General features: G+C 40.1%; 3 protein-coding genes and 1 long non-coding RNA gene across 6 annotated transcripts in view; 2 read left to right on the forward strand and 2 right to left on the reverse strand.

The window, feature by feature from the left end:
• Positions 1–6,022: 6,022 nt before the first annotated feature.
• PRDM4 (PR/SET domain 4) lies at positions 6,023–27,959 on the forward strand. The gene is given in 13 exon segments (XM_039877861.1): positions 6,023–6,152; positions 6,290–6,549; positions 9,608–9,741; positions 11,313–11,498; positions 12,821–13,084; positions 13,087–13,614; positions 17,393–17,542; positions 18,545–18,663; positions 19,612–19,697; positions 20,288–20,415; positions 21,059–21,373; positions 22,518–22,686; positions 26,311–27,959. Coding segments are annotated over 12 exon segments (2,406 nt in total). The 5' UTR covers positions 6,023–6,152; positions 6,290–6,538; the 3' UTR covers positions 26,627–27,959.
• Positions 27,960–31,119: 3,160 nt separating this feature from the next.
• LOC120614904 (uncharacterized) lies at positions 31,120–38,492 on the forward strand. Its single transcript, XR_005656119.1, has 2 exons — positions 31,120–31,539; positions 32,018–38,492. It is a non-coding gene; the product is annotated as an uncharacterized LOC120614904 (long non-coding RNA).
• Positions 35,565–53,469, reverse strand: PWP1 (PWP1 homolog, endonuclein). The gene is made up of 15 exons (XM_039877863.1): positions 53,256–53,469; positions 51,071–51,129; positions 50,760–50,944; positions 49,191–49,276; positions 48,993–49,089; positions 45,861–45,971; positions 44,890–45,020; positions 44,231–44,292; positions 41,809–41,905; positions 41,088–41,149; positions 40,061–40,172; positions 38,401–38,491; positions 38,183–38,304; positions 37,057–37,162; positions 35,565–36,184 (listed from the first exon to the last, which is right to left on the reverse strand). Exons 1-15 carry the CDS (start codon positions 53,325–53,327, stop codon positions 36,075–36,077), a joined length of 1,503 nt encoding a protein of 500 aa, XP_039733797.1. The 5' UTR covers positions 53,328–53,469; the 3' UTR covers positions 35,565–36,074.
• An 18,411-nt stretch (positions 53,470–71,880) lies between these two features.
• The window catches only part of ABTB3 (ankyrin repeat and BTB domain containing 3), a 320,752-nt gene continuing 320,543 nt past the window's right edge, over positions 71,881–72,089 (reverse strand). For all 3 annotated transcript variants that reach the window (XM_039877866.1, XM_039877865.1, XM_039877864.1), the window contains one exon: positions 71,881–72,089. This exon is cut by the window's right edge and continues 1,949 nt beyond it. The gene's annotated coding sequence lies outside the window, so the exon portion shown is untranslated.

Below are 72,089 nucleotides of genomic sequence, written 5' to 3' on the forward strand. Positions count from 1 at the left end.
AAAGGTAAGATGAACTTTTAATATCCAGGAGGAAAAAACAAAAGACTTGGGATTCTAACTGGAATTGTGTTAAATGACAGGTTAATTTGGAGAGAATTGACTTATTTTAAAAACAGCAAGTCTCTCTTTTATGAACATAGAAATCATTTACTCAGATCTTCTTTTTTGCCCTTTAATAAAGTTTCGCTGTTTTTTTATGTAGATCTTACATGTTTCTTGTTCTGTTTATCTCAAAATGCTGCTGTGAATAGAATTTGTTCTTATTCTTCAAAGCTATTGATTTATTTCATGTTAATCTTTAATCCAGTCATTTCAGTGATCTCTCTTATTAGTTCTAATGGTTTTTAATTGAGATAAAAATCTACATACAGTTAAAGGCACATATATTAAATATACAATTCAATGAGTTTTGCTAAACGTATACACTTGTGAAACATGCAACTCAAAATAGTTCGAATCATTATTATTAAAGATTTTCTAGGATTTCTGAAACTATACTCATATTATTTACTAATAACGGTAGTTTTGTTTCCTCTTTTCTAATATAACTCATTTATTTTTCTTACTGAATTTCGCTACCTAAGATCTCCAGTTCAATGCTAATTGTAGTAGTAATAGCTAGCATCCTTGTATTTTTTATGAGAAAGCTAATGTTTCACCATGTAGAAGATATTCTTTATCATATTAAGTAAATTTTCTTCTACTCCTAGTTTGCCAAGAGTATTGTCAGGGAAGGCTATTAAATTTTATCAAATCCATCTATGAAGATATTCATGCGTATTTTCTTCTTTAAATAGAATTTACTTCTATTGCAGTAAATTACCATAATAAATTTGCTAATATTGAGCCATTTTGCATTCCTGGGATTAAACCCTATGGAGTCATAATTCTTTTAATACCCTGTCGGGTTCAATTTGTTAATGTTTTATTTAGAGATTTTGTTCCCACGGTCCCAGGTTATATTGGCTCATAGTTTTCTATTCTTGTGCTCTCCTTTTTTGATTTCAGCATTATTTTAAACTCTTAAAAAATAAGTTGAAAAAAATTTTTTTAAATAAGTTGAGTAGCTTTCCATCTATTTCTAGGATCTGGAACCATTTGTAAAAGGTGGACATGATCTGTTCTTTGAAGGTTTAGTAAAACATATCCTAAAAACCACACAGAAGTTTTTTAGTGCTAAATTTTTAGTTACTTTTTAATTTCTTTTATTATTACTGTTGGAATATTAGGAACTCATTAATAACACTCTATCTTCCCCTCCTGAGTTTTTATCCTCCTTCACTGGCAACTACTACTTGTTTATCATTCTAGAATCACAGATGTACAGCTTAGTTTTTCTCCTTTAAGATCTCTAAAATAGATCAGGACAATTCGTTAGTTAAATTAACCCCAAAGCTTGGTGGTCCCTAGGCCAAAAACTCATTCTCAATTCTTGTTCTATCTCTAATGAAGAACATTCCAATATAGCCGACCAGAAGTTAATCGATCAAATAAACTATCAATAGAGTAATACTCAAAATTTCAAAGCACATTATCAAATTGCCAACTTTTAAGATATTTTTACATATAATAAAACTCACCAAAGTTTAAATAACCCTACCCACGTAGGTTAAAATTTAAAGATATTAACAACAAAATGTCTTTAGTTGAACTCCACAGATTGTTCCCCCAATTTCTAATTCTGCTCAGTCTCAACTAGAGGGGTCTTCCTCCAAAGCCTCAGCAGTCAGTGTTCCTTCAGCAGTTACAGCCTGGGCGAACCTCCGCTGAAATCAGATCTGAAATCAAATTAGTTCAACACCATGTGTGTTCCATTTTTTAAGCCTGAAGAGTTAACAGAATAGGCAAGATTATCCCAGCTCTCCTCCCACATCCATTCCATTTAAAAAACAAACCATTCTGAGGCCCCGAGAGGAGTTAAATCAAGGACTTGGAACATTGACACCAAAGAAATAATGTCTGAAATACTAGTGCTGAATCTTTTACACCCATGTCACAGTTCCCAAAGGTCAGAGCAGAGAATTGTGGTATCCAAGAAGAGGAAGGCAGCCTCATCAGAATGGCCATCAAATAGAGCACCCCAAGACTCAATAGCTTAAGACAAAAAGTTTATTTAGTTCATGAGCCTGAGAGGCAGTGATTTAGGCTGAGTTTGGCTAAGTTCTAGCATGTCTGGTGTGGCAAACTCAGAATCGCATGGCAGAAAAAAGGCTCCACCTCTTCCTAGAATGACCTGTAAAGCCACCATGCAAAGTGCATGGTTACCAGGAGGGTAGAAAACTGGGGCCATTAACACAATCACAGTATTTTACTCTCTCACCCTAAGATGATCACACAATTGGAACTAGGAACATTTCAGGGCGCAGTAAGCACGTGTGGCTGGTGGCCGGTGGCCACCATATTGGACAGTACAGTTCTAGAGTCATCGGCCTCCTTGCAATTCCTCGGACCTGCCAGCCATTCTCCTGCCTTGGAGCCTTTGCACTTGTCCTTCCTGTGACTGGAACACTCTTCTAGTTGTCCACAGGGATCACTCTTTCACTCCCTTGGTTTAAATGTCACCTTTTCAACAATGACCTCTCTGTCTACTCTATTTAAAATTGCAGCCCCCATCCCTGAGCACTTTCTATCTATCTTCCCTGCTATATTTTTTCAAAATCATATTTATTGCTATCTAGTCTATTTTATATTTTAATTATTTACTTGTTTTTATCTGTTTTTTTTTCTTCTTCTTCTTCTCACTATCATGTAAGCTCCAGATGGACCGGTATTTTTTGCCTATGTAGTTCACAGCTGTATCCCCAGTGCCTAGAGCAATGTTTAGCACTTAGTAGGCACTCAACAAATATTTGTCGAATAAACACTATCCTTTCTGTGTCTTTTTGCAAATGCTAAAGAAAGTAATGAGTCAGACTCTGGTACAATAAATTATGATGGTATCAGGCTTATGGAGGGGAATCCCAAGAATGCCAAAGAACAGGTTTACCCACATGAAAAGTCATATTTCCAAACCCTTCTTAACATGAGAGATTAGAAGCAGGACTTGAAACCCTAATTAAGAGTCGATCGAAAGAAAGATATTATCCGGAGAAGCCCAATCTAGGACCAAATTTACTCATTATTGTCTTTGTCTTAGGGCTAAAAGATAATATTTAAAGGTGATTTGTCCTCTACATCTGTCTTTTCCACTCAGCAAAAATATTAATGGTTGTTATCTGGTTTATCTTACATACATTTTTCTCTAAGTTCTACCTTACATTTTCATTTCATTGTCTTTCAAATACTTGGGTTTCTAATATTAAAAGCGACAACACTCTTCATTTCTACTTGTCTCATTGGTCAATAATTCTCCCATTGTTTTTATTGCCTTACTGGCAACTTGGTGTCCATTTAGAGTAGCAAGTCACCCTAAATCATCTCCTCAGGCAACCTTTGGGCATCCATTTTCTGTATGTCTCCAAGTAAACAGATATGTGAGTCAATAAGCATAGCTTAGAATTATGCCAGTTTAACTTCCAGTTATTCATCAATTATTTATTGAGCACCTAATATGTGCTAGATATTCTGTTATATCATATAGCATTAAATAAGATAGACATAGGTCTTTTTCCCCAAACTTAAAATCTATTTGGTAAGACAGAAAATTAAACAATTAATTCCAATAAAGATAAGAACAATGAGAGTATACAGTGGATGAGAGCATAATCTAGTGTGGGGAATGGGTTAGGATGCTTTTTGGTGATCCTGGCATCAACTTTTAAGATATTTTTACATATAATAAAACTCACCAATTTTAAGTGTACCATGTGATGAATTTTGACAAATGTATAGTCATTTAACCACTATCACAATCGATATAATTTCTATCACCCCTAAAAGTTCCCTCATGCCCCTTCACAGGCAATCTCATCCCTCTCAATCAGCCCCAACTCCTGACACTCACTAATCTGCTTTCTATTACTATAGTTTTGCCTTTTCTAGAATTTCATACAAAAGTTCCTATAATATGTAGTCTTTTGTGTATGGTTTCTTTCACTTAGCTTAATGTATCAACAGCTTGTTCCTTTTTATTGCTGAGTAGTATTCCAATATGTAGACATACTGTAATTTGTTTATTCATTCATCAGTTAATGGACATTGGGTTGTTTCCATTTGTGGTTATTACAAAGAAAGCTTTTAATTCACATTTGTTTATAAGTCTTTGTCTAGACATATGTTTTTATTTTCTCTTGGATAAATACCTAGGAGTAGAATTACTGAATCATATGGTATAGAAATTGCTAAGTTGTTTTCTAACACAGCTGCAGCATTTTGCATTTCCACTGGCAAAGGGTGAGGGTTCCAGTTGCTTCATATCTGCACCACTTGTGATAGTTGGTCTTTTTGATTTTGGCCACTCTAATAGGTATGCAACGTTACTTCCTTGTGTTTTGATTTGCATTTCCCTAATAACTAATGATTTTGCTCATCTTTTTGTGTACTTAATTGCCATCCATATTATTTTACTTGGTGAAGTAGCTGTTCAAAAGTTCCGCCTATTTTAAAAAATTGAGTTGTTTGCATTATTACAGAGTTTAAAGGGTTTTTTATATATTCCAGACAAAAGTCTTATGTTAGATATTTGTTTTGCAGGTATTTTCTCCCTGTCTCTGGCTTGACTTTTTATTTCATTGACAGTGTCTTTCCAAGACCAAAAGTTTTAATTTTAATGAAGTTCAATTCATTAATTTTTTAAGTGGTTCTTCATTTTCAGTTACAAAGGTTTTCTTCTATTTTTCTTAAGTATTAAAGTTTTAGCTCTTACATGTATCTCATCGGATTTCTACATACATCTCTGATATTTATAAAATTGTTCAAAAAGAATAGGCATGGAAAACCAGAGGGAAATCACCCAGCCTTTTATAAGTCACACCATCATTCCTTTGGCCCCAGGCTTGCAGTGGCATTTTAGGAAGATTGTCTATCACTTACTTGTGACATGATGACTTTCTTGATTTAGATTTCTATTTGTTGTCAACGAGAAAGCAAAACCAATGTGACCTGCCAATGTTCAGTGATTAAGTCCCTCATGTGGAATGTGCTTTCTCCTTATGATAAGTAAAGGAAAGGAAACATTATGTGAGTTGACATCACTCTCGGCTCTAGTACAAAACGGTGTGTGTCTCTGCCCTTTCGCATGAGAGAATTTTCAAAACTCACTATCCCCACTAGACTGCGAGCTGTTGAAGATCAAGACGTGCGTCTTATCTTGTATTCCTACGTTTTAGATGTAATTCGGTAAATGTTTTCTGAATAAAAGGAGTTGTTCCTGGGTCTCTGCTGTTTTGCTGGTATGTGGAAGCTATCCGACAGTGTGTTGTAGTTTCTATGTCCAGTCCTCATAAACTTGGGACCCTTTTCCTGTCAAGCCATTTCAGTATTCCTAGGGCTTAGCACAGCGCCTGGTATGCATTAGGCAAAAACAAGGGGGAAAAAAATTTGTACAAAAATCCCACCACCACAATTTATGACTTGAAGCAGGGAAAGCAGGCAACCTTCAGATGTAACATATGGTGAGAAATATTGGGGATACAATCTCAATTCCTCCCGGGAAACACTGCCATATCTGGTCTAAGTCTCTTCTTTGGAAACTTGTGGGCTTGCGTGGACCCGACTTCCCTAGTAGGCGAACGCCGGGAAGACTGAAACCCTGAGCCCGGGGTTATTTAAGGGACGCAGAACCTATGCCCAGCGTGCACGACAGTCCTGGTTGCTTAGCAACTAGATCGATTGCTCGGCGCTCCACTCGATCCGGTCAGGCTGAGACGCGGTGCGCCCCGCTCAGACCCGGGTCCCCGTGGTGCGCACGCGCAGAAGGGGGTCGGCTGGGGGAGGGGCGAGCCGGAGCGCGGACGCAGTTTGCGGGCCGCGGCGGGGAGGGGCGCACGCACGAGAGTAGGAGTGGCGGGCGCCGAGAGTGGCTGAAGAGCCGGAAACGCGCCTCGGAGGGTGCGGCCCTGAGGAGACTGCGGGTTGGGCCGGGCGGGAAACGTGAGGCGGGCGGGCCCCGGGGCGCGGGGGTCGAGCCGGCGGGGAGGGCTCCGAGGCGAGCTCTGCCCGGATGAGGAACAAAGCTGTGGGGCAGGCGCGTGCGCCCCCCGCGCGGCCGACAGGTGGGCTGCGCGCGGGCTCGGCCGCAGCGGCGCAGGGGCGGCCTGCGGGCCCCATGCCGGTGGGGGGCCGAGTCGGCGAGGGGACGGGGACTTCATCCTCCCCGTGTTTTGGTGACCGCCCTTGTCCTTCCCCCCAGGTTGGGCAGCACCACCCCCCCGAAGCCTCTGGAGGAAAAGCCCGGGGTGTCCCTCGGCATGTCCCACCTCGCGGCGGGGTGCGCGGCCGTCGGCCTTCGGAAGAAGTTGGGCGGCCCCGGGCGGCCCCGGAGACGAGTGGTGCAGCGGTTGTAAGCAAGATGCGGTAGCACGTGACCCCGGAACGGAAACCCTGATGCTGGTTCCCCGCCACCTCTGTGCTCTTTTTTCTGACACTTGGCTCCAAGCAGATGCATCACAGGTAAGTAGTGAGGCTGGTTTAGCGCTGGTGACGACGTCTTTGGAAGACGTCTGGCACACGAGAGTTCAGAGTGCTTTTGATTACTGCTACTGGGAAGGTTACAGGTGCGACTTGCAAATGGATTTGTGTCTTACAGTGAACAAGAATTCCAGAAACTAGTGTTATGTTGAATATACTCTCATTCTATCTAATTTACTACAGATGTGAATAGTTACAAATAGCCATACATCGATTGTTGGCTCGTTGACACTTTTATCATGTGCCTTTGAGTTATTTGAGCGTTTAATAGTATCTTTATCTGAGTTCCAAAGTGTATCTTTTAGCTCATCACCATGGATCACCTTGCATTTTGCTGATTTGTCTGGCTCTATGTTAATGTGGAGAAATTAAGTTCTTAATTCTACAAGCTTCATGCTAATGTTTAAAGTTTGATATTTTATGCTACCATGCCAGGGTAGTACAGAAATAGTTATATTTGGCTGGTCTTTTAGGGTGCTTTCATAGGCTCTGTGTTTAGGATACAGAAGATAAAACGATTCGTTAAAATTATTGAAACTGCCTAATGCATTTTGCAAAGTGACTGCATTTCATTTAGCTTCTTATATGTCATTCTAAGTAAAGTTATAAGAGCAACTGGTACATGGTTCATACATATATCAGTTAGAGACACACACATTAGCTGTAGAAGTATGAAGAAAATGATTTTATGAGGAATGAGTAGGGATGGTATCTTGCTTCTGGCCTTTCTCCCAAGATTACGTCCTATAATCCCATATGAGAAAGGTAGATAGGATAGAATTGCACTTTAGAAGAGAGTCTTATAAGGGTCATACCATAAATTCCCTTCCTCTGCTTTCTCTCTGTGGGATACTAGTTACCTTTGGTTTATGGCTGCTGAAGTCATCACATTTTGGTGACAACAGCAGAAATCTGCTGAGCCTCTCACATCAAACTCTGGTTTGAACTGGTTTGAGAAGGCCTAGAAGTCAACCTAGAAACACCATTTTGATTTTTATCTCAAGATTAGTACATAGATTATTAATATTCGGGAATTTTCAGAATGGGATTTGAAGGTACAGATTTTTAATTGTACTTTAAAAAATTATTGTAACCAATTTGTTGTAGGTCCTTACTGCTCCAGTGAGTTTTGACTAAAAATTCTGTTTATAGTATAAAAAGTTACAGGAAAAATGTTTTAAAAACAAGCTCAAGCCCAGAAACTTTCAAAATTAAGGTAGCTATGGTTTCTTTAGGCTATAGGATTTTTTTTTCGCATTCTTTTATAGCGTAATTATTGTTATAAAGGTGCTGTCCTACATCTGATGTACCTCATTTGTCATGTGCTTCTAGTTATCTTTATAGTAAGGATAAGCTTGCACTGCTCCATCTAGTCTTCATTTCAGAATACCTGCTCTATACAAGATACTGTACTCAGTTGGCCTTGTATACTTTAATGTCTGGGAGCTTAGTTTCTTGAAATACCTGTCCAGGGACAAGGTTGAAGCCTGTGGGTATAGAATAATCCAGGAACAGGTCTATGTGGGACTTTAAGCATACCCCACTATATAAATACACAGATCCTACTGTATTGGAACTGTGTGAAAGGCAAAATGGTTTTTTGCTTGTAATTGTTTTTTTCTATTTGTAGTTAAGAGCTTGTGTTAAAATCAAGTAGACCTGAATTTAAATCCCACATCTGCCACTCAACTAGTTATGTAATCTTGGATTAAGTTTCTTAGGGTCTCTGAGTCTGTTTCCTCATTTCCAAAATAGAATCACAAATAGTACCTACCTCGCAGTAGTTATAAAGATTAAGTGAGATAATTACATGTAAATCACTTGGTTCTGTGCCTAACACATATATTAAGGGAGTAATAAGTGTTAGGTATTATATTAGGTTGATTGGTAGCTGATATTGCCATTGGCCAGAATTAAAAGCCTATTTAGATTTGCTTTTATGGCTCAAGCATTTGATTCCCCTTTCGAACCCCTCCCATGTATAGGCACACACAGAAGAACATGCATTACTGTGATCCTATAAGCATTGGAGGTCATTTGTGGCCTTAGATAGCCTATTGGCTAGCTTCTTGAAATTATAATGTTTATAATATGGGCAGTCTGTAAATTCTGTTATAGAAGCTAATACTTATTGATAATCTCCAATAATGTCTTGTTTAAATCAGTATTACTCTTATTCTGATGACATTCCTAATGCCGATGCAAGATGGATTGCACAGGGAAGGCGATTCTCAAATCCTTCGGCCTGCCAAAAATGGTCTGTAGATGAAAAAAAAGTTGGTATATTGAAAAACTTTTTGGCAATATTTTGCAGCATGCTCTGTGCTCTTCCACTTAATTACTCTGTGATCTGGGCAATATGACATGACCTTTATGAGCCTGTTTCTTTATCTACCTCATTTTGAAGAATTGGTGGGAAATATGAAGTAATTTTTTTAAATATCTGCAAAACTTACATAATCTCAGTATGTGGAGGATATTATTAAGATAATTAATTATTAAGATTTTGATACAGAATTTCAGTAAAATGAGAAAATGTCCTTCACACCACTGATAATCTAATTCAGACCCAGTATCACTTTAACTCCTAGTAAAAAGAATTAGCAAATATTCTTTGAGCAGATTAAAACAAACTGCCTATAAAAGTCCTGGTTTTATAAATAATAAGCCAGTTGGAGAAAGCAAATATTTTGAAAGAAAAAACTTGGGTGATGTAAAAAAACAAACTCATTGCCAGTGTCCTCTAAGGATTGCGAACTTTGCTTTAGGTGGTGTGCATAGAGTTTGGAACAAGGCATGCCTGAGTTAAATCCTATTTCTGCTATATGATATTGACTGAGTTAGTTACCATCTCTGAATCCCAGTTTCCTTATCAGTAGAAAGAATATGACACTAGCTGTCTCAGAGCTGTGAGCATAAAAATGAAATAATAGTCGGTTGAGTCCTATTTGCCCACCCCCATTGTTTTAGTTTCTTTACTACTTTAAATGGAGTCACTGCGTAATTCTTTGCATAACTAGTCATGTGTGCTCTTTCTTAGGATGAATGAAATGAACTTGAGTCCAGTGGGGATGGAGCAGCTGACTTCATCCTCTGTGAGCAATGCCTTGCCAGTCTCAGGGAGTCACCTGGGGTTGGCTGCCTCGCCCACTCACAATGCTATTCCCACCCCAGGTGAGTGGTAAGGGAAAGCAACTGAATTTCTACACTTACTCCATTATCAGTTCTAACAGGAGATGAGACAGAGTCAGCATCCCTTTAAGAGTGGAAGAGAGAAGCCAGGCAGATCTGTGTGGTGGTTCCACTTGTGGTAGCACAATGGAAGAAAACATTTTTGCAGAGTACTGGAGTTCTAGTGGATAGGAATAACGGTTCTTTCTGATAGTCCTCTGCTTCAGTTGATATCCTTTTGTCTAGAGCTGTAATTGCCTTGGCATTTTATCTAAGATTATCCATTCATCTGGTTCCCACTCTGGGCACTCTGTCCCTGGGTTAATAGAGAAGAATCAAAGTTACTCTAGTAATTATCCCTAGAAAGCATGAGAAGTTGAGCTTTATTTTCTACTACATCTGAAACTGGCAACAACTGCAAATGTGTCGGGCCTAGGCACCAGAGACGGAGCTCCAAGTGGAACTCCCCATGAGCTTCAATACTTGGAGAGAATGACCATATAGGAGAAGCTCATTTTCTCCCATCACTATACTTTTAAAACTTTTTTTTTATCTGCCTAGTTTAATTTTCTTTTTCTATTGAAATGGAAAAGGAACAAGTAAGCTCTTGATTCTTAGAATGGCAAGCAAGCTAGTGATCTCTAAGAGTCTATGGCATTGTAATTTATTGGACCTTCTTTATAAAAATAGGAGTTAATGTTTAAAATTATTTAAATCTACAAGTTGTTTAAATATTTCTCCTGCTTTGTTAGTAAAATGCAGCAATTAAATAAGTTTCATCTAAACTAGGGTCTTTTTATATTCCTTTAAGTATCCATAAAATTTTTTTTTTAATTTATTAGTTGTTAATCCATTTAATTATCTTAGGCATTCCTGTTAGTGAACACTGTTGTTAAAGAGGAAAAGCCTATTAAAAAATACTGCCACTGGAAAAAATAATGCAAATCAGCACTGCCTAAGTTGGTGAGAATTCATTATGATACTTAGGCACAATAAGAATTGCTTCAACACCTTGCAGATAGATATTATCCAGGGTAGATGTAATCATGCAGAACAGCATATATGCAAAAGACTGTGTGAAAGAATATATACAGTTTTACATCTACCTTGAGATTATTTTTCAAGTAGAATCATATCTATGAATTTTTAAATGGGAAACATTCTCACTGTGTAAGATGGAAAATAAAAAATGAAAAAAATGTAAAAAAAAAAATCTATGATATCACTACTCAGAAACCACTCCTGCGAACTCTGGTACGTTTCTTCCTGTTCTTTTTATCTCTGTAATTTGTTTTCTTACATCGTATTTAAACTAGGTTTTTAATTATAATTAAATATTTGGTACTTAAGAGAAGTAAAGACAACTAGAGGATCAGTTTGGCATTTTAAAACCAACTCGAAAACTAACTTTAGGACTTGTTTGTGGGTTTCTGCATAACACTGCCTATCTGGGATGTAAAAGGCTACTAGGTGAGAGTTTTGCCCATGTGCAAAAAGCTTTCTAAGAGTCTAGCCAGTGATTATAGAGAGATTTTTAAGTACATATTTTAATTGAGAAAAACATTTTTTTGTAGGCCTGCCAGTGGCAATTCCAAACCTGGGTCCTTCCCTGAGCTCTCTGCCTTCTGCTTTGTCTCTGATGCTCCCAATGGGTATTGGGGATCGAGGGGTGATGTGTGGGTTACCCGAAAGAAACTATACCTTACCTCCACCACCTTACCCCCACCTGGAGAGCAGTTACTTCAGAACCATTCTACCTGGTAAGTATTATAGTTTTGTGGGAAGTGAGAAGAAAGAATAGGGCCAACACTTAACCTTAGTGCTTGAAGACTTGAACGCTTTTTTTGTTGTTTTTCACTATTAGATATTAATATCTAGATGGGAAAAAAATCTATACTTACATACTTTTCCTCTTAGAATGTACAAATAACACATTTTTGATGTAGCAGTTTGACTAAGCTTAATTTCCTAATGGCACAGAAGCAGTTTTTCTCCTTCTCCATATCCTTGGTTCAGTTTTTATAATTCTCTATTTGAAATTCCTGCCAACCACATATCTTGCTACAGTGTCATTGTTTATTATAAATTAAAGTTTTTGTATTTTTTCTGTTACAAAAGTATTATATACTCATTTGAGAAAATTTAGCGAATAGAGAAACCACTCATAGTCTCATCATTCATATTTTTGGTGCAATTCCTTCCTGTCTTTTATTTTGGTATGTAGATTTTACCGTTTTTCATAATTAAGACTATACTTTTTATACAGTTGTCTCCTTTTTTCGCTTAACAATTTTCTCTACTTTTACATAGTTATTTTGCCCAACTACTACATGGTTTTCATAATTATCCCTTTTAATGATGCATTATATTCTACCGAATGGATATTCCATGGTTTATTATATCAGTTTTTATTGTTGGACAGTTTAGTTTTCTCATTTTTTATATTACCATTACATGCGTGTCTTTGTGTAGCATATTTACAAAGTACATTTAGGGAAGATTACCATAAGTAGACTTTCTTGTGCAAGAGGGTATGAATGTTTTTGAGGTACCTAATATGTATACTTTTCAAAAATGTTTTAGTGATTTACACTCCTACTGGCAGCACAGTACCATTTCACTGTATCCTTCTTTCCAAGCAGAAGTGTTCAGATGTTTTTTGCTGTTTTAATAAAGCAGGCACAATTGTGACTTGTTTTGAACAGAACCTAGTATGTTATGACAGTTAAATTATATTTAATTAAATTTAATTTTTCACATGGAAGATATCTTTAAATTGTTTTGCCTTTAACTTTTGCAGAGAAATTTCAGCATATTAGGACTCAGGAATTCCAGCTGTGTATATGTTAAAGGCGGCATTTAAATGATTAATTTCCAGTGACTTGAACATAGTTTTTTACAGTTTCTAGGTTTCACAGGAAAAACCGAATTATGGCATATGTATGTTGTTACTTATAAAGTATATATATTGATTAAACCACAAGATTAGGAGATTATTTTAAGGAAAATAGCTTCTAGCATTTGGAATTGTTTATATTTAACAATGTACTGAAAAGTCTCTATTATCTTTTCCTTTTCTCAGGCATTTTATCTTACTTAGCTGACAGACCACCTCCTCAGTACATCCACCCCAACTCTATAAATGTTGACAATAATACGGCATTATCTATTACCAATAACCCTTCAGCACTAGATCCCTACCAGTCCAATGGAAATGTTGGATTAGAACCAGGCATTGTGTCAATAGACTCTCGCTCTGTGAACACACATGGCGCCCAAAGTCTTCATCCCAGTGATGGCCATGAGGTGGCCTTGGACACAACAATTACTATGGAGAACGTCTCTAGGTTACCAGCCCGATCTCTACAGATGGAATGGCAGAAGAGCTTACGATGGACGGTGTTACAGGCGAGCATTCTCAAATCCCGAACGGCTCCAGAAGTCATGAACCTCTGTCTGTGGATTCTGTGAGCAATAATCTTGCAGCAGACACTGTAGGACATGGTGGTGTGATACCCATTCATGGGAATGGCCTGGAGCTCCCTGTGGTCATGGAGACAGACCACATTTCAAGTCGGGTCAGCGGGATGTCTGACAGTGCCCTCAGTGACTCCATCCACACCGTGGCCATGAGCACCAACTCTGTAAGCGTGGCACTCTCTACCTCACACAACCTCGCCTCCCTAGAATCTGTTTCCCTCCATGAAGTTGGCCTAAGCCTAGAACCTGTGGCTGTCTCCTCCATCACCCAGGAGGTTGCTATGGGGACAGGTCATGTAGATGTATCTTCAGACAGTCTTTCTTTTGTACCACCTTCACTGCAAATGGAAGACTCCAATTCAAACAAGGAAAATATGGCAACCTTGTTTACAATTTGTGAGTGTGCTTAGCCTTTTTCTTTTGGAAATACTGCTGGAAAGGGCCATTATCCCTATAGGCTTAGTTACCGAGGCAGGTGTTAAGGGAGTATAGGAAGTAACTCTGCTTTGGAGTTTTTTCCCTTTGTAGTGTCCCTTTTATTAATATTGTGACTTTGCCTCCAGTGAGCCAGATGATCTACAGACATTTCATTGGTTCTTACAGCATCCTCCTGAAATAAGGAAACATAGTCATTTCTGTATTTAACAGATAAGCTTAGCCCAAAATACATAAGATAGTTCCCAAAGTTTCACAAATAGAGAATTAATTATAGTAATAAACTTCAATAAGGTGTTATGCAAGACATGATTTGTGTTTTTTCAACGTAAGACAAATTTATTAGATCATGTGCTTTTTTCATCCTCATGGAGAAATGTAGGTGGATACAAATATAATTTTGGTTTTGCTCAGAATGCATATAAATTACTATTAGTTAAGCATGTAAGTTTTTTTTTAATGGGGCAACAGTACAAAAAGTATAAACAATTTGTTGGTGTCACTGCATGTTTCATTCGTGCAGGAAACACGAATGAGAGTGCTTTTATGTCGGCCTTTGTACTAGATGCTGGGGAGAAAACAGTTTACAAGAGACAGCATGTGCCTTTAAGAACCTTATAGTCTGATGGGAAACATAGGCAAGTAAACTATTGCAATACGGTATGATAAATACGAAGATGAGATGAAGTGCAAAGAGCTAAAGGAGTGAGAAGAGCATCTGAACAGGGCTTGGAAGGTGCAGGGAAGACTTACCAGGGGAGATAACGTACATGTTAGCACTGACCTGACGGACAAAGATGTTGGCAGTTGAGAGAATCACGAAGAACCGTCCTAGTCAGGAGTTGGCCCCCGCCTTAGGTGCTTAGAACCAAAAGAATCGAGTGGTTCAGAATTACTGAAACAAAAGATGCGGATGAGGAGAGGGATACGCGATGAAAGAGAAATAGGGGCCAGAACACAAGGGTTTTAAGGAGTAGGGGATAGAGTGGGGGTTCTGCCTTAATGTGAGGATAACTAGTTTGTTAGAGGCAAGTAGACAGGTAAGGACGATGATACCATAATTTAAGTGAAAGGTGAAGATTTTCCAACCTAATGTAGAGATAACAAGGAGGAGGAAAAGTGGAGGATACTTACGAGAACTCAGTAGAGCTTGCTGAGTGGTTGAAGTTGGGCGAGTGGAGGGTTAAAGAGGAAACCCTGGTTTTTGGCAGGGGATACTGGGTGGGTAGTGGTGGCATTCCTCAGGATAATCAATGCTGGAGGAGGAATAGATTATATTTTTGAGGCGTGATGGCAAGTCCAGTTTTAAACATGTTGATTTTTGTGTTTGTAAGATACTCAGTAGAGATGTCTAATGAGAAGTTGAATCTGGAGCTGAGATCTGTCTGGAAATATTTAGGGATCCTCAGCGTTAAGGTGTTAATCATAGCCATGGAAGTGGGGTGAAGTCATCTCATAAGGGTTCGAAGTGACAAGAGGGCTGGGGATGTTAAGATAGAGCAGCAGAGGAAGAACTTTTAAAATAGACTGAACAGGAGGGTCAGGAAAGTGGTTCTGCAGAAGCCAAGCAGAGGGGAGGCCTTGCAAGTCTCCAGTTAATAATTTTTAAATATTTTAATTTGGCAATGTAATATAGGCTCATTAATTTAGCAGAAGATTAATCCTTTTTAAAGTGGGTAAGCAGAACCTTTTCTAATCATGTTTCTTAAAAATGACATAATTCTGAAACATTTTATAGTGTACATTTTAGCAGTTTTTAGTATATTGACAAGGTTATGCAACCATTACCACTAATTCCAAAACATTTTTATCACCCCATAAAGAAACCCCATTAGCAGTCACTCGTCGTTCCTTCCACCTCCCCCTCCATGCTCAGGCAACCACTCATCTACTTTCCATCTCTATGGATTTGCCTCTTCTGGACATTTTATTTAAGTGGAATCATACTATATGTGGCTTTTTGTGTCTGGCTGGCTGCTTTCCCTTAGCATAATGTCATGGCTCATCCATATTGTGGCATGCATCAGTGTTTCACTCCTTTTTATGACTAATATTCCATTGTATGGATATACCACATATTAGTCATCCATTTATCGTTTATGGACATTTGAGTAGTTTCTCCCTATTATGAATAATGCTATGAACATTCATGTACAAATTTTTTATGAACATATGTTTTAAATTCTCTTGGCTCTATATCTAGAGGGAAATTGCTCTATGTTTAACTTTCTGAAGAATTGCCAGACTGCTTTTCAAAGTGGCTGCGCCATTTTACATTTCCAACATTAGTGTGAGAGTTCCAGTTTCTCCACATCTTTATTGCACTTATTTTCTTTCTGTTTTATTATAGCCATCCTAGTAGGTGTGAAGTGGCATCTCATTGTGGTTTTGACTTACATTTCCTTAATGAACAATGATGTCTTTGGCCAGTTGTATGTCTTTGGAGAAATCTCTAAGCTTTTTTTGCTGCATGAAATGTGAATCTCCTTTCGTTGGAGATGATTCCCCTTGTTAAGAATCAGTTCTTATCAATGGTAAGGTCTCTGTTCTGATAGTCAAAGAATTTTTAAGTAGTAATTGAAGTAATATGTTATTACTGTTTTGGCTAAATATACCAACATCGATATCTTATGCTATTTAAGTGGAAATTTCTAATGGATTGCTTAGGGAAAAAAGACATTTAGATGGCTGTAGTTTCTAAGGTTTACATATTCCACCTATTTTGTGAACAAATTTGGGAAATTTGAACTCAATCATTAACTAATGGAATCATGAAAACTATTTACAGAGAGAAAGAAAAGAGATTGGAGCAAAAGGATTTACTGAGAAGGACATGAGCTTGTAATAGTGAAGTTATAGTAAACCTAGAGAACAATGTGAAGGAAGCACCTTCTCTGACAGTGCAGAAAGACTATATGAACAAGGAAATGAAGTATTTTAAGCACATATGTCTGCAAGAATATATTTTATCTGCTGTCCCAAAGAGCAGGTTGTAAATTTTTTTTTTGGTCTTAATCTGTTATCAAAATCTGGCTGAATAGTTTGTTTATAGTGAGTTAAAAGAGACCAGTGGTACAGCTGGCTTGGACTCCGTGGTCCTGTAATGTCATCTTTGTTTTGGCTTTGCATGACTACCAGCATTTCAACTTAGCTTTCCCTTTCAGTTTGGTAGAATTAGAATCCAGTTTTGGACTTTAGAACATTATATCTAAAGGTATTACTTTTCTACTTAATGTAAGGAACAATGTACATTTGGCTCTCCATCTCCATGGGTTCTGGATCCACAGATTCAAACAACTGCAGATTGAATATAGTCAAAAAAAATTTTCCAGGAAGTTGATTCCTAAACAACATAGTAAAACAACTATTTACGTAGCATTTGTATGGTATTAGGTGTTGTAAGTAACCTAGAGATGATTTAAAGTATACGAGAGGATGTCTATGGACGACTACTTGATTCATGAAGTGATATAGTGTAATTTTTTTATCAGTCTTTCTCTTATGCACTGAATAGGAAACTTGTCCTGTTGGATCAAAAGGAAAAAATCTGATCTTGCTGAAGAGAAATATAAGTGGATATATGTTTCAGTGTAAGAAAGTAGTTTTTTGATTAGAATATTTCTCCTAGAATCTTATTACTGGCTACATTTTAGTAATTAGCGTTTTACTAAAAAGGAAGGTGGTGATTCAGCCTGCTTGAACTAAACCCATTTGTGTTTCTCAAATTTTCCATCTGCAGGGTGCACACTCTGTGACCGAGCCTATCCTTCAGACTGCCCTGATCACGGACCAGTGACTTTTGTTCCTGACACTCCGATAGAGAGTAGAGCGAGGCTTTCTCTCCCAAAGCAGCTTATTCTCCGCCAGTCCATTGTGGGAGCAGAAGTTGGTGAGAACTGTGGAACCCCATCAAGTCTCTTCTTTGTAGGATAGAGTTGTAAAGTAGATGTGTATAAAATTTACTGACTTAACTTGGTTCATCTAAAAGTCAATTCATGGCCTAAGATATATTCTTTTGGGGAATATTTGTCTCGTCCAGTGGTGATAAGAATAAATCAAGTTGAAAACTTTATCGGGGAAAGTTACCCTTTCTTAGAGTCAGAATTGAATAGAGGAGAATCCTGACCTGAGTCTTTGAAGACTTGACTTTTATTCTCAGCAGTATCATCCATTAACAATTACTATGACAAAACACTCCTTGAAACTTAAATTCTTTTATGGAAACATGGAAAGTTCCCCCACTGATAACCATTTATCACAAAAGATATTTAGAGTGAATGTTAATAAATTGTCTAATACTCCCTAGGGAAGATGAATAAGGAAGGTAGATGGCCAGAGCATGCCTACCCATATTTGAGTTGAACGTGGTTTCTTAAGTACTATACCATTTCTTTGAACATTTGAATCAAAGTTCATTATTCTTTCAGTTATAGCTTGGACATGATGTCAATGAAAGCATTAAACAGCTTAGATAATATGGAGCAGTGCTTAAAGCATAAATGATTTTAGAAGTTTGATTTATTTTGTAGTAATTGCTTTATATTTTTACAATGGAATAATGTTCTTCAGTCCTTTTTGTGTATTAACTCCAAAATAACATATTTGGAGGGATATGGTTTGGTCTTTGTGTATAAAAATGGGTTCAGGAATTTCTGATACCACTTCTTACTCTGCATATTTCTTTTGAGCTCCATTTAATCTGTTCATTACATTTTCCATATTTACAGGATATATCCATAAAACTTAGCTACCTTTCTAGCATGCTGGAATATTGGTGGTTCTTAGGTTCACTGAAAATAAGATTCCTTATATGAGTGAAGCTACTCTCTCTTTTATATCCTCTGAGATGTTTACATCATTGATTGTGTAGTTGGTGTCCTTCCACTGACAGGTGTATGGACTGGAGAAACCATTCCTGTGCGGACTTGCTTTGGGCCTCTCATTGGCCAGCAGAGTCACTCCATGGAAGTAGCAGAATGGACAGACAAGGCAGTTAACCACATTTGGAAGGTCAGTGTTTACAAAACTTTTGTGTGACTTTTGGATATTTTTATTACATTGAGGTAGTTAAAAGTGACATAAAGGTGAAAATTAGTCACAACTCATACAGTGCAGTTCACTTGTCAGTCATTTATTTATATTACATTCTTTCTGTTCTTGGTAGCCGAGTTATATAACATAGCAAAATACCAGCTATTGAATATATAGAGGATAAACTGTTTCAGTCTCCATTTTGTTAGATAATCGAATGATTCACCTTTTTGATTACATGTGGCAGTTGGGGCAGTAGGCTTTGTTTATATCATGAAAGTCTTATAATCAACTAAAACATTCCTCAGATATTTAGCATAGGAAACAATTCTGCAATTAGAAGCTAGGATTATTTCTCTAGTTTTCTAATGGGAGGGGCTAAAAACACAAGGTTTTGACATAAGCAACTTATCCTGCAACTTGTTTATATAGAATCTTAGTAAGTTGGGAATGGTGCTTTCGAAATCAAAGTGAGGGGAAAGTAGATCTTATGATAATTGGAAAGGTAAGATGCCCCTGTCACTAGAGACTTTCATTTTGGTATCCGAAAGGGAACACAGAAAATGCTAGGTCCACTGACATTAATGTTCATTCAGTCATTCAGTGCCATCATATAGTGGGTGATGAAAACAAGTAGAATGTTCTTTTGTTTTTTTTCCAGTCAAGCCAAAATGTGAATAATCAAGAACAATAATCAAGAATAATGTCATTCTATACACTGAACACTAACTGTAGGTCTCTGGTGGTCTTTATTGGATTGCTGGAAATGGGGGACTGGTGAAATGACAAACATGAGAACACAACCGTGTACTTTCACACTGACAAGGAATGCTGGTACTTACTGCAAAGTAAAAGATTCCTGCTAGCCTGAATTTAGTGCACTTTGCATAAGCTGATTTGACATGTATGTTTGCCTTCTTTTGACAGATATACCACAATGGTGTCCTTGAATTCTGCATCATTACAACTGATGAAAATGAATGTAATTGGATGATGTTTGTGCGCAAAGCCAGGTAAGAATAGTCTTAGGTGAAAGAAATTGTTATGATTCAGATGTTTTTAATAAGCTTTGCATGAAATAGGGAAGAGCTGAAGAATACAGATTACACTGATATCTGCACATAAGGCCTAAGGCCTTTCACTTTCACTTCAGTAGTTGTTGACTAATGGTAATTACAAATAAAAACACAAGACACTCCTTATTTAATTAATAGTTTATTCAACTTACCAATGCAGTAAGGTATGATACCATTACCATTGAATTTGCAAGTGATACCTTCTCTTTATATTGGCTCTTAGTTGTTAATTCTTGTTCAGCCATCTCTGTCTTTGTCATGTTGTTTTTTTAAGACTTGATTTTATTTACTTTTCTTGCTTCCAGTAACAGACTCTAGAGTTTCTTACCGTAAAGGGCAATACACTGATGTGCTGAAGTAAGAATTGTGTTTCTGTACACATCCCTCATAGTAGATAGGATAGGGAATTAGAAAAATGACCCAGAGAAATCGTTAGGTCTAAGTTTTCATATAGGATTTTGACGTATGATGTGTTTAGTAAATATTTCAAAATTAATACGTTTGATTTATTAAACGTGATAACTTAGGAACCGGGAAGAGCAGAATTTGGTGGCTTATCCCCATGATGGAAAAATTTATTTCTGCACCTCACAAGATATTCCTCCTGAAAACGAACTGCTTTTTTATTATAGCCGGGATTATGCGCAGCAGATTGGTGAGTCGATGTGAGGCTTGTTTGTCATGGATCTAGCATAGCAGAAATACCTGGGACCAGAAGTAAAGTTTTGGGAATGATTTAAATGTCAGCTGAAACAAATCACATACTTTGATATATAAAAGCAAGATATTACCTCTATGTTCATAGTGTTAAAATCTGTGAGGTTTTTCACAAGCCGAGTGTTATTGACCAGGCAGTATTTATATGGAATGAACTTTTATGTTAGGACTTTGAGTTGGGGAATTTGAAGTTCCTGAGACTGCTTTTGAGCCATTACCATTGCAATTTAAGTTCATAAAGGACAGCAAAGCTCCTCGAATTGATTTATCCTTTGTAGGCTTTTTCTTTGCACTATGTCATGATGACAAGTGATGTTTAAGGGTTTTTGTGTGCTCAGAATCTTAAGTTTTTGCCTAGGAAATATGCCTTATAGTCTGGTATTTACTAAGTGCTGCTTATGTGCCTGGCACACTGTTTGAGATGCCTGGGAATAGAGCCTTAAACAGGACATTTTAGTCTTATAGGTAGTGGGCAAGGTGGAAATTTTGGTAAAAGAGAGAATTTTAAGAAACAGGTATTAATATCAAAAACAAGCTTTAAAATTTAAGTATCGGGAGACATTGAGTAATTTTTTTTTAAGGAGTTCCTGAACACCCAGATGTGCACCTCTGTAACTGTGGCAAGGAGTGCAGCTCCTATACAGAGTTCAAAGCCCACCTGACCAGCCACATCCATAACCACCTTCCTAGCCAGGGGCACAGCAGCAGCCACGGGTCAAGCCACAGCAAAGAAAGGAAGTGGAAGTGCTCCATGTGCCCCCAGGCGTTTATCTCTCCTTCCAAACTTCACGTCCATTTCATGGGTCACATGGGCATGAAGCCCCACAAATGTGATTTTTGTAGTAAAGCTTTTAGCGATCCCAGCAACCTGCGGACCCACCTTAAAATACATACAGGTAAGTTATATTGGACCATCAAAATAGAATTTTGCAACCATTAGAAATTGCGATAGCAAAGCTTTGCCGCAAAATAGTCTTCAGGGAGAGTTAAGAAATTAGAGAACGAATCCAGCTGGTTGTCAGCAGGACTTCATGGACGGTAAGTCTTGGTGGGATAACTGCTTCCTCAGAGAGTAGCTTCTAGTTGTTAAATTTAAGATGCTCCACTTTCCAGGTGCCCCCACCGTGGTGTGAAAGTGACTGGGAAAATGCAGTTAATAATTAAGAGTTTGATCCATTTGTTCGGACTTGAAGCAGAGGGAATTCTCTGGAAATAGCCTGAGCCTCTCATTAGAGCTCACTCTTGGTCACCAACCGGAGCCAATTTCTTTTGACTATTGCTCAATAAACATGGCCAAAAATTTGCTTTTTGAGTTTCCATTTTTTTAATTCCATGCAAACCAAACCCTTTCTTTTGGCACTTATTTTTTTTCATATATACTACAAAATAACTGATGAAGTTTTAGTTTTTGTGGCTTGATCATTTGTTCTCTTTACTTTGAAGGTAAAATTCTTCCTCATCCTTTTGCATTAAGACTGAGTAGTCACAACAGAGACTGTATGGCCCTCAAAGCTTAAAATACTGACTGGCCTTTAAGAAAAGATTTGCCAGCCTCTGACTTAGCGTAATCTTATTTCCGCATTCTTAGAAGAATTTTATTTCATTCTTGGTTTATGAGGTCATATTATATGTTTTAAAAAAGAGAAAAATATGAAATATAGGTTGTAAAAATATGTTTGCCTATAGACAAGAACTAAAATTCGTGAGGTTTTTTTTAAATCTAATTGAGTTCGGTTGGGTTCTAGAATTATAAGTGATTGTTTTTTCAGATTTTATACTGTGCCTGCTATAAACTCACACACACTATTTTTTCCAGGTAAGCAGTCTTAGAAGGTTAGATTTATTAGCTTCACTAGCTTTAGTTGTAGAATATAAATTCAGTGGCTCTGAGTGGTTCTAGGTAGACAGCCCTAGAAAGTGAAGTTTCAGCTACGAGTCAGTTGTTTTTCTTGCCTCTGCTGCACACCTGTACGTGTGCCTGTTCATCTTGAGAGTGCCAGTGGTTGCCTTATTCACAGTGCGGTAATTTATAATGTGCAGGTCAGAAGAACTACCGTTGTACTTTGTGTGACAAGTCTTTTACCCAGAAGGCTCACCTGGAGTCCCACATGGTCATCCACACAGGCGAGAAGAATCTCAAGTGTGATTACTGTGACAAGTTGTTCATGCGGAGGCAGGACCTCAAGCAGCATGTGCTCATCCACACACAGTAAGTTACCCCGCAGCGGTGCACTCAAGGGCTTGTAGGTGCTGACTCGTCTGTCTCCTGCCTCGGCACCCTGGTAGGTGCTTCCCTGATTCCGCATGGCCAAGTAAAGGTCAGAAAACAGGTTTTGGTTTTATCCCGGAAGATTTCTCTCGTTTGTTTTCTTTTTCTTATTTTTCATTTCTCTCTGGGTTTACTTTTATTCATATTTTCAAAACAAAATCTCATTTAACAAATATTTCTTAAGTACCTTCTTGGTGTCCAGCATTGTGCAAAGTGGCGAAAATATGGAGATGAAAGACACCTCTACAGAACTTGTCTGTAAAGCACTCAGAGTCCAGTAAGAGAAACAGAACAGTGGACAAATTACCACTCTGTGGTGCAGTTGTCAGAACAAGCATTGGATCCTGAAAGGCCGTAGAAGAGGGTTCCCTAACTCAGCCTGCGGGTGTCCTCGGAAAGCTTCCTGGTGTTAAAGAAGATAAATTAGAATTATTCAGGGAGGCAAAGAAGGGTGAGGGTTGGGAATAGTATTCTAGATGGAGGGAATGGCACATTTAGAAACATAGATGCCAAAGGGACTATGGAATGCAAGCGGTTCTTTGTAGTTCGAGCATAGTGTGCATGCGAGAGCGATGGAGAGCCAAGTCACGAAGAGCCTTTTACCCACCTAAAAACTAAATTTCAGGAAATCATGGGGCGCTGCTAAGGATTTTTTTCCTCCCCATGTTCTGGGCACTGTTGTGTGCTTACTGTGGGGGTGCATGCACGCATGTTTTAATTATGGTAAAAAACACATAACATAGAATTTATCATCTTCAAGTATATATAGTTCATTAATGTTAAGTATATTCACATTGTGGAAGCATTGAAAGATTTTAAAGAAAAGAATGTCATGGCGAGATGTCCATTTTAAAATGCTTACCCTGGCAGCGGGACCGGTTGATTGAAGGAGAAGTCCAAATATTGGGAGACCCATTAGGAATTTATTGCATGAATCCAAGTGTAATTAAATACCTAGCCTGTGTTAGCCACAGTGGTGGTAGAAGAGAACAGGTTTTGTGGCCCTGAGCTTTTAGCAGGTGTCAGAAGAGGGAGAAACATTAGCTTTTTGTTATGGAGGTAGTCTAGAAATCCATCTTCAATGAAATTTTATATTCTTATTGTAAGGTTTAGATAAATACTTTGATATGAGGTCTTTTGTCTTATTTCGTAATCACAATGCAGTGTGAAACACTGAAACATCTAAAGGAGTCTGGATCTACATTCTTAACTCCCAAAACGACCTTTTAAAACAAAAGTCTTATTACGTAGTTTCACTTTTACTGTGAAATTAGACACACTAATTATCAAATACTATGTAGAATTGTACTCTGTTAGAGCCGAAAGAGATCTCTGGGATCATTTAGTCTTGCTGCTTATATTAATCAACTCGAGCTGCCATAACAAAACACCATAGATTTGGTGACAAACAACAGAAATTTATTTTTCTACACTTTTAGAGGCTTGAAGTCCAAAGTCAGGGTACCAGCGTGGTTGGGTTTTGATCCTGGCTTGCAGATGGCTGCCTTGTTGTATCCTCATGTGGTGGAGAGAGTGAGTGAGCTCAGGTCTCTCTTCCTAAGGACACTAATCCCATCATGGGAGTCCCACCCTCATGACCTCATCTAAACCTAATTACTTTCCATCTGCAAATACTGTCACATTGCAAGTTAGGGCAACATGAACACTTGAGGGAAGGGGACAGCATTCATCCCATAACACTGTGAATGTAAGGAATGGGGCAGTAACTGGCTTTGCCTTTTTCTAAGAAAGAGGAACTTGAGAGCAAGAACAGTGACACTTAGGTCATTTCCTTAGTCCCATGGCTTTCGATACCATCTTTATGATTTATATCTCCAGCTTGTCTATCTAAACAGTCAGCATCTCTGAGTTTTGGTTGTCCACCAAGCAGCTCAAACCTGATATATCCAAAAGTCAGCTCTTAATGCCCCTGCAAACTTCATTTTCCCTCAGCGTTCACTAGATCAGTAAATTTTATCCCAGTGGCCCAAGCAAAGCACCTTCAAGTCTTCCTTAATTCATTCTTCAGTTCTTTCCTTTATTAACTCTTACCTAGTCCAGACCACCAGCATCTTTTGTATGGACCACTTCATTAGTTGCCAGCTGACCTTCCTGCCTCTGCTCTCCTCATTCACTCCCCAGCACAGGTACACAGGTGCGCACACAACCCTCTATTCTGTCCCCGGTGGCCACAGCAGTCTGTTGAAGATGTAAGTCAGACTGTGCCCACCTCCACTCATAATTCTCCAGGGGGCTCCCGTCATGCTTGGGTTAAAGGTCTTTACTGCAGCCTAGAAGTCCCTTCATGATGTGGCTACCTTTCCCATTTCGTCTTTTATTACTTTTCTCCTCATATTCTGCTCCAGCCACACGGGCCCTCTCCTTGCTGCTATGACAGCTTAGTGAACACACTCCAGTCTCAGGGCTTCTGCCTAGGAACTTCCCCTAGATATCTTCCTGTCTTTCTCCCTCACTTCATTACTATCTGGTATCATGCTATATATTTTTATTTATGATATAACGCCTCTACCAGAGTGTAAGCTCCATGAAGGTAGGGACTTAGTTTTCCACATCCTGTAGCTCCACAGAACCCTCCAGTGCCATCTCCTGCTGGCAGCAGGTGGTAGAAATGCTGGCGGCCAGGCTTCAGAACTCCCCACCGCACCTTACCACTGCCCCAATGATTTTAGCCCCCTTTTATCTGTTTCACTTATTGGGCTTTCATTTCGTTAAGACATAAGGTTCACCTGCTCAAAGAGACTTTAAGAGTGCCTGGTGTATATGATCTCTGAGATTCTTTTCGGCTCTAAAATGTCTAGGCCAGGGTTACTTAAATGTTGATGCTACTGACATTTTGTGCTGGATAATTTCTGTTGCAAAGGCTATTGTTAACAGCAAAGGGAGGTACAATTACAGACTGGCCAACTGGCGAACATTTTCAAATTTGTGTCTTCCACTTGTTGGTGAGAAAGTAGGCAATAAAACCTTTTGAATAGCTGTTGATGGACATATATATTTATATAATCACATTGGAAAACAGTTTGGCATTATCTAGTAGAACTGAAGATGTGCATAGTCTCTGAGCCAGCTGCCCTAGAGAAATCCCTGCATATGCAAACCAACATATAAGTATAGAAATGTCGATAGCAGTCTTACCTGTGAGGATTAAAAAAAAGACTAGAAACCACCAAAATGTCCATTAATAATAGACAAATCCAGTACCACACATAAGTTGTGCATTTGTTAGTACTGTACAGCAAGCAGTGTAAGAGAACAAAGTACTGATACAGCAACTTGAATGAATTTCACAAATATTGAGTGAAAGAAGCAAAACACAAAAAAAAGATACAGTGTAACTTCACTTACAGAGAATTCCATAACAAGCATAATCAGTCTGTGCTGTTTAAACTGTACAAATGTTTTATGACTCATCTCTGTTATGTCTCTTAAAAAAAGCCTGATTCTAAATGAGTAGAACTTCTCTGACAAAGGTTGTGAAGAATAAGCATGTACCCGTTATCATTTGTAACCCAAATCAAATGTTTTTTCTTGTGTTCCTCTTAGAGAACGCCAGATCAAGTGTCCCAAATGTGATAAGCTGTTTTTAAGAACAAATCATTTAAAGAAGCATCTCAATTCACATGAAGGAAAACGGGATTATGTCTGCGAAAAATGTACAAAGGCTTATTTAACCAAATATCATCTTACGCGTCACCTGAAAACCTGCAAAGGGCCCACCTCCAGTTCGTCAGCACAAGAGGAGGAGGAAGAGGAGGATGACTCAGAGGAGGAAGAACTAGCAGACTCTGTGGGGACAGAAGACTGTCGGATGAACAGTGCTGTGTATTCAGCAGATGAGTCTCTTTCTGCACATAAGTAAGAAGTCAGCTGTTTTGGACGGAAAATGCAAAAGGGAAAAACACATAACCAATTATCCACTACAATGGTTTTTATATAAAATGGTTTCCGATTTCCTTCCAGCCAACAGTCAAAACAGACTGAATGGGAATGGATAAAGCACTTTTAGAGGAGTATCCTGATGAAAACACTTTAAAACAGATTGAGAAAAGAGAGCATGTGTCCTGTTTTTAAGTGATGTGTGGGGAGGAAAGTGTCAACTTTTGAGGTCTGTTCTTTATTTACATGATAATCTGCGTGTTGCATTTATGCCTGAGTCAAAGCTGCCCTGTGCCCAAACAAATCAGATTTATTTTAAATTCTTCCATTATTCCTTTAAACTTGGTCCCTGCATCACAGTCATCCTGATTGTGATGGTGGTCCTGGTGTTTTATGCACTGTTGTGACTTACACTCATCCCCGAATGGGTTGGAATACAGCAGTGTAAGCCCCTTTGGCTGCAGCTAACAAGTTTAAAGTACCACCTGCCTTAATCTGTACTTGGGAGTTTAGGTTAGATCTTGCTTCCCAAAATTTCAGCAGGTGTCTAGAGGGCAAGTGAAAAAGGAGCAGCCAGGCAGCAGGCAACGATGGAAAGACAAGGACAGATGCCCAGGCCACTGCCCGAGAAACTAGTTTTGGTGGAAGCCAGGGTGAGGCAGTTGGTGGTTCTTCCTTAGAGATCTTTGTAGGTTTCGACATATTTGTCTCCAGTAAAGCTTCCAGCCCCCAGACAAAGGGAATCTGGAGGTGTAGAGCCGAATAATGCCTGCTGGATTTTCTCCTGACAAGCACATGTGGACTCAGCTGGCAAAGTGGTACCTCAGCCTGTGGAAGGAAGGAGAGAGTGATCCTTTATATCTGACTTACCCTGTGAAAGGGATCAAGACATCAGTAAAATGTTACCAACTCAATGACAGATGACTCCAAATCCATTTGCATGGTTGGGCCTTCCTCGTCTGTGGTGAAGGACCTCACTGGTTAAGCATGGTGGTCGCCAAAGGATCCTGGAAGGCAGAAAGCTTAATGGTCACTACATGGGTGTGTTTTCAGGGACCCAGCTTAGTTAATTCATCCATCCATGTGATCTCTCACCTGGTCCCTCACAGGCATGTCCTGCTTTCAGCAAGAAGCGGACGCATCCTTAGGTTAACGGTTGATAGAACATGCCCTCCTGTGCTAAGGCACAACTTCTGGGTGGGAGTAGCAAGGGCTGGTGGGAAGGTTTTGCTGCTAATGTATTTATGGAATGAATGTATTTCATTCAAATCTATATTCCTCTAGGAAGGATTAAAATAAAAACTTTTTTAAAAATACAGGATTCTTCTTACAGTCTCATTTTGTGGAAGGAGAGGAATGAGTCTTGAGGGAAAAATCGGATACAACTGGAAGGTTTTTAAAGTTAGAAGTGGAGAGAGCTGCTTATGTGTTATAGCTTTGAGGTCACATTCAAATGTGCGCCTGCATAACATCGCTTAGACAAACTGCTTCCTGAGCGTCCCGCTCATCTGCCCTCTTCCCTAAGGTAGTGCCTTTCCTCTGCTGCCTTCTTTGCGAACAGTGGCCGGTGTTGAGGGAGGAGGTGAGGTGGTGGTGGATTGGGGTAGCTGCTGCCACTGGGTCATAAAGCCTCCATCAGGTCAGGTCAGCTGTGGTGGGGCTGGTGCAGCTCCAAGCTCAGCCTTTTGCCAAAGGCATCCTGGTGGCAGGCCACCCCTGTTCCCAGGATGCCATTGGTGCTGGACCTGCAAGCTGCCTTTCTCTATTTCAATAGCTCATGTTGGGTTAAATTCCTTTATTTCCCACCACTGGTTGATAGTTAAGCCTAATGTCAAAACAACAACAAAAACAGGAAGCCTGGAAAACAGTTTTAAGTGAGAATGTAGCTGTTATTGCTTATTTACTGCGATCTCTTCCATTTTTTACCTTAAATGGCATATTCTGAGTCCTCATAAGTTGAATAAATTAGTAACTGCTCCTTTGACAAGATTTTACTTTGAGCCTTCTCTGCTTATTGCAGGTGGTCGGTCTCATCTGTTGCTGCTGTTGGGATCAGTCTGTTGTTGGGTAAAGCGTCACGTTGAGAAGCAGGATATTTTGAATATAAGCTCTGGAGCCCTGCTGAAGGTTCTCCAGTCTGGGCTTTGCTGCGTGATGGTTTGTAACCTTAGCCAAGTTATGTAACCTGTCTGTGTCTCTCTTTACTTAACTGTAAATAGAGAACAATAAGAGTTCTCATTTCATAATACTGTTTGATGTTAATATGTGTAAGGGACCACCACTGTGCTCGACGTATGTAGATGACATTAGCCAGTGTTCTTCAGTTTTAGATTACCACAGATTCTTATTCTAAAAAAAATAGCTGTAGGTGGTTCAAGAAGCCCTAAATTTTAATAATATAAGTAACACTGGGCATGATTTGAATTTTCAAGGCCAAAGCCTAGAAACTAGTCTGTCATGTTTTATATGTCAGTGTATGACTGTATGCTTGGTGTTTCTTCCTGAAAAGACAAGTTGCTCATAACCTTGCATGTGGCTGAGCTGAGGTCTTCAGCATATCAAAGGGAAAAGACGTGACAGGGACTAGTCTTCTTCAGCCTTTTCAGCCTGTTGACTTGTATACACACTTCTTAATAAACGTTCCTTTACCATCTTGCAGATCATAAACATGCTAGAAGCTGTCAGCCCCTCAATCAAGTATGTCAACTTCCAGTATCTGATCACCAAACTACACCTTAGATTCACTCAAAAACGACATATCTTCAGGTACACAAGTGGTTATTTGTTATGGGCTGGATTGTGTCTCCCTAAATCCATATATTGAAGTTCTCACCCCCAGGTGACCGCATTTGGAGCCTAATGTCAAAACAAACAACAAAAAAAGAGGAAGCCTGGAAAACAGTTTTAAGTGAGAATGTAGCTATTGCTTATTTACTGCTCTCTCTTCCATTTTTTACCTTAGACTTAAATGGCATATTCTGAGTCCTCATAAGTTGAGTAAATTAGTAATGCTCCTTTGACAAGATTTTACTTTGAACCTTCTCTGCCTATTGCAGGTGGTAGGTCTCATCTGTTGCCGCTGTTGCTTTTTCTTCAAAGAAGTGGTTAAGTTAAAATGAGTCCCTTAGGGCATGCCTTATTTCAACATGACTGGTGTCCTTACAAGAGGAAATGTGGACACAGTCACACACAGCAGGAAGACCATGTGAAGGCATGGAGAAGATGGCCACCTGTAAGCCAAGGAGAGAGGCCTCAAAAGAAACAATTCTGACACTTAATCTTAGACTTCTGGTCTCCAGAATTGTGAGAAAATTGATTTCTCTTGTTTAAGGGAGTCGATCTGTGGCACTTTGTTGTGGCAGCCTGGCAAACGAAACAGTGTCCAACCAATATACCATCTTTATGACGATTGCTTGTAGAGGAGCAGCTTCCGGAATAGTGATTACAGTTAGCCTCGGTTTTAGAAGTCATCGTGAGCAACGTAAACGGCAGTAACAATTTGTAGCAGATTTCTGTACTACTGGAAGGGACAGAATTAGTCCTCAACTAATTTTGCTCCTTCGTTTCCTTCCACACGCACACTTGAGAGTCATGAAGCCCCCAAGCCTGTGTAGTTCTCAGACAAGGACGACTTTCCTCTCAAAAACCACGTGAGTGCCGGTACGGTTTAAGGCATTGCAGGGTAACAGAAACTGTTCGGACTCTGCCCCGGCCCTCTGGAAGCAGAACCTTGCAAAGCTGGCTGGCCATCTGGATCACCTGAGGAGTGGAGAAATGTCAGGTGTCCAGGGTGGCCCAGGTGACCCTGAAGCAGTCCACGGGAGTCACATTGGAGACCACGCAAGGTGCAGATGCAGACACCTATACCCAATGCAAATCAACCATGGCAGGTGTTATAGGTACAAGTATCAAAATCTGGGAGCAGGAGAGAAAAAGTCACACTAAGAGAAGACAAAAGTTGGTAAGAAGCCTGGATCTGTTACATGGTAAAAAAAAAGCTGAGGCAACATGTTTGAATTACAGGACTAAAGATTTTAGAATACCTAGTCTAACCAAATCAATAGTTGCTCTTTGATTATTTTATTTTTAATCACAAAGTGTTTACTTGTGGTAGGCATTGTTCTAAATGTTTTATCAACACATTTAATCTGCACAGACCTGTGATTGTCCCTAGTTTACATAAGAGACTGAGGTGCAGATAAGTTGTTGGCACACAGTTAACATACGCAGCTAGAAGTGGCAATCTGTGCTTAGCCCCGCAAGCTTTATTGATTCTTCAGTAGTGGCCTAGTTAAAATTGGGATCTCACCATGGCATAGATCCAGGGTACAAGTCTTGAAAGGAAATCACAGAAAATTTAAACTCTTCCACTTAGACAAAGCATATTCATATGCATGGATTAGGGAGCACAAAGGAAGCGCCTATCTGTTCCTGCCCCCACCCCCCATCCCCTCTTTTTTTTTAATGAAGCACAGGCTGGAGATAGGCCTTGGGATAGGGTGAACATCAAGATCCATTATGGCGGTAATGAGGAGAGAAAATCACTTAAGGAGAAAGGTACTGACTTGAAAGTTTACTTGAATGCTCTATCACTGGTCACAACTTCCTGCCTTTCTTAGCTAACATGGTCTAGGGCATTTGTGACATTTACATGCACATATAGCCTCTAATAGCAGTATTTTAGTTTAACATTTTTTTTAGTCCTCATAGAGCATTATAATAGTAGGTTTTACTATTTTAAAAGATGTTGAAAACAAAGTTCAGGAAATTTACGATGTTCTGCATTTCACAGTTCAGTGATTTGCTGTCTCAGGAGTACTTTTTAAATGTCTATTTCTCCGTCAGGGCCCTCTTCCATGTTAAGCTACATGCAGCTGTTCTGACACCTCATTTCAGGTACATCTCACTGCTACCTATGGCAGTTGCCTATTTGCACTGGGGCTGTGAAATGTACTTCTATAAGCAGAGAACACCTTTGTGGGCCATTATTCATAATTAGAAACAACTGGCACTTGTCTATGGAAAACAATTATTTAAAAGTGTGGGAGGTGATATAATAATATTCTGTTAGGGACTTTTTCTTTCAAGATGCCCGACCCAGATATGCTGTAGCAAAAAGAAAGCGTGCCAGGCTATTTTGCATCGGAAATTCCCTTAATGCAAATAGTGCTTTGTGGCAAGAGAAAAGCAGGATGATCCATTCATTTAGCGTATGTTCTCTTTGGGAAAAGAACAAGTTGGACTCGAAGGGTGGGGGTTGGAGTAGGGAGATGAAACAGAAAAATAGCTCATGACCGGGAAGTCCAATTTCAAGTCCAGAAGCACATATACATCCCAAAAAAGGTATGTACAGGATTCTTTTTTTTATATATAGGTTTAGGATGAAGGAATACAGAGGAATATAGCAGTGTTGTTAACAGTGAAGATGGAAGAAACCTACGTGTCTTACAGAAAGAAAATAGTGACTAAATTAAGGCACATCCACACTAAATAATACGGTGCTGCTACCAAAAAGGATGAGGTAATCCATGTTAGTGGAAATACATCCAAGACTTTGTGAGTGAAAAAGCATGTTGTCTGGTCATCTATTATCTCTGTCTACATGTATATTAGCATGAATTCTACAAAGAAGATACTATAAATTGTCAATCCCTTTTTATCCTGCTTTCTTGTGCTTTAGAGTCTAGAAAGCTAAAAACCACTCCCCAGATTCCTTTAGAGCCAATTCCAAACAAAACCAGCATTCTTCTGATCTGATGCACTTGGGTGAGAGTGATTCAGAATGGAGTTATATGGAGAGAAGCTTTTATTTATTATGTAGGCTTGGATCTTCCCAAGGGTGATATGGGTTTGGAACTGACAGCAGTGGTGGAGGGAGGCTTTCTGAAGTGGCAGGTGGCTTTCTGATCACCGAAGCAGCAGCTGCACCTTGCAACTTTTGCAGTATGAGTATGAAGTTGGGAGTTCACTCCTAGAATTCAGTCTAGACTCCATTTCAATCCTTTTTAGTGATTCTATGGGCTGTCTATAATGCTTAAAAAATTCCTTTTGCTTAAACTAGCTTGAGGGAATTCTGTTGTCTGAACACAAGAATGTTGACCAAGTTATCTGGATTAGTTATCTGGCCTGGCTGGGTTTCAAGGCAGCAAGGATCCACTTACTATTATGGGACACAATTGTACCTGACACCCATGGCTGACATGAGTTAGATCATCACCTGTGATCACTTGCAATATCTATAAATTTAGCTTGACCTAAACTGTTTCTCTTCCCCTGGTATAGGATAGCATCCTCAGAGTACTTTGACACATATTAGAGTTAAGAAATTCTTGCCATTCTGTAAATACGTAAGCCTTCTTTTTGAGGTTTGACTTTGGAAATTAATAACCTGCAGGATCAGACTTTCCTTCTGGTTTATCACTGTATGTATCAGTCTTGTGGCTACAAGAGGGAAGAAATTATCTAAGAGCCGTCACAGGGCAACTCCCGGGTTTTCTGACCTAGTTTGTGTGTCTACTAGGCAGTTTGTTTGCTTTCGTTGCCAGATCCAAAAAATAATCACTAAGACCAATGTCAAGAACCTTACCACCTATGTTCTTTTTCCCCTAGGAATTTCAGAGATCCAAATTTTAGTTTTTAATCCATTTCAAATTATTTTTTATGCATGATGTAGATAGTGGTCTGGTTTTCCCAGCACCATTTATTTTGAAGAGACTGTCCTTCCCCCACTGTATATTCTTGGTTCCTTTGTTGGAAATGGACCATATATGTGTAGGTTTACTTCTGGGCTCTTTTCTGTCCCATTGATCTGTGTCTGCTTTTATGCCAATACCATACTGTTTTGATTACTATAACTTTGTAAGAGTTTGAAATCAAGAGGTGTGATGCCTCCAGCTTCGTTCTTTCTCAATATTGCTTTGGTTATTCAGGGTCTTTGGGTTCCACAAGAATTTTGATTGCCCTTTTTGTGAAAAATGCCATTGGAATTTTGTTAGGGATTGCACTGAATCTGTAGATTGCTTTGGGTAGTATGGACATTTAATATTAATTCTTCCAATTCATGAGCAATTAATATCTTTCCATTTATTTTTGTCTTCATTTCCTTTCATCAGTGTCTTACAGTTTCCAGTGTGCACATCTTTCACCTTTAGATAGGTATTTTCCTAGGTATTTTATTCTTTCGGTGCAACTGTAAATGGGATTTTCTTAAATTTTGATAATTCGTTATTAGTATATAGACATGCAACACATTTCTGTATACTGATTTTGTAACCTGCAACTATTGAATTTGTTCTAGTCTTAAGTTTTTTGGTGGAGTCTTTAGGGTTTTCTATGCCATCTGCAGATAGTGAGTTTTACTTCTGATTTGCTTTTTATTTTTTCCTGCCCAATTGCTCTGGCTAGGGCTTCCAATAATATATTGAATAAAAATTGCAAGAGTAGGCATCCCTTACTTGTGATCTTAGAGGAAAAGCTTCGGCTTTTCACCACTGAGTATGTTAGCTGTGAGCCTATCTTTATTATGTTGCAGTATGTTCCCTCTATACCCACTTTGTTGAAAGTTTTTATCATAAACGGATGTTGAATTTTGTCAGTTTTTTTCTGCATCTATTGAGATGGTCCTATTACTCATTTTGTTAATGTGGTATCACTTTGAGGGTGTTGAACCATCTGTGCATCCCTGGTATAAATCCCACTTGATCTTGGTGTATCATCCCTTTAATGATTGTTGAATTTAGTTAATATTTTGTTGAGGATTTTTACATTTATGTTCATCAGGGATATTGGCTTGTACTTGTGGTATCCTTGTCTAGTTTTGGTATCAGGGTAATAGTACTGGCCTCATAAAATACGTTTGGAAGTAGTCCCACCTCTTCTATCTTTTGGAAGTTTGAGGAGGATTGGTATTAGTTCTTTAAATATATGGTAGAATTCACCAGTGACGCTGTATGGTCCTGAACTTATGTTGGGAGGTTGCTGATTCAATCTTCTTACTAGTAATCAGTCTATTCAGATTTTCTATTTCTTCATGAGTCTTGGTAGGTAGTATGATGGAATTTTCCATTTCCTCTAGGTTGTCCAATTTGCTGGGGTGTAATTATTCATAGTGGTCTCTTATAATCCTTTCTTTTTGCATCAGTTGTAGTCTCACTTTGAGTCCTGAGTCTGAAAATTTACCAATTTTATCTTTTCAAAAAACCTAGCTCTTGTTTTCACTGATCTTTTCTATTGTCTTTTTTGTCTCTATTTTATTTCTATCATGATTTTTATTTCCTTTCTTCTCACTTTGGCTTAGTTTATTCTTTTCTAGTTCCTTGAGGTACAAAAGGTAGGTTGTTGGAGATCTTGTTTCTTGATGCATATAGGTATTTATTGTTATGAACTTCTCTCTTAAAACTGCCCTTGCTGCATCCCTCAAGTTTTGGTGTATTGTATTTCCCTTCATCTTTACATATTTTTTTATTTCTTCCTTTACCCATCGGTTGTTCAGTAGCATGTTGTTTAATCTCTATATATTTGTGAATTTTCCAGTTTTCTTCTTGTAATTGACTTCTAGTTTCATACTACTGCCGTTTGAAAAGATGCTTGATATGATTTCAATCTTAAATTTATTAATACTTGTTTGTGGCATATATATCTTGGCGAACTTTCCATCTGCGCTTAAGAATGTATATTGTTCTTCTGGATGGAATGTTCAGTATATGTCTGTTAAGTCCATCTGGTCTAACAAGTTGTTTAAGGACGTTTCTTAATTGATTTTTCTGTCTGAAGGATCCAGCCATTGGTGAAAGTGGTGTATTAAAGTCCCCTACTATTATTGTGTTGCCGTTTCTCTCTTTATGTCTGTTAACATTAGGTCTGTGCACCTATGTTGGGTGCATAAAATTAATGAATGTTACAGATAACACTGAATACCATGCTAGGGGAAAAAAGGCATGCCGCTTTTTATTTAGTACCAAACTCTAAGGGCAGCACTGAGAACACTTCTAAGTCACGAGCATTAATTGGTGAACAGTCAGTTTGGCAAGTGCTGTCCCTGGAACACCCGCCTGCTTGTGGCCTCTGTGCAATCTTGTCCAAATCATAACCCTTCCAGGCCTAGGTTTAAGATTACAGGATTTTCCTTTTTTAAAATTCTAGAAATTATTAGCTACTTTACAAACCTAGATTGGCTGTGACAGAGGGCATATTTAAGGAATTATTTTTTAAAAACCTTTTTTATTCTCCTTTTCAAGGAGCCTTATGCACCACATGCTTGAAAGGCAAGCATGATTGGCGCTGTGTTGCCACCACAGCTGCAGAGAGGAATGTCAGGAGGTAAGAAATGAATTTGTTTTAGTCACTGCATGGCTGTAGCTACGCACGGAATTAGGCCACCTTTTTAAAACTCTGAGTTAAGGTAAACAAAACAGGAAATTGTATGATCTTCATTACGACTCCATGGGTGTGTCTGAGTGCCTGCTCCCAAAAGGGCCACTAATAGACGAACTTCTTGTGTTGCCGAGAACAAGCCTCTCTCGTCTTCCAAATGCTTCATTTACTAAAACACAAATAAATAGTTAAGAAACTACCAGATCAGAAAATTAAAAGCCTTAAATATAAAAAGAGACTAAAATGTACAAATGAGCAGTAAGTTTCTCTACCCTGAGGGAGAAATGTGATGAAAATATATTTAATACTTTGTAAACGAGAAAGTTAGCAAGAACTCAGAAGTCCAAGTTGATGTTCTGAGTGACCTTAATCATGTTTCAAACTGGTCTTTTTGTGTATGTATTTTCTTTGCCTTGCCCTGGATTTATCTAGTCTACCTTGATAACAGATGTCCCATTCCTTACAACAGTGACTCCATCCTTCCATTATTCTACTTCAGATAGTTTCCTATTTATCTGTCTCTGTATCATGTATATATAAAACCTTTTTGGACTTAGGACCCTTTTTCTATGGGAGGTAAGATTCAGAAATCAGGTAGTGGGGCTCCAGGTGTATAGGACCAAGCAGACAACCTCGAAGTACTAACTAAGCAGCCAGGCTCCCAGAAAGGGAGGGGAGTGGCCCGAGGGGAGAGCTCGATTCTTCAGAAAGTAGTTAAACAAAGGCAGATTTATTCATGCTGGGGACTGGGAAGGTGGGGGGGTCAATTCTTTGAGACTCTACTACATTTTCTTCCAGCTTTCTATTTTAAAATTCAAATTTTATCATAAATAGGTTTTTAAAAAAATAATCTAAAGTATGAAGACAAATTTGTGAACATGAACATTTCCAAGTTACATTTGGTCCTATTTCCTTAGCAGACTACACTACAGGACGAACACCGGATCCACCTTTGCTATCTACCTAACGTATTCACGCTACACATTCTGTGTTAGCCATTACAGAACTCCTTCAGACAAAGCAGGAAATTAAGATTCTTACCTGAAGAGACGGTGCTTATATCCCAGACCCGAAGCCCTTCTTTCTGACCTCCAAATGCATAAATAAATGGCAAATCAGGGCAACAGGCAGAACAGAAGAGAACGCCCTGGGGAGAAGAGAATAGAAAGCCAGTGATTTCAATCTTTGCACAGAGCTCTATGATTTGAATGGTTACTCAAAACCAACCCTCCATTATCTTTCAAATCTCCTACAAAGGTGGTTCACAGTCAAGTTGGAAGGAATATTACAACAATAGAAAGCCAAACAAGTTCAGCACAATGGACATTCTGTGAGGACACGTGTATGCTCTGACCACTCGGTCTCTTATCCCCATTATCACTGTCTATTAGGGATTTTCTAAACTAAGTATTTTTAATTTCCTTTTTAAGTAATGATGATATCAGAGGTCAGTATTAATTTTTAAACTTTCGATGTTTTATATAACTAGATAACACATGCATTATAGAAAATATGAACAAGAAAAAGTATAAAAATCATTCAGATAATCACTATTCATGTTTTGGGATAGGATCTTCCAGATTTAAATATAAGCATGGATAGCACTAAAAAATTGCCTCTGTAATCTGCCTTTCCACACATACACATACATATACACAATTTTAAATAGCTGTGCGGTGTTCTACATCTGCATATTCTATAACTCGGTGCCTGGAATACAGGAGGTACCCAATAAATATTTGCTGAATGAATGATTCCAGTTATTTCTAAATTTTCTGCCACTATATAGTAATTAATTTCAGTGTAGTCAGAACTAGTTATACAAAGAAGTGATAAACTGACCCCAACGACTATGGTGCTCTAAAAGTTTAAGATTTCCTGGGATGGTCCTGATTTTAGGGTAAAGAAACATGGCCATTCTACTTGTGTCCTAAAAATCCGTCTCCCCACACTTCTTATCAAGCAACTGTTAATCATGTGAGTTGAAAAAGGAAACAGTTATTGATTTCCCCCAAATTGTCCTAAGTCATAAAACTCTCACCAAATTTGGCTAAGATAAAAATGAACTTCCCCAATAAATCCATATTCTTTAATGCAATGATTCCTGGAGAAAGACAAACAATACAGGTCAGGAACAGAAAACAAAGATGCCCATGGAGATTCTTACCATTTTCATGTCTCTGGAGTGGACTAGACTCGGCCTATCTCCTAATATGTCCCAGATCTTCACATATTTGTCTGCTGATGCAGTCACAAGACAGCCCTTGATCTGACTGCTTAGATCAAGACCTCAGGAAAGATAAGATTAGTTCAGAGACTCTGACTTTGAAATACAGATTTACTTCATAATATAATAGAAATGAAAGAAACACTATTTTTGCTCACCAGAGATTTCATCATTGTGTGCGTTAAGTGTAAAAATTGGCTTATTTGAACGTGCATCCAAATTATATACAAAGCCGTCATCTGTACTGGCCTGGAAAAAATAAAAGATGGGCAAGATCAGGCTAATATGACAAACACTTAGCAATGGACACAGTATAAATCACAGTGAAAATCAACTATATATTTGACTCACCTGAGGAGCTTATTAAAAATTAACATGGACAAAAAGAATTTACTTCTGGACAAGCTGAGTTTGCTCTTACAAGGATTAATTCAGCTGCTATGTCTGTTAGGTAGCTGGAAATGAATGTGAAGCCGTGGCAGTGGTACGGACCAGGGTTAGAGAGGTGACAGCACAGAGGTGGGTGTTACATCATGAGAACAGCGGGATATGCTCTGGGAGTGTAGAATTAAAGAGACCAGGGTGTTGAGGCCTGGAGAGTAGGGCCACTTAAGGGACAGGCTGAGGAGGCGCTCACAGAACCAAAGAGGGAGGAGGGAATGACAATGTCAGGGAAGCCAGGGCGCCAGGATCGCTGAAGAAAGGAGTAGGGGGTGCTGTCAATATTTTGGCAGAGAGAGTCAATCAGATAAGGACTGAAAGATTACTTTCAGGAAAGGAAATGAATGGAGACAGACCTAGTCAAGGATGGGGGAGAGACCTGAGCTTATATACAGGATAAGAGCAACATCCAACTGATAGTCTTGACAACTGGGCTGTGGACAAAAAACGGAAGAGACTAGAGGAAAAGAGGTAAACCATTTTATTTTGATCACTTCCCATTTCCTTAAATATTTGTGATTTTAGTACCGATGACCATTTGTTAGCAAATAACGTCAAGAAGTATGTGTGCCTGACTGTTGAGAGCCAAAGTACAGAACAACATTCAGATACAACCAGGACTTCACTCCCGATTTCTGAAAAATGGAACCTGGCTTAATGTAGCTCGGCTGGGAAGTGCATGTACCTCTGTGCAGAGTTGATATTATGTGTTCTCAGAATCATTATTTCAGGAAACTTATTAAAATTGTCTACATATTTTAAGAAAGCTGTTTTGTAAAGCATTCACACTTACTTTAGGAAAATTAGGAAATACATGGATGCATCAGAATTTCTTTAATTACCGTACCCTTCTGGATGAAAGCTGGGATTTTATTTCTCTATGGATTGAAATGTCCTGGAAAGCTACATGGAAAACTGTCATCCTACAGACTTTGTATAAAAAGATCTTATACTTCCTTCCTGTCTGGGAGACAGTGCTATATTAATTAAATAGGTTAGCATTCTCAGTACTGGAGACCATTTAAGTACTAGGACTTAAATATCTTCTTGGACCTATTTAACCATTAAAGAAACATAAAAAGAATATTAACCATGCTAAGTATTTCAAAAAACACATTAATAAAATATCAAAATCAATAAAATAAAATGTAGCACACTTTCGAATCCTTGGAAATTAGTAAAATCATTTATATGTTTACTATTTTTTGAGGCCAATCCACTGTTCTCTTGTTAAAAATACCTTTTTTTTTACCCTGCAATCCAAATACTTCATGCTATAAATACAAGAAAAGCTTATCAGAGAGTTTATCTACAATGGAATTAAAGAAAAGTCATCAGTAACCTGGACAAGCAAAACAGTAATATGTATAGTCTTACCAAAAAATGACAAGGTGAAAAGTGATTCCAAGTCACTCTCTCAATCTGCCCACTGAATCGCCACATTCGATGGCTTTCGTCTGGACTTCGGCAGTCATACAAAGCCACTGACCTAAACACATTCAGGCAAAGTTAGGGTTTAACAGTTTAATTCTCCTATGTTTTATTTATGACATGGTAATAAAACACTGAAATCAAGATCTAACTTTTTTAAAGCATGCTTTGAGGTTCTAAAATAAAATAGAAAAGATGAATTGATTTTTACTAACAGGTGGACTCTGGTCTTATCACTTGGAAGCACTGCCGACTCTGGATGTCACAGTGGCTTCTCTAGATCGAATTCTCTACTTAAAAGATAAATCGTCTCTATTTCTAAAAGACCAGGACAATTTCTAACTTCCTCTTCCCTGTTAGTGCTCAGAGCTAGATAACCCATTATCTCAGTGACAATTACTCTCTACAAGCAGGTTACTATGCTGTGGGAACTGATGGATATGCTTTTGTAATTCTGCATGAATCACAACAAAAAATGTAAACATATCACTCTTCAAAAGGACAAGGAATCAGAATAAAGACTGCAAGTCGGTTTCATTTCCCAGTCCATGTGGTCTGTTTGGCCAAGAGAGTAAGACGTAAATGTACTAGTTCTGAGCTTTGGTATCCCTGCTTGAGCTGCTGACCTCGCTATGACCTAGCCCGCTGGTCCCAGGAGGATATGAAACACAAGGACAAAGCCAAGTTACCAGTGACTTGTTTTAAGTCACTGAATTTTAGGATGACTTAGTTCACAGTCATGGCTAATTCATAAACCCTCTAAAAATCTAGTCGCTAGTTAGGAACTACATTATTATGACAGAACCACATTCCCTTGCAGACTGAAAGGACCAGAGTTGAAAAGGACAAATAAGTTATTAAAAATTTAAACATGAGTGCCTCATTAATATATTCTGTCTGAGCACAGTGAGACTTTCTGCATTAACTCAAGAGGATAAAAATAGCATCAATAATTCCTGAAATGTTTTCTTACTTATCATATGATCCAGAAATCAGAGTCTGTGCTTCAAATGGATGAAACTGCAGAGTCTGGACCTGAAAGGAAGAAACATAAATAAATAGATCTGTTGGTCTGATTTTGGTAAAAATGCCTAACACTTTGTGAGAATTGATTTGCAGTATTTTTATAATTTTTCTCTTTGAAATTTAGTATTAAAGAAACATAAATGTACTGCATAATCAAAAGGACAAAACATATTTCTAAATAAAGGCTGACACTAAGAGACATAATACAGCATTCCCCAAACTGTTTTACAGAATACATTATATCCTTCAAATGTTAAAATATATTCTGAAGAGAAAAAGGGAATGGTCAAACATATCTGGGCAACTCCACATGCTCTGCAAGTCCCAGCATGCAGTGGCATAGGAGGTCCCCAAGTTCTGCAGTAGCAGACCTGCTAAATTCTTTAACCCCATTTGGTGTCTGATACCCCCTGATCCCTTTTTAGAAGCCTCTATAAACACATTACGAAGTACTAACATCCCTCGTCACTTCGCCTTTCTGCATTCATTTTTGCATCTCTAAGATGGGTAATTATCACTATCACACAGGCTTTGTCAAGATTCAATGAAACAGCATGTCGAAGCACTCTGTAACTCACAAAAAACCATTATAAATGTTTGTGATTACTTGTAGCGACTCTTTGTCTCAGAATTTTGAGAGCTCCTTTTCATCTACTAAGTCGCCATACCTTGTCTGTGTGTACGGCAAGGCTAGCTGCTGGTTTCCCCAAGGACATATCCCACAGAATTACAGTGTTGTCAGCTGATGCACTTGCTAGCACATTTCTGAGAAAGGGAGGAAATAAATCAGGTAATCTTTTAAAGATCGAGAGCATTAAATGTAAGAATTCCATTTATAATAGCATCGAAAAGAATAAAATACTGAGAAATAAATTTAATAAAAGAAATTCAAGACTTATGTATTGGAAACTATAAAAGATTGCTGAAAGAGTATCTAAATTAATGGATAGTTCATTAATGTTGTCACGACGAATACTGCCATGTATAGATTGACCTACAGATTAAACCAATCCTCTTCAAAATCCCAGCTGACTTTTTGTAGAAAACTGACAAGCTCGTTTAAAAATTTACATAAAAATGCAAGAGATCCAGATTGGCCAAAATAATCTTGAAAAGGACTAGTAAAGCTGAAAAAATCATAGTTCAAATTTCAAAGTGACTGAAAAGCTACAGTAATCATAATGATGTGGTGCTGGCATAAGTACAGACAGATGAACAGAATGAACAGTCTAAAAAAGAAACCCTCAGATTTATGGTTACTGGTTTTTGATTAGGGTGCCAAGATTATTCATTGTTCAGTGGGGAAAAGAACACTATTTTCAACAAATGTTTCAGGGACATCATGTAGAAGAATGTTTGACATCTACCTCACATTATACACACACAAAAAATTCAAAATAGATCATAGAACTACTAACTCTAAGAGCTAAAACTATAAAATTCTCAAGAAGAAAACAACTTTTCATGACCTTGGGTTAGGCAATGGTTTCTTAGATAAGGACAACAAAAGTATTAGTGGCAAAAGAAATACATAAATTGGACATTATCAACATGAAAACATTGTGTTGCAAATGTTACCATCAAGAAGGTGAAAAGGCAACTCATAGAATGGGAGAAAATATTTTTAAGTCATTTCTGATAGAAAACTTGCACCCAGAATATATAAAGAACTCTCAACTAAATAATAAAAAGACAACCCAATTAGAAGATGGGCAAAGGATATGAATAGACAGTTCTACACAGAAAATATATAAATGGCCAATGAGCATGTGAAAAGATACTCAACGCCATTAGGGAAATGAAAAAGACAACAAGCGTTAGCAAGGTGTAGAAATACTGGAATCGTCCTACACTGCGCCAGGAATATCAATGGACAGACACTATCATATAACTTAGCAATTACACTCTTAGGTACATACCTAAGAAAATGAAAACATGCAAAAGCTTGTTCACGAACGTTTACATCGTTATTCATAATAGACAAAAAAGCAAAACCAAACCAAATGTCCGTTAAATGGGTGAATGCAAAAAATGTGTCATACTCACACGAGAGAATATTACTATAAAAAGAAGTTCTGATGCATGCTACAACATGAATGGACCTTGAAAACATTATGCTAGGTGACAGAAGCCAGATACAGAAGGCCACACATTGTATGATTCCATTTATATGAAATGTCCAGAATAGGCACATCTATAGAGGCAGAAAGTGGATTAGTGGTTGCCAGGGGCTGGACACACAGGAGAATGAGCAGTGACTGCTAATGGGTACGGATTACTTTTTAGATTGATGAACATGTCATGGAATTAGGCAGTGGCGATGGATGCACAACTTTGTGAATACACTAAAAGCACTGAATTGTATACTTTACAAGATTAAGTTTTATGATATGAGAATTTATATCTTAAAAAAAAAAAGAGCATTAAATGCTATTAATAGAAAAAAAGTCAGCCTGAAAGAGGAAAGGAATCCTGTCACATGCTACAACATGGGTAAACCTTGTGCTAGGTGAAATAAGCCATTTACAAAAGGATAAGTACCGTATGTGAGGTACCTGGGGACAGAGAATAGAATGGTGGTTGCCAGGGCTGGTGGAGCGGGGAGTGGGGAGTTACTGTTTGATGGGGACATATTCAGTTTTGGAATTGGATGGTGGTGATGGCTGCCTAACAATGTTCACTGAACTGCGCATTTAGACATGCTTAGAATGGTAGATTTTATAAAGGTTATGTTTATCGCAATTAAATAAATGAAAATATTTAAAAAAATATGTGGATGAGATTTTGTAAAATCTAAATGAAGTGAGAAAAATGTCTTCCATGAAGAAACACAATTCTGCACTACTGTTCCTGGTGGTGTTGGGGAGAAGGGCACTTGTTCACCAGATGTGAGGAGCACTAAGTGAAGAGCGGGCAGGTGGCGTGGGGGGTGAAAGGGTACAGACAGTACAGCTCCTGCCCTCAAGCAGCGCATACTGCAGGAAAGAAGAGTAAGACACAGACGCAAAGACCTATGACACATGATGGAGGCATGGGGTAAAATCACAACTGTTAGTCTTTAACAATACTTCAAATGTTAATTCTTTTTACCTGATCAGCTTATTCCAAGAAAGGTCCAGGACAGCATCGGTGTGCCCTTCTGCTGTGGAACTCTGTAATAATTGTTTAATTTAATTATTTTTTTGTACTAAAGTTCCCTGACCCAAAATAAAGGTGATGTTAATTTGGTTGTTTTGATCTTAAGTAAACTTGCTTGAAGACTGAAAAGTAAGCACCTTGTCTCCCTGTTACTTTAGAGATCCACGATAAATATTCTTTATAGACAAGAAACTATAGTAGTTAACCTAGATGTTAATTCTATAAATATCAACCCCTCTCCCCAAATTAAGTTTAAAAAGCTATAGGAATGAATACATTGATATTTAGACTTCAACACACTGAAGGCTAAATGGAAATTGTTTTAAAGTTCAAAACTACCATATGAGTGTGAATAGTTACTATACATAAAGATCATAAGATGAGTAAATTTTGTGTAAGGATGAATAATGTGCCAACAGAGGTTTTATGCAATCAGAGATCAATTTTTCTTTGGATGGGCTTTTCAAAACCAGAAACTACTGTAATTATAACTACTTGTTCTGCTCCACCAAAGTGTCCAATTGAAAAAGTGTATGTTTTTATGCTCCCCTCCAGCCTCAGTAAACTTATCTGTTTGTCATTAGAGTTTAAATAACTGTTAACTTGCTTACCTTCTTTCCTCTCTTTTTCTTCTTTTTTGATAGCTTACTTCCAAGTGTGAAGACAGGCTCTAAAGAGTCCACTATATCAAGGTCCCATACTTCGATAACAGGGGTCATGTTCCCCACAGCGATATAATTTCCTACAGGAAGAAATGATGTATTTGTGATTTAAAAATAACTTCCAGTGAACTATACTATACTGTAGATTAACTGAGCAATGGCTCAGAGCAGCTTCTCAAACTGTTCTACGCAGGTATATCACCTGAGTACGGTTAAAATGCAGACTCCATTTCAGAAGGCCTTGGGTGGGGCCCCACGCCTGCACTTCTAACCTGCTCCCGGGTGATACTGATGCTGGGCTGCTAGGTCCTCCCACCATACTTTGAGTAACAAGGGCTCAACTCAGTCTCTTGGCCCCGGGAACTCACTTAGGAACGAGAACAAAAACCCCTCCTGTCTTCACTGGCCATTGTGAGGATGAGGATCTGATCGGATCATGAATGTAAACAAGCTTTGCAAATGAGATGTAAGGGTATGAGTATTACCAGATTTTACCCTCATTAAGAAGACAGGATAGGGCAACCAGCAGTAGCTAAAAAGACTACCATAAGAACCTAATTCTTCATTTTGATTTTACTTGCTGTTTTCTGAAGAGGGTCATGCCACTAAATTCTAGTTGGTAACATCAGACGTCATCCATTTTATACTAGTTTTTATGAGACTCTCACACTGCAGCCCTAAATGCTTTCAGGACCTGTACTTCGGCCTACCATGGAACCTTTCTAACCTATCTAAAGTCTGGAAACATACAGACCCCAAATAATCAAGTGATTGTGCTTTAAGAACTATTTAACTACAACTTCATAAAATAATATTAACTTCATAAAACATCAATAATTCATACAGCATACATAATTTATGTGGCTAGGAAAAACATCCAGGACTAAGAACCATTGTGCAAGCTTAAGTTTTCTCTTTACCAGTAGAATCATCTGGGCTAGGATCAAAATTCAGCCATTCCACGCTCAGAGGGTATGCAGATAGCAGTATATCATGGTGTACATAAAAAGAATCTTCTTCTTGATTATAAACTGAAAAGATTGGGAAAAGAGACTTTATTGAAGCAGAATAAGAAATCATATCTCATTCAAAAGAGCAGACGCTCCCCAGTAAACCTACATGCTTAATTTAAAATGAGACATATTTGATGACATTAGAGGAGATTCTCAAGTTGTTACTGCTAGGCAAAAAATTTGCATGTCTCATATATTGCTGTCACCTGGTGTGTACCAAGGGGAACAAGAACAGTGACGGAGAATTGACATCTGCCTAAATACTACATCTGCATGCTCGCCAGCTAAAATGGTCCCCGTTTTTTGGTTCACCCATCACAGAAAACAAAGGCCCATAGGTCTCCATAAGGAGTACAGTCACGTGATGCATAACGATGTTTCAGTCAATGACAGACTGCATATTTGATGGTGGCCCCATAAGATTATAATGGAGCTGAAAAATTCCTACTGCTTAGTGATGTCGCAGCGTTGCAGCACAATGCATTACTCATGTGTCTGCGGTTATGCTGCTGTAAACAACCCTACTGCACTGCCAGTCATGTAAAAGTATAGCACATACAATTACAAAAAGTACATAATATCTGATAATGATAAAAAATGACGATGCTACAGGTTTATGTATTTACTATATTAGACTTTTTATTGTCGGTGCACTTATAAAAAAACCACTTCGCTGTAAAACAGTATGCTATGTTAATCTGGCAGTGGCCTCATAAATCTTGTATTTAATGCATCATTTAATGTGTCTCTTAATTTTATCATTTTCTCTTGTGTTTAATTTAATCTTATGTTGGTTTGTAATATGGTGCACAGGCTTGTTGCCTAGAAGCAACAGGCTCTACCATATAGCCTCAGTGTGTAGCAGGCTACAGCATCTAAATCTATGTAAGTGCACTTATGATGTTCACACATGATGAAATCTCCTAATGATGCATTTCTCAGAATGTATCTCCATCATTAAACAGAGCATGACTGTAATTCATTATTATTTTATCTTTTAAAGGTCTATTTGGTTGTAAGTCAAGAATGAACAAACAAAAACAATAGGAATGAAGAAAACTCATTTAGAAATGCTTATCAAAAATTACTTAATATTGAAAAAAAAGTCTGTGAACACTAACAGTGTAAATAAAGCTCTTCAGAACACTCTTTGGGAATATGGGCACTATAAGAAATAGCTCTTTCCTTCATGTTATGAGGTTAAGGAGCAAAAATATTGTTGAACTCAATGACTAATAAGTCTTTTAAAAATTATATAGTGAAATGCTGATAAAAGAGCCTAAATAATCAGTAATTTCCCCCAAACAAGCTTTAGAATAAATGTTAATATTATAAGCTAAGAAATTTAATCCTTCGGGCTTCTGCTTCTGGGATAGGTCCTGGGATTAGCAGATTCCACGTAAATTTCTACCAGATCACTTGATGATGAGAATGCATGTTCAAAATGATTAGCTTGTGGTCCTGTAAGAACCTCAACTCTGGTCAATGTACTCGGCTTACATTTTAAATAAAAAATGATAATAGTGCTTTAAAACGATCTTCTTTTAACTATATCAGATCAACATTCAGGTCAGCTTTAAAACACAATTTTGAAAATACTCATGAATAGAGATAATGCTGGATAATTGGGGGCTTCACACCAAATCTAAATATAATCCATCTTTAATGACCTAACTTGGAAGTAGGAATACAATTGCTTTAAGTTCTCAACTCCTCTGACACTAAATTCAAAGGAATGACTACAATAAGTTCTCACATGAAGACAAACTGTAATAGAATTCTGCTGTTTTGAAATTAGGATTGGGTCTTTAAAAATTTACCAACAACATGGTTTTCATTTGAAATATGTAAAAAGGTTGACGGTAATTAATTACATGGAAGTATCTGTTACTTAAAACTTTTTTGACTTTATAAATAGATCACAATAGGCCGTGGGACTAAAATGGTCTATTCTATAAGTTTCCTGCAGGCAGCCTTAAAGACTGTGAAGAGTTATAGGAATCCAACCTAATAAATAGAATAAATGACAGAGTAACCTGGAAGATGACAATAAACGTTTTCAAACTATGTAACTGTGCTTCCTATGATAAAAGGCCTCAGCCCAATAATCTCTTTAGAGCTTCAAAATTTTAAGACAGACGAGTAGAAGAAAGTTGGAAAAGGAGTATCTGGGCAAGGATGGACTTGTCTGAGGATGTGTGCACAGAGAAACAAAAGGGCGAGAAAACAAAAGGGGAAATCTGGAGGCTGAATATTCCAGACATCGTGAAGTCTATTTTTAAGAAAAGTCATTCGATTAATGTTTGTTGAATTAATAAATATCAACATTAAAATACATCTGGTTTAAAAATTCAAATAAAAAAAATGTAAATCATTGCCTACTTCAAAGTCAAAGTATTCATCTCTGGTTTTGATGCAAACATTTCCAGAACTGGAAAAGGTGACCAAGACATTTTGGTTCCTAAAAAGAAATGGAGGCCTCTGCATAGAATTTTTATGAAGAAAATAAAATGCATTACGTAAGGGGACTATTTGACATGACTTGAGGAGGGGGGGAACGGGGTGGGAAAGCATGATAAAAACCTGTCTATTGAGTATAATCTCTGCCACATAAAGAAAAGGCAGCCAGAAAGGAGACTGGAGTAAAAAGCTAGGGTAACAAGTTACCTTAGAGTGATGAGATTATAATTTTTTTCTTACATTTTTATATAGTTTTTACATCCAGGTGTTCTCTAATGGGGTGGTGGGGAGAGTGAAAAAACTGGCAAAAATGTTTAAATAAAATATTAAAAACTGTTAGAACTTCCAGCAGACCTACTTCCATAAAACCAGGTACCAAAATGACACATGAGACAACACATGCCCATGGACAATAACCAGGAAATCTGTAGACTCTGTAGGATTTTACCATGTAACCAACTTGAATGAGAGAAGGCAGGATCTGGTGCCTAACAATTCATAATAGTAACTATTATGATTACTATTTTAATATCACTTAAACAGACTAGCACCTTCTATTAAGGGATGTATTTCACTTACCATGCACCTCTAAATTGCACTGGTCCTGTTCAGCTCTGCCACAAACTATGAGATTGTCACTGGGCTTAATTAAGAAATCGTCACGTTCATATTGCTCCTAAGTACAGAGAAAAAAAGTAAAAAACCTTACCAAAGCAGATATTCGGCAAGGTTTTTTAAACACTTAAGCATAATTAGAAAAGTGATGTAAATATTTACCGTATCTTTCAGAGTAACGTAAGGATCCTGATCATTACTCCCATAGACTGTCAGACCCAAGAGAGATTCGCCAAGAGTTTCAGTGTCTGTAAGAATTCATAAACTGAAATGAATAAAAGTCATTTTGACAAAAACATTTCTTCTAAGGCTTCCTATCTTTAGACTTACATCCAACCATCTACTTCATAACTAACTCTGGATCGTCCACAGTTGAGAAAGGAAATAGTGGATAATAATAAACAGGAATTTAAAAGCCATATATATTTGACCTTGGAATGCATATCTGATAGTCTCTGAATTCACGCTCTTTCAATAAAATAATTAAACTGTGAAAAATAATTAAACTGTGAAACTCTGCTCAGATCTCTAGCTCGAGCCTTATAATCACTATTCAAAAGTGCTAGACAGGTGGCCTCGAGGACCCTAAAACACTGAAATCAATACAGATTAAGTAAGGGTTGCCTGGTCAAAAAAAATTGAAAAATGATGGGCTTCACAAAGTTAAATGAGTTTCTTCATTGCAAGATTTCTCAGAACCTCCGATATGCTAATTTGCCTTATTTCTCAGAACCTCTGATATGCTAATCTGAAAGAGGGGATACTATATGCCCTTTTCACTAAACTTACCTCAAAATGTTATCCTTTTATGGCATTTCTGCAAGGGTGACATAGAGTTGACCCCGAGTAACATAAGACTCAGGAAAAGGAATACACTCTTAATTGTTAGGGGGAGCCGCTTTAAGGAGGTACGACTAACAGGTCTTAAACATGGCAGGCAACAGAGACGGGTATTTCTACTGGATGAGAAAGGCAGAGCCAGTGATGTGCAGGGTGTGGAGATGTCAAGGAGCAGTTTCTGACGCATCTCTTGAAGCTGGGTTAGCTTTTCCTTTGTCTACATTCCCATGGCACTCTGTCCTGGCAGAACGGTAGCAACCCAGAGTCCAAGTGAAAAAAATATCCTCTGCATCTAATGAGTACACAGACGGTCCCCGACTTATGCTTTTTCAACTTTCTGATGGTGCAAAAGCAATAAGCACTCACTGGAAACTGAATAGGCTAAGACATGATGTTTGGTAGGTTAGGTGCATTAAATGCATTTTCGAATTAAGATATTTTCACCTTATGATGGGTTTATTGGGATGTAACCCCATCATAGGCCGAGGAGCATTTGTACTGAAAAGAATAAAGCCAAAGAATGTTTAAGTCTCAGCTCCACCAGTTGTGTGACACTGGCAAAGTTATTTCATTTTTGAAAGCCTCAGTTTTCTCTTCTGTAAAATGAAGGTAATAATTCCTCCCTCATTGCAGATAAAGAAAAATGAGTTGAAGAGTATTATACCCACTACTTAAAATAAAATATATATATATTTTTTAAACATCTTAAATTAGTGGGTTAGAGGTTATTTTCTAAACTAGTTAGGAAACATGCTGTCTGCCGAAGCCTTGAGCCAAATTATCTGACATAAAGGACAATAAAAACTCAGAGTAAAGCTTTGGAACACTAGGAGCATGATCTGATACACTGAGTTTGTGATTAAAAACCATGAGAAGTGAGTGAACTCTAACCTGGATCGCCTTCCTCATCATATTTATCTAGGTCATACTCGGCCAGCTCATCATCATCCAGTGTCCTGTCATCCTCTGGGTCACCATCCTCCAGGCGTTCCCTTGGTCGTGCCTGCGTGCGTGCACTCTGCATGCCATCTTCTGAAGGTTCGCCTCTCTCCTCTTCATCACTGCCACCTTCTTCTCTATGCCAATGAAAAAAGAAGATCACCCAAATGGCACCATTCAATAACTAGAACACCTTGTCATCATTATTTAAGATTTACGTTTTATCTGGACTTTACTACAAACACTGACAGTCCTAAACTTACTGTAATTTTTCCTTTGCTTCAGCAATGAGACGTTTTACTTCTTCTTTACTAAGTTCTACCTACAAGAGAGGAAACATTTCATTATGAAATAGTTAAGGAAATCATTATAAGTATTTGGGTTGAAAAGAAGTTTGCAAACTAATGTAAAATACACTTTCAAGAGACATCAAGAATCAAACATCAAGCCAAACTCTATGTTTAATGTAAGTGGAGTTTTCACAGGTTCTTATAATTAAGATCCTTTCCCACCTGAAACTGTTCAAAAATCACCTTTGGTCTACTTTATCTCTTTCCAGAAAAGACTGACTTGTATAAATTAGCTTCTATGGAAGCCCATCTTATTTTCTTCCAATTACTCTGACTCCGTCTTAGCCACTTCTCCTCCTTTTCCCTGTGGGTATTCCTAAACAAACCACCCTTGCCTTGGTCCTCTGCTCCTTTCCCTGTTATTACTGGCAAGTATTCACTCATCATGCTGTCACTTCTTTGCAAAGCTCATTCATTCTCAAGACTAAAACTACCACTTCTGAATCGATTACTCTAAATTTTCCCTTTTCTAGCCCTTTATACTCCAGTTCCATTTTCCTAATTGCCTTTAAGACTCTCTCTCCACTTGGAAATCCTGTTCAAAATTGAAGTCATTCTCTTTACTTCAAAACTGGCATCCCTTCACCTAATTAACGCTTCAGTACCTTTTAAAACACCCTTATCACTGCTAAACTATAAGTCCTCAAAGACAGAAACTGACTTGTCATTGTGTGCTTAAGCACACAGTTCAAGGCTCAGTCCATGGTAGAGATGCTTGATGACAGATGATGAATGAATGAATGAATCACCTAGTTGGTACCAGTATGTACCAACTGCCTCTAGTAACTGGGAAATCTTCTTGAGGGATGACACTCCAGTGTTGGATAGCTCTAGAAATGAAAGGTCCTTAAGTTTAATTACACGATACTTCTTTTTCTTATTTCTCTTAATGGTCTGAGTTTTCCTTTCTGGAATTTGATAGAAGAAATTCAATCTCTTCTTTCTATAAACTCTTCGAAGAATCATTCCTAAACTTATCTGTACATTACAATCACGTGAGGGATCTTTTAATAATTTTAGACTACACTCTGGACCAAGTAAATAGCAATACTTGGGACTGGGGCACAGGCTTCAGTATTTTCTGAAGCTCCCCAAGTGGTAACAACGTGCAGACATGTTTGGAAATCACTGTCTCCAAGTATGTGAAAGGCTGTATGTCTCTTTTTAATAACTGTTGGCTCCCTTAAGAATTTTTAACGAGATAATTTCCTGTCCCTATTCTATACACATGCATTGAATGCCTACTGTAAGCCAAACACTAGAGAAACTGGTGAATGAAACAAAGACCGTCTGTGCCCTGAGGAATTTACACCTACTAGGGCTATTCCCGACCCTCATTCCTGTTAATTTCATGTCCCAGCCAGTTACATTCTTATCATCCTTTCTGTCATTGCTGGTCCAATTACATTCAAACCAACACCTCCCTTTCTTTCACAGCACTTATTCCCACTGACATATACACACATCGACCCTATAAAAGCAAGAACTTTTTGTTTTGTTCATGCCTATCCCAGGACCCTGGACAATGCCTGGCAGCAGAAAGTACCGAGTATCCGTCGAATAACTTAAGTACTCTTCACTTCCAGTAGATTCAGTCTCTAACTCCTGGTTTTTCCTTCATAATATGTCATTCCCAATGTCACATCAACGTCTCACTTGGATTACTGCAAGAAATTCCTAAGGTGACTCCCAGCCTCACGACATGGTAGTCTCCACAGCAGTTTTTCTATCCCTTAGTTTTGGTCCTGTTTACTCCTCCGAACGCCGAACCCAAGAGTGCAAAGGGGAGTTTTACCTATGTGCTTCCTCCTCCCGTTAAGTCTGAAAACGCATTGGGCTGACGTCAAGAAAGTTTTAGGGGTGACATTTCCGACTCCAAACAACCTGACCCCTCCCAGCCCAGGAGGTCCACGAGTGCGCGAATTTGGGGGTAAGAGCATGAGGAGGCGCGGTTTCTGACTCCCCAGGTCCTCGGCGCCCCAGCCCTAGTCACGACAAACAAGCCCAAATCGAACTCACGCGGGCCAGGCAGACCAGCCAGTACAGGGCCGCATGTTCCAGGTCCACGTTCCCCAGGCAGGGCTAACCCAGGCCTCACCTTGTCTGGCGTCTCTTTGGCCACGCCGCAGCGGACCCAGGCCACGCACGTCACCTGGCGGCTGCGGTTCATGGTTCTCAGTTCAAAGTCACCGCACGCCGGAGATTCGGCTCAGCGTTGCATGGAACCCCGCCGCCCCCTGGCACGCACGTTTAGGGACCGAAACCCGACCGCCGCCTGGGCAGAGCGCAGGGGCGGACCCTGCTTCCTGCCGCGTCGGCGTCCGCTTGACGTCATTTAGAGGCGCCGAGTGGGGAAAGGGGCGGGGAAAGGGGCGGAAGCGGAAGCGGCCGAGAGAGGCATGCACGTGAAGTTGACTGTGGTGTGTGGGCTGACATGTGTGGGCTGACATGAATGGGCTTTTCAGGACTGTCCCTGCTGAGACGGTGTCTGCAGGCTTCCTGGAGGCAGTACATAATAAAATTGGAACGGTAGGGGGTCAGTTAGAGGCAAATTTCTACCTACATTTATTTTGTCTGCAGTTCCATCAGACTTCGAACTGATAAGTGGTAAAGGTTTGCGGGTTTTTTTAACCTTTCTCCAAAATGAATTCGTCATTTCAGGGAGATATGTTTGCCATTACATTTTATTACATTGTTGGATGTCACTTTCTCATCTTAAAACATTTAGCACCTATTATATTCTAAATGCAGAGTAGTGGTTGAAGTGTTGTAGCCGCCAGCACCCGATAGACACGTGAGTTGTAGGTAACACACTCTTTATTCAGCCAGTTGGGTCTGCCAGGGGTACGCAGACCCCAAATCAAGCAGCCCTGAAATGTAGAGGTACAGGGTTTTAAAGCCCTAAACCCCTATTCTTCATCCTGTTTGAATGCACAAGTCTATTTTTCTTCATTTTACTAACTGTCAACCCACAGATCGGTTGTGCAAGCAGGGTACAGAAGCAGAAAGCTTATTGTTAGAGCATTATGTTCCCATGGGTGATAGCCATGCAGTAATTTTCCAGCCAGCACAGAAGCAGCAGCAAACATGAAGGACTTGTTATGTGTGAGGCACTGTTTTAAGTGCCTTGTGGTAACTTGGTTACTTCTTAACCCTGTGTGGGAGGTCTTATTCCCATTTTACACACGGGGACACATTAATTGTCTTCCCCAAGGTCACACAGTTAGTAAGTGGTATAGCTAGGATATGAACCCAGGTACTGTGACTCCGCATGCTGGCTGTAATCTGTGTCATGCTTCTCAGCTATTAGAACATTTCAGTGGCTCGAGGACTTCAGAATGGAAAGTCTTAGCATCCCAGAAAGATCTGGGTTTTGAACTCTTTCTTGGCTGTGAAACCCTATCCAGGTCATTTGCCCTCTGAGTTTCCATCTGTCTCCTACCTCTGAGACAGGCAAGCAAAAACAGAAGCGTAGACGCTATGGGGAAAGAGTGGTGGTGACAATAAACTGGCCTGCCCCAGTGACATTGTCAACATAGGATGTCCACCTGAGGGGTCAATTTTTGGACATTTTTACAACAAATTTGTCTTCACATAGAATATTTTACTCGGGTCTCATAACAACGCCGATGTAACATGATTGAGAATTGCTTCCATTTTAAAGATGAGGAAGTTAAAATTCCAGTGGTGTAAACACTTACTGCCTGAGATCACACACACAGTTAGGGACTCAGAACTACTACTAAACACCACCAACTCTCTACGCTCAGCCTAATGCCCTTTCACTCTACCAGCCATACATGAATTTGACTATCCTGAGGCTACTATGTCATATGTGAGGAAGCCAAACCCCATGGAGAGGCATATAAATAAAGAGCCTTCAGATGATTCCACTGCCGACACCGATTCACCTCCAGCCATTGCGTTTTCCTAGCTGCGGCTCAGACACTGTGGAGCAGAAATGAACTGTCCCCAAGGTGCCCTGCCCAAAGTTCTGTCCCCTGGAATCTGTGAGCTTAGTTAAATGGTTGTTTCAAACCATTAACTTTTTTATACTTTCATAATGCTTTTATTATGGTAAAATATACATAGCATAAAATTTTAACCATTTTTAAATGTATAGTTCAACGGCATTAAGTCCCAAACCACTAAGTTTTGAGGTCATTTTTTTTATGCAGGAATAATAACTGCAAGAACCTATGTTATATTTAGAATAGAGAACATGAGCTGATTTATTAGTAGAGGCTGATTTCTTAACATCTGGCTGGGTTTAGCCAGGTGTGTGCATCTAGTACGTGGGAATGGGCTTGTGTTTGAGTACTTGCCTCTGATCTGGGCCCTCTGTGGGTTGTCCTCTTATGAGCCAGGTGCTGCTCTATGATGATGCCTGGTATAGAGAGAGCAGTTGATACATATTTGTTAAATGGATGAATAAGTTACATAATAAAAAGTGGAATAGGACTCTGGTTATTTTGAGTCTGCTGAATTTATACTCTTTTACTGAGCTTATATCTGACATTCTGCCACTTCAACCCAAGCTGTGAATTCTCTTTAAAGATGAAAATCCAACTATAGTTGGCATTATTAGTTCCTTATAAAAAGAATTGAGAGAGATAGAGCTTAAGCGATTCCATTTCAAAGCCTGATTCTTGGGAACACTGACGAGCATATTTGACTCAGAAAAGTCTCTTTGCCAGAGGCCAGAAAAAAATGTACTTGGTAGCATCTTAGAGCTAAAGGTCCCAGAGAGTTAGACCCAGGCCTGTGCCAGCTTTTATTATATCCCTTAGCTCAGTGCCATGTGTACTTAGGCTCGTAAGCATTATTTCTGATTGGCCATGAGTGCTGGGAAGGAAGTGAAGTATGTGGTTCCCTCTTGCCCTGTTATACGAGGCTCTGTTTCTTGCCCTTCTCTAATTAATCCTATAATATTAGCTGATGAAGAGTTGAAGGAATAATAATGGTACCAGTTACCAAGTGCTAGAGACTCCTACCACAAACAGGTTTTACAGTGACAAAATCAGGTGTATCGAAATGAATTTTTTCTAGAACTGAACTTCATTTTCATGAGAACAGGAACCATGAAGATTTTGTTACCACATAGAGCCAACACCTAGCATGGTGCCTAGCATGATAAATATCAATAAATATTTGTTGAATAAAAGTGAATATTAGTGTTCTAAACTGAAGTCCAAAGACATTAGGCAATTTCCCCAGTGTCAAATAGTTAGTAAATAGCAAGATACTGTTCTAACTCCTTACACAGAATCCTTTCCTTTATGCCACAGGTTTCTGGTAGAGTCATTCTTTCATTCCTTCATCTGTTGGGACTCTTTTGGATGGAAGTGACAGATAACTCAAATTGTCTTAGGCAAGATATGGGATTAATATGCTTAGATGACTCAAGAATCCAATGACATAAATGCCTTTAGACACAGCTTAATCCAGGAGCTTAAACCATGTCATCAAGATTTGACCTCTCTCTTACTACCTGTAGCTTAGAATGAAAACACTTGTTTTTATGCTGTCTTCTCTCTGTTTCACTTGTCTCCTTGGTTCTGGAATGGTCTTGTGCCCATTCCTGAACCAGTCACTGTGGCCATGAAAAAGTGATGTTTTGTTTGGCTAGGTCTGAGCCACGGGACCAGCTCTGGGGCCAGGAAGGGAGTCAGTCCTTACATGGAGCACATGAGTAAGAATGAGGAAGGGAGAGTTCTCTAAAAGAAAATGGGGAGTTGCTACCAGGAGTGGGTTGGCAAGAACTGCTGATCATGACCTTCATCAAACATTTTCTCTGCCATCTTTGTGCAGAAGTCTGTTGGGGAAAAGGGAGCTACAAAGATGAGCATGACACAGTCTTTCCCTGCCAAGGAGTTTTTGTTCCGATGGAGGATGGGAGGTATATAGTCAAGGAAAAACTAAACAAGATGTGCAAGCAAATGTAATTGCAGCATCCTGAGTGGTGACTCATCCTGTCCACTGCCCAGGTGTCGGGGGACAGCTGAAGTTTGTGGCTATTCAGTTTTCACTAGAAAGTGCATTTCCCAAATGCCCTCCTCCCTGATGCCACCACCATCATCACCTCTTAGAAAAACTCCTTCCCCCAGGCTCAAAGAGTCATTTTCTGTCTCCCCTCACTTCTGGGTAACACTTCAGTGTTTATCTTAAAGTGAAACTTCAATCTCATAAGCTTTCCAACTCAAGTTCTTCCTTGGTTTTCTGCTCCAGTCTCTCTCCAGATGACCAGCTGTGTGGCGTCAGGGCCACAATCCCAGACGTGAGGCAAGGAGGAGACAGGCAGCAAAGTGGGAGGGAGTCCGATGGTGAATGGTCTTGAAGTTCATGATAAGGGACGCTGGGGGCTGTCACTAGGGGTATACAGCAGATTAATGACACAATCTAAGTTAGGTTTTCATGTCGTTCAATCTCCTGTGTGTAGAATGTGTGGTGATGGTGGCTGGGGGTGCAAAGTGAATGTGGGGAGAACCATTTGGAGGCTATTACATGGCTAATCTAGGGGAAAATGGTGTAACTTGGACTAGAGGGCGGCTGACTATGGGGCTGAGGGAAGTAGAGAGAGACACCATCTCCTGATGGCAGAGTCTGTAAAGAATTTGTGGCCGTATTTAATCTACCACAGATGAGAAGATTGAGGCCCAAGAGAAGGGTGTGACTGATCCATGACCACACATCAAATAAGGGTCAAGATGCGGGTCAGAGGCCAGGTCTTCTGACTTCAGTCTTATGGGATTTATTCTATATCCACACAGCCTCTTTGGGAAGGGAAGGCAGAAATGTGTGCCTAGGGAAGAGTGAAGGCTTCCACCAAAGCCCCAGCTATAATGAAATCAGTCACATCCCTGCCATCACAGGTTCCACCTAGGTGGCATTAATAGATGTCTGAGAGGACAGGAAACCCATCCACCTGTTCACAACAAGCTGAGAAAAGATGGATGGGGAAAGGTTTTGATCTCATCCTTCAGGATGCCAAAGGAAAATACCTGATTTTATTTTAAAGGATCCAAAAGATGAGTTCTGGGCTCCTCCAGCCAGCCTTTGGCAAACATCAGCTTTCACGCAGGGCCGGTGGACTGCACACTGGTCACGTGTTTGTCTCCTCCACCAGGTGGTGTCTGATCCATTTTAGTTTTCCCAGAGCTTGGTAGAGAATACATGCCAAACAAATCTTAGAGAAAGAAACAGAATATTTACACCTCGGGCCCTTCTCAAGGAATGAATGGAATTATGTAATTGCATGGCTATGAGATTCATTGCAGAAGTTGTCAGATTCTAATTACAGTGTTCAGAAGTACAGTGTTTATTGTTTTATCACCTTACCCAGCACAGAGTAGGTGCTAAAGTAAATATTTATTGAATGAATGACTGAATGAGTAAGTGAGTGAGTGAATGAGCCTTCTCAATCCCTCGTTTATGAGCCAAATTCATGCTTTTCTCTGGAAAATATGTGGGAACCCATGAATACAGAAATGTGACTCCATCTAGTGGACATTGCAGGATTATGCCCAGTACTAAAACATTCCCTCCCTTAAAAAATTAAAAAAACTTTTTTTTTCAATTGCAGCTGACATACAATAGTATATAAGTTTCAGGTAAACAACATCGTGATTAGGCATTTAAATAACTTATGAAGCGATCGCCCTGATAAGTCTAGTACCCATCTGACACCATACATAGTTATTATAATATTCCCTATGCTGTACTTTACACACCCCCCCGACTGTTTTTATAACTGATAATTCGTACATCTTAATCCTTTCCCCTTTTCCACCCACTTCCCCAATCCCTGTCTCACTTGGCAACCATCAATTTGTTCCCTGTATCTGTGAGTTTGTTTTTGCGAGTTTGTTTCTGTCTTGTTTGTTCCCCACTTGTTTTGAACTCTAGCTTCTCTAATTACTTGTTCCCACTTCACCCATTTCGGCACAGACCACCGAGTGTGGTGGCATAGCCCTGCAGGTGAGCGAAGCCTATCTGGAGCCCTGAAATGAGAAATTTGAGAAAGATGCTGGTAGAGGGTAGAGGGGGCCACATATATAAAATAGCTCAGAGCAGCGATGTGCAAAGAACTTTGGACCATATGTCCAGAAGCCTGTCTGTCGCTAGTTTGCTGTGTGGCCTTGGGCAACCAACTTGCTCTCTCTGAGCTTCAGTTTCAACATCACACAGCTGTGTACTCCTCATCGCCCTGGGCTAATGCTTAGATTCCAACACTGCCTCACTGGACGGACGCATGGGGACCGCTGTGCCCATGTTACAGCTGAGGAAACCGGCTTTAGATTAAGTAAGGAGCTCGAGACCTCACAACTAATAAGAATCAGACCAGGACGTGAATTCATATCAATCTGACTCTGCGCCTGTCCTGTCAGCACTCACTGTACCACTTCCTTCGATGTTTTCTAAAGCCATTCTGTGGTTCTGCGCATCTCGAACCTGCATCTCTCCTTGTGAGCGTCTGCACCCTGAGTCCTCGCTTATCATCAATAGGTCCTCGGAATTACAGTGAAGTAACCAGTTTTACTACAGGCTCACTGATATAAACAAGATGTAATTTCTATGGCATCTCATCGATGTTATTGAATGAAATGACGTTGTTTGAGGACCTGCTGTATACCAGAAAAGTTGAGGGTGTGGCTTCTGGAGCCAGACTCCCTCAGTTTGAATCCTGACTCTACTTACACACCTGATTCTGCCAACACACCTAACTTACCAGGTATGTGACCTTGGGCGAACCACTTCATTTCTCTCCGTTTCGGTTTTTCCAGCTATAATATGGGATTGACAACAACAAAGCGTTAATATATATATGCATATTTTATATACTATACACACACACACACGCACACTCAGAACACTACCCAGGATACCCTGTATTTATGTTTTAAGTATAAATGTGTAGTTACATATATATAAATATGTAAGTATTTATATATTTTGACTATTCCGCCTTTCCAAGTTAGGTATATTATAGTCAGAGACACACAGACAGAACTGAAGAAAATAAGACTTTCACTGTGTAGTTTTCAGGTTGCATCCCATTATGGGACAATCTTGCCTGTAAGATACTCAATTAAAATATGAATTTTATACATACTGTAATTATATTGTGAATGGTACAAGTATGTTGCATTCTATTATTTGGAGGTAGAAGTATTAATTTCTTATATGAAAAGAAACTGAACATTTTATAATCTTATGTTTGCCTTTCTTCATTTTCATACCTGGAGCTTCCAAAATAGATGCAACCAGGGTTTCTTTTGACCTCCTGGAGGCCCCCATCTAGGCCAAGGTAGCGGGACTGGAAGGAGTGAACCCCCAGACATCCCTGGGGAGTATATTTGATGACTCAAATATAAACGAGCAGGCTCTGCTCTCTAAGGAGACTCGGATAACGCAGCTGAATATAGTCAGACGTGGCTCTGCAGTGAGGAGCAATCTGAGCCCATCTCTAGAGACCGTTCACTGGTCACCCCTGATCCAGGAGACAGTGGAAGGGAGTACTGGCCCACATCCCTTCAACACCACCATGCTGAGCAGTGGCAGTGAATGGAGGCTCAGACCCATCTCCCCAGAATAGAGCTTCTCAGCCTTGGCACTACTGGCATTTGGGGCTAGGTAACTTTCTGTTGGGGATCTTGTCCTGCGCACTGTAGGATTTTTAGCAGCATCCTGGCCTCTGCCCACCGGATGCCAGTAGCATCCCCCTCCTTCAGCTGTGACAACCAAAGATGTCTCCAGACTCTGCCAAATGCCCCTGGGGGCAAATCTCCCTTATCCCTCCACCCCCATCTGCACCTCGTGTCACAGTATTACAAGGCAGGCTGTTGGCTAAGCCACGTCTTGATCATGCGTTTTGTCCTCCTGGTCAGATATTTTTGGAAAAGGCCATGATAATGGTTTGTGTAGAGAGAGGTGACTGGGGTGGGAGGTTGGTCTGGTGGGCAGCATCTTGGAGTCCTTTGGATAAAAAGAATTGATTTTTTTTTTTGTACCAGCAAAAAGGTCATATTCCATTAATAGGAATATAAAGACATAATCTAAAGGCTGAAATCCTAGGAGTTTGGGGCACTCTGTAAAAACCAGTTTACAGCCCTATTAGTGGCCTGTCTGTCCTACCTGAGACACAAGCTGCTTTTGGCAAACCTCATGTATGTGTGTGGTTTTAAAAAAGGCTTTGATTTCCTGTGTCATTTTTTTTCCCCAGAAAGGAATGATTTTTATCTAACGCTTGATAAAAAAGCTTATTCCTAAAGTTGTCAGCAGAAACAGGTGGCTGGGAAGGGTGATTGCTTATATAGTGTTTCAAAGCTTTTTTCACTATGTCTCCCCTGTGAGAGACAGCAGGAAAGAAGCTATCCGGTGGGTAAGGAAATTTACCAGACATTGACAGCAGGCTTGAAAAGCACATCACACCTCTAGTCAGGGGAGAAATTATTGGCAGTAGAAGGATGCACAAACGACTATTGGAAAATGTCTCTGAGAACATGGAGCTCTCAAAATAACTTATTACAGCTGAATAAATAAAACATTTTAAGGATCTTCTCCCTCATCCCACCCTGGTCCACTCCTCAAGTCCTGATCATATAAAATCATCTTTTCGGCATGATTTGGAGTCTCCTTTGAGAGATGCAGAAGCGCCTGATAACAGTCACAGCGGCCTGCATGTCTCAGACTTTAGTGTGCTCAGCAGTTATCTGGGCTCCTGGTTAAAATGCAGATTCCAGGTCTAGGGTGGTGGTGAGAGGCCGCGTTCCCAACAAACTCCCAATGAGGCTGATGCCGCTGTTCGTGGACCCCACTTGGAGAAGCAAGAGAGTCGAGCACTTCTCTTCGCGGTGCGCACTTACCCAGATGGAGAAACAGGTGGAGCAGAAAGTTACTTGATTTGCCTGAAGCTGCCAACAACAGCGAGGGTGAGCGAAGCGTGGGGCTGTTGCTTTTGGCTCCTGAGCGACTATTCAAGTCTGGATTGAGCTGTCTTCCTCATTCCAAGTAGAAGCAGCAGCAGAAGGAACAGCATTCAGACTGCAAATTCCTCGGCGGAACTTTTACCCGATCATAAAAATCCTCCGTTCATGTTGCATCCTACCTACCATCCGTGACCCGCCTTTAACTCAACTGCATGACAACTGAGTAGTGAAATGACTCGCACGCAATAAGTCTGAAGGACCAGGCCGCCTGACTCAAGGCTGGCATTTCTGAAAGGCCCTCTGAGGACCCCTTCTTATAGTTCAGCCCCGAGTCCATACCCTAGCCATAAACTGTTCAATGTCCCGACTTCCTGCTGTTTGGCATCAGAGCTGTTGGCCTATTTCCTATTTTTGCTATAAAAAATATAACAACAACAACAATAACAAAATGCATGCATTGAGACTTCTCAATCTGCCCTGTGCTCTTGCTCCCCTGGATATGTTTCGAAGGTGAAGATGCTGTATGTACAGTAGGAAACGGGAGAAAGCAGAACCTTGTTTCAGCTCAAACTGACCCATTTTTAAAAAACCAACATCCTTGAAAAAACTAGACTTTCTCAGCTCTAACAAGGGACTAAAAATCAAACCTCCTAATTTCCCTGTGCCTGGAAAGAGGAATGAAGCTGGTTTTGTGTTAACACAGCCGTGTCCTGCTCCCCACACGCCGTGGTAACAGAGAGCCAGTCTTGGAGGCCAGGCCTCCGTCTCCGGGCTGGATCTGCCTGTCAGGGAGCATCTGGAAGGACCCCATCTTCCTCAGCTCTGTCCCCAGCGACAATCAATACCCATTAAATATCGATCCTTTGGAACCGAACCCTTATACCACTTGACGTCTCTTTTCCCCACTAAATAAAACTCTCAACAAAAACCTATACCGAGAGGTAACAAATGAGTCACCTCGGTTACAAATGAGTAAACTTTGTCTGAGCGCATAAGGCTTTTTCTTTGTCTTCTGAAGTTATTATTATTTTTTTAAAATCTTATTCTCTCCCACCTCTCTTTAAAGGCATCATTATAAGTGAAGAGGTGTGGCAACGAGGGGGGGCTTGCTCAGGAGTCACACCAACGTAGGTCCACGTTCCAGCTCTGCACATACTAACTCTTTAGCTTTGCTGTCTGCACCTTGGTTTCCCTGTCTGTGAAATGAGAACACAAACTTTTATCACGTAGGATTGGCAGACACTAGGTACAGTATCTGATAAATGCGCGATAAATGTTAGATCTCACTATAATAATGCCGACTCAGAGCAATGCTGGATTTTACTTGTTTTCATACTTATGTACACTGCAGAGTGCCTTTCTGTGGTAGGCATGTATAGAGTTGTGGTGGTCCTTTATCTGTCAGCCAATCATTCTCTAAAACAACCCTGTCCTTTCATGACAATTTCTGCACTCAACGATATAAACAAGGAATGCAAAATACAAAGAAATGGAAAACACACCACTCTCCCACACACCGAAAGTGATATTTCAGTCCCATAGAAGCATCTCTGATGCAGCTCACAGAGGCACGTTAGTCAGGCTCTGTTTCCATCACCTCCGGGATGAAATGTGACAACAGGCTGACAGTTGCATAGTCAAATTCCCTAGCTCAGAGCGGGAGATGAACAATGCTGGGGTCCTTGCGTGCTTCAGGGAGTGAGGTCAAGAGAGAGTCATGAATCACACTGGCACCCAGTGCATGACCCCTCAAACTCAACAGTGCAGAAAGAGGGGAGCTGTTAGGTTGCCCTGGGCTGGATGGCTGACAGAGCCACTGCCAGCCTTTGGGGCTCTGAGGCTGCTGGTGAGGTGGATTTCACCAATCACTGATAAGATTGGAGGTACCACTCTAGGCAGGAACAAATCCTGGTTTCCCTCTTGCTTCTCCCCACTTGCCATAAAATGGTGTCCTGCATTCTGACAGCCTTCCCTCCCACCATTGCTGCAAGAGTACCTCTCCATCACCTGCTGTCAAGGCACTAACATTTCCATTCTCTAGGTGGGAAGACTGAGGCGAACTCACTCCCCAGGCACCTGTGGCCAAACTGATGCACAGCTCATAGTTTTTCTCTGCTGAGTCTGGTTTAAAAAATGCATAACAGATGCAGTGTTGACACGTGCAATTTCGCATACCTGGGTTTTATTCTGCTCTCAAAAATGGCCCTTCCCTAACTTGATTGCTTTGCTGAAATCCATTTTTTTTTCCCTTTACAAAAAGAAGTTTCATTTTTCAGGGACTGAATTGCTCCTAGCTACTTTTTCTTTTCCCAGCTGGTGAAGTGTTGTAGACCATTTCTCTTCTTTCTGTATTAGATAAGTAAGAATAATGAATTGATCTGCTGCCTCACTAACTCGATGAGGATAAATAGGGTGGTAGGCTTTAATAAAATGCAGCACTGGCAAAAATGAAGGCTGGGAGGTCATTATAAATCCTGCAAAAAATATATCAAGATTGATCTGTTGTCTGAGGCCAACTAGATGATTAATATCAGAAGGGGAGAACTAATAATGACAAAATCCCTGAGTTGCAAGGGACTTTTAAATCCTACCCTCCTTTATTGCTTGAATCTCTACCAAGTGGTTGCTTTCCTTGACTATTTCCTGTGATGGAGAACTCACTACCCCTTGAGACAGCTCATTCCATCTTTGGAAGGCTCTACTCTGATTTTTAAAATTTCTTCTTTTACTTAGGTGAAATCTGAATCCTTGAAAGGTCCATCATTGGGACAGTTCTAATCCCAGTGGCCATATTGAATGAGGCTAATTCTTCTCATCTATGAAACCCTCTCTTGCTATTTGAAGACAACCATGATGGCCACCCAAGGCCGCTCCTCTGTGGGCCAAGCATTCCGGTTCCCTCAGCTGCTCATTCACCTTTTGATTATTTCCTGCTGCTGAGGCAGCAGTTTCTCTGTGACCTTCCTTAAGGGTTAGGGACATTTGTCATGTTCATGGCTATCTGTCGTAAGAATTGAAATTCCCAGCCTCCCTTGCAGCTAAGACAGTCATGGGATCCAGGTCCTGCCAGTGGGATGCACTGAATCCAACTGTTTCTGAAGGGAACAGCATGAAGAAATGGGAGTTTCCAGACAGTGTAAGTAGAGGCAGAGGCATTGAGCTTTTGGGGGTAGGCTGAGTTTCTGATGCCAGACGGATATGGGCGCTGGCAGCAGTAACTCATGGAAACCAAGGTCCTGGTAAGGGCAGAACTTCCATTATTAGTTTCTGCCTTCGCAGTGTTTGGTGGCAACAGGGGCAGCAGGAACCTCATCAGGACTTTTCTATGTCAGGACTTTTCTGCGTCATGGTTTCTAAGGTATTCCTAAAATCTCCACTTTTAGAATGGTTTCTCAAGCCCTCTCAACGATAGAGTGAATCATATAATCTCTTTGAATAAATTCCCTTTCTTCTTAAATTAGCCAGAGTTGCTTGCTGCTAGGCACTCTGACTCATACAGGCCCTGAACTGAACGTTCAACTCCTGCAGGCGTCTGTCCAGGGCAGAGAGGAGAACTGCCACCTCCTCATGCTAGTGATGATGCTTCTGCTGATGTAGCCGACAGCTCAGTGAACTCTCTTCTAAGCGCCCACATCACACATTTAAGCTGACATTAAACTCATTGGCTCAGCCGAAACCCTCACCTATCAGGATGCATCCCCTGGTCTAAGGAATTCTTAGAAAAACAGACTTTACGTACTTTCTTATTACTTGTTCAACAGAAAACAATGTCTGAGCTTCCCCTACATCCTCGACCACAATATTTAATGTATGAGAGTGATTCCTTTGAAGTGCGGAACATGCAGTCATTCCCTTGACAAGGAAAGAAAATAATGAGGAATTATAGATACAATCCTGAAACTCTCCCCCGCCCCCCGCCCCATTCCCTGCAGCACATGACCCGACAGGGCTCAAGGTCACCCGGCAGCCATTTTGAACCAGATGCTTTATTCATCCTTCTACGATCTCAAAATATTTCGAAGTGAACACGGAAGCAACAGCTGTCTTTGTTCCCGTCTTCATTCTCCCGCGTGTCCCTATGGCTCTCAGGGGAGCCTCTGCGTGTGCAGAAAGAAACCTCATAAAACAGTTTCGAAAGAAACAAGAACTTTCTGCTTTCCTGCTACTACCAGCCCTGAGGAAAAGGGAAAAATAAAAGAGGGAGAGCTTGGGTGCTTAATGTCCTAGCAGAGAGGTAGGTGAGTGAGTCCCTTGTGCATATTAGCTCATCAGTAAACATCTGTGAAATAAATACATTTGATTTTGACCAACAGCAGCCCAGGAAAAAGTGAAGGGAGAATTCAGTTGCGTGTAGGTAGTTCCTTAGGCTTAATTCAGGCTGCTTGAAACCTCTACCTAGAAAAACACAATTTTAAATGATTTTCACAGATTGCTAAACTTTCTTCATTGTCTGGGTCAGAAGAAAAGGCTCCTAGTAACTCACGAGCTTGAGATCCCAGAGAGGCCAGGCACCAGGACACACGTCACAGGTTGGTCTCATAGAAGAAAGGGTTTGAGATGAATCTGACCTCCATACTCTGCACCTTCTCCGCTCAGAGTATCACCCGGCTGCTTATTTGAAATGCTGACTCTCAAGCCTGACCCAGCCCCACTGAATCAGAACCTGCCTTTCAGCGTGATCCCCAGCGATGTGCGTAAGAGTGAGATGGAGAAGTGCTTCCTTTATACCATCAGTGAGATGTCTGGAAAAGTCAATCACAGAAGGACCTTATTGTAGGACCTTATTTAGTCCAAGTGGGAGCAGTAGACCTCAGTGATCCAACACCAACACCAACACCAAACCGTGGGACCATCATCACGGGTCTTGCCTGCATGCCATAGGAAAGGATGTCAAGTCTAGCTCTCCGGACACATGATTGTTTCTGCGAGCTATGACCAGAGAGTCGGCTGCCAGAGCCAAGCTGTTTTACTGCCATACCTCCCGACGCACTCGTGTATTTGGTTAAAAGGAGATGAGACACCGGGAATACTACTGAGTGATAAAAAGGAACAGACTCCATGATACACGAAACATTTTGGGGTGAATCTCAAGGGCATTAGGCTGAGTGAAAAAAGCCACCATTGTATGGTTTCGTTTATATACCATTCTCAAAATGACAAAGCAATAGAGATGGAAAGCAGATGAGTGGTTGCCAGGGATTAGGGATGGTGCGTGTGGAGGACGGGGTACGAGTGACTATAAAGGGGCAGCACGAGGGAGGGCTTTGACTGTGGCGATGGTCAAACGCATCTCCACGTGTCACGAACTGGCAGAGGACTCGACACATGCATCGTACCAATGCCATTTTCCTGGTCTTGATATTGTACTAGGGTGTACATTGGGGGAAACTGGACGAAGGGTACAGGGGACCTCTCTGTACTATCTTTGCAACTTCTTGTGAATCTATAGTTATTTAAAAACAAAAAGTAAAACAAAACAAAACAAAACGAAACACCAACAAGGAGATGATAGTCATGAGGCCTACATCTGGTGAGCTGCGTCCTCATAATAAAATATCTTTGGAGGCTGTTGTGAAGCTTCTCAACAGGTTTCCTGCCTGTTTCACTCAAGATATCATATGCGGAGGTCTATTTTCCTAAGTCCTTCTAAGTGCAATCCAGAATGTTCTATCACACTAAGCGGCGTTATCACAATGTTCTAATATATGAATGTAGTAAGAGGAGTGTGACTTGTCCCAGTCTAGGGGCATAGAACATCATCAGCTCAGGAAACTCTAATTTAGAGTTGAGGAAACAGGTCCAGAATGAACAGGCTTGGCCAACGTCACCCAAGTAGCTGCTGCGGCGACAGGACCAGAGGTGAGATTTGGTGCCCAGCCCAGAGCTCCTCTATTATACCTCCTGCCCCTTCTCTGTGCAGCTCTGCTCAGAGGTTCGAGGTGGCATTATAATTCGGAACTCATCCAAAAGTTAACTGAAAAGCAACATCCAAAGAGCGTATCAATGATACCAGGGCATCTCTTTTAATTGCCTATTCATGCAGACAGTCTGTCTTTTCATATTCAGAGCTAAACTTGGAGACAGGTCCTTGCAAGGCGCCCTTGTTATCTGACTGCCTCATCAGTAACGGGAACTCGTGTGCGGCGTGATTGCTGAGTACCAGTTCTATTTTTTCCCTACCAAGCAGGAAGTTTAAAATCTGCTGGGTTATTTTTAAAGAAGGTGGAAAAATAGGCATCATATCAGCTTCCGCAGTGGCCCTGTCCGAAAGCACGTGCTGCTTGATTCAAGGCATTGGCCAGCTGGGAAACGGAGGGTGACGTGGCGCTTCACCAGGGGGATTTCTCAGCAGAGGGGTGAAGAGTGTCACACACTCAAGGGGCGGCAAAGGATGTGGGCTCAGCTGCCAACTGGAGGAGGAGATCCCAGATTTTTCTGGAGTTGACATCTAGCAGTTTGTTTCACGCGTGGATGTATGACTACTCCCCTCCTCTCCAGGGGGCCGTGGTCCCCAGCACTGGTCTGAGCGTTGGCCCCAGTGGATCTGGGGGATCTACTCAGTCATTTGCGGGGACCTTGGGTCTTAGACTTACCTCCGATGGGACATAAATATGAGTCTCACATTTCTGAGTTGTTGAGGAGTTTGGGAGAGCTATTCCTGAAACTCTAATATTTAGGCAATATAGTATTTATATGAAAGGCAATCTAGGTAAACTTGGCTTCCATTGACATAAACATTTCTTGATCACTGACTTTGTGCAAGTGAGGCACTTGTGCTAGGAACTAGGACTTCAACAGATATTTTCTGGGGGAATTTCCCCATGTCTCCTGGAAAATCCACAAAACCTTAGAGAATCGCAAGCCACCATAGGAACTACTGTAGAAAGTCCTGGAAATGAAGAGTAAAATCATTAACCATCCTGTCACGTGGCATCGATCTCTCCTTCCCTCCGCTCAGTCTTAGAAGTTTGCTACTAACAGTGTAGGACCCGTCCAAAACATCCCCTTTAATCCTCCAACCACTCTATCAACTAGTTCTATTTAAACCCAATTCTTCAGAAGAAGAGAATGAGAACCAGACAGAGGAAGTAACTCGTCCAGTATCTCCAAGCCAGTCGGGGGCTGACTCCGCCTGGAACGGGAAGGTTTGCAGGCCTGCGTGGAGCCTGAGTCCAGCAATGGGTACCGCACAGAAGGTGCTCAGCGACCATCTCCCTGACTTGAGCCCTCCAGCCCAGAAGCCCAGGAAACAGTCTGCTAATCTTGGAGGGTGTCTGAGTAGGGGCTGGTCAGAAAAGAGTTAGAAGTGGTAGGATGCGACTTCTGTGACCATTCATCTATGACTCAGATTAGTGGGGGATGGAGGAAGGTGAGCACTGAATTTCGAAGAAGGCGGGGGCCACACAATTGGTGAAATAGGAGATCTTCACAAAGAATGTTCTAGGATTCTTACCCCTTCACTCACATGGCCTGAGGTTAGCAAAGCACCGAGATGAAAGACTCTTGGTAAGAAAACACTGGATAAAACAATACCCAGCTGGAGGAACACTTTTTGCCTGGGGCTTCACAGGAAAAAATAATGTAAACTACAAAAACAGAACCTCAGGACCTACAGAATCCGAGAGGCTCACATCCAACCCTACCCTGAAGGGTGACCGTAGTGCCTTCTGGCTCCTGCCTGGGCCCCTCCCAAGACAGGAGCTCACACTTTGATCTCATTTTGGGTGGAGGGTAGTTGGTCTGCCATATTACCTCATGACACTCAAAGGTATAGGGAAGACCAATTACATGTGGGGTGGGGGCAGCAGAAGCCAAGTAGAGACCTTTGTGCTTATTCGGGTGGCTGTATACACACACTCCTTCCAGTTTCTCATTGCACATGGAAGGGGTGGAAGGGAGTTTTGTGGCAGGCAGGCTCTCCCCTCCCCCCAGATGCTAAAGGGCTCTTCTACAGGCCCGCTAAGAGCTGGAGGACAAAGTCGCTTGTCATACAAGTAAGTAAAAGACAAATGCAGTAGCCTATACTTTGTCTTTCCCAAAGGAATGAATCAAATGATTACTTCCCTTGAGGCTAAACAGAAGGTGATAGACAGTCAAAAATAAATCCACTTTCTGTTCTTCTGGCCTGACTGGGAGTTCTGGCCCCTGGCACTCAGCAGCTTTGGTCACTTAAAGAATAGACCACGACTGCTATGCAGGGGTGATGTCAGCTATTTACAGGTCTCACTGGCCCAGGTTTCATGGGCCTGCCTCGGCCTCCCCCTGGCTTTCTGTAGGCCTTTGTAGATAAGCTACACAGACCTGCATTTTTCCCAAGCTGAATCAGAAGCCAGAGGCACCAGCTGGGGACTTGGGTTGACCTCAGTGATGATGACACCCAAGAAGAGCTGCTTGTCCCTCCATAATCCTCACCCCAGAATGCAGCCACCATCTAGGAGCACTGACTCATACTGGCCCTTGGTGGGGAGCACACCACCCAGGCGGTGAACTTGTTTTTCTCCACCCGCCAACCCCAAAAAGTTTCACTGGGGCAAGAATGACAACCCAAATGCCGCCCCCAGTAGGCAAGTTTGCTACAGCAGGCAGAGGCACTAAGATGTGGCCCGGGTGGCAGCACCTGTTAAGTTCTCTGCCTGATGGTAAGGAAATCCGATAGGGTGGCAGCCGGAGGTGTAGGCTGACCCAGGGGCCAAGAGCTTGATCAGCCGTGCTCTGGCTGACAGAGCAGACAGGCGGTGGTGGGTGGCTCACTGCCAGCGACATGAGCATTTTTTATCTGACGCCATTTCCCTCCACTTTTTCTGAGGGGCCACATTTCCAGTCTCTTAACTGAGTGAAGTTCTCCAGCTCTAACTGTTGAGTAACGAGCTCCCTCGTATCAAAAAATGGGCAGAGAACATGAAAAGACGTTTCTCTAAAGAAAACATATAGATGGCCAACAGATATATGAAAAGAAGCTCAACATTACTAATCATCAGAGAAATACAAACCAAAACCCCAACGAGGTATCGCCTCACACCAGTCAGAATGGCTATCATCAGAAAGTCAACAAACCATGTGTGTTAACGAGGATGTGGAGAAAAGGGACCCCTTGTGCACTATTGGTGGGACTGCAAATCGGTGCAGCCATTATGGAAAACAGTATGGAGTTTCCTCATAAAACTAAAAATAGTATCTACCATGTGACCCAGCATTTCTACTTCCAGGTATTTATCTGAAGAAAGCAAAAACACTAATTTGAAAAGATATGTTAACCTCTATGTGAATTGCAGCATTATTTATAACAGCCAAGATATGGAGGCAACCTAGGTGTCCATCGACAGACAAATGAATAAGAAGACATGGTATGTATATCTACAATGGATACTACTCAGCCATAAAAAAGACAAAATATTGCCATTTGGGATAACATGAATGGACCTAGAGTGTTATGCTAAGTGAAATAAGTCGGAGGAAGACAAATACTATCTAGTTTCACTTATATGTGAAATTAAAAAACAAATAAACAAAACAAAAGCAGGCTCTCAGAGACCAAAGGGACAGTTACCAGAAGTGGGGGGATGGGTGAAAAAGGTGAAGGGGAATATAGTCAAAAATAGTGTGCTAAGTTTGCATGCTGACAGATGATTCCTGGAATTAGCAGGGTGATCACATTGTAAGGTATAAAAATGTCAAATCACTATATTGTACACCTGAAACTAATATACTTAATATAATATTGTATATCAACTATACTTAAACAAAAAAATATTTTTTTTTAAAAAAGCTCACTCGTATATACAAAAGATGCACAGCTTGGGAAAATCATTTCTTTTAATGACAGAGAAAGCACACCAAACTATAACAGAAGCCCATCGGGGGATTGCCACTGTACAAGTTAATGCCCAGCGGCCCTGAACTAGCATTAGACATTCACGGGGAAGTCAGTTGCAATATGAACATTCACGCAGCATCTCTGAGGACACACAGGAGGCAGGAGACGGTGACAAGTCTCGCGCGTGCTG

This window comes from Pteropus medius, unplaced genomic scaffold, assembly GCF_902729225.1.
Source record: "Pteropus medius unplaced genomic scaffold, Ma_sr-lr_union100, whole genome shotgun sequence".
NCBI lineage: Eukaryota > Metazoa > Chordata > Mammalia > Chiroptera > Pteropodidae > Pteropus > Pteropus medius.

Excerpts from the sequence above, each read along its gene's own strand:
- PWP1 (XM_039877863.1), bottom strand. The coding sequence starts at position 53,327 with ATGAACCGCAGCCGCCAGGTGACGTGCGTGGCCTGGGTCCGCTGCGGC. Across the intron at positions 44,293-44,889 it reads AGAAAAAGAGAGGAAAGAAG|AGTTCCACAGCAGAAGGGCA; the intron begins GTAAGCAAGTTA and ends CAATTATTACAG. Across the intron at positions 40,173-41,087 it reads ATTTCTGGATCATATGATAA|GTCAGTGGCTTTGTATGACT; the intron begins GTAAGAAAACAT and ends GAATGTGTTTAG.